Source organism: Cynocephalus volans, chromosome 6, assembly GCF_027409185.1.
Source record: "Cynocephalus volans isolate mCynVol1 chromosome 6, mCynVol1.pri, whole genome shotgun sequence".
Taxonomy (NCBI): Eukaryota; Metazoa; Chordata; class Mammalia; order Dermoptera; family Cynocephalidae; genus Cynocephalus; species Cynocephalus volans.
The window spans coordinates 112,379,739-112,451,094 of NC_084465.1; the positions used below are offsets into that span (position 1 = coordinate 112,379,739).

The 71,356-nt window shown below is 46.6% G+C and overlaps 3 protein-coding genes across 5 annotated transcripts in view; all 3 read right to left on the minus strand.

Moving 5' to 3' along the window:
• Positions 1-29,422: 29,422 nt before the first annotated feature.
• GP2 (glycoprotein 2) lies at positions 29,423-43,589 on the minus strand. 3 transcript variants are annotated; one of them, XM_063100409.1, is made up of 10 exons: positions 43,496-43,589; positions 41,305-41,313; positions 39,869-39,979; positions 37,647-37,858; positions 37,000-37,148; positions 35,569-35,814; positions 34,562-34,724; positions 33,492-33,576; positions 32,269-32,313; positions 29,423-29,481 (listed from the first exon to the last, which is right to left on the minus strand). In XM_063100409.1, the coding sequence occupies exons 1-10, from the start codon at positions 43,587-43,589 to the stop codon at positions 29,423-29,425; spliced, it is 1,173 nt and encodes a 390-aa protein (XP_062956479.1). The 3 variants fall into 3 exon arrangements, with proteins under 3 accessions (XP_062956479.1, XP_062956478.1, XP_062956480.1); XM_063100408.1 differs by having other exon boundaries at positions 40,898-41,332; XM_063100410.1 differs by lacking the exon at positions 41,305-41,313.
• Positions 43,590-49,325: 5,736 nt separating this feature from the next.
• On the minus strand, positions 49,326-61,116 carry UMOD (uromodulin). The gene is given in 12 exon segments (XM_063100366.1): positions 49,326-49,387; positions 50,535-50,576; positions 51,433-51,514; positions 52,115-52,277; positions 54,251-54,496; positions 55,185-55,248; positions 55,251-55,324; positions 56,296-56,444; positions 57,405-57,613; positions 58,816-58,923; positions 59,018-59,790; positions 61,016-61,116. Coding segments are annotated over 12 exon segments (2,073 nt in total).
• Positions 61,117-69,583: 8,467 nt separating this feature from the next.
• Positions 69,584-71,356, minus strand: part of PDILT (protein disulfide isomerase like, testis expressed) — a 24,501-nt gene continuing 22,728 nt past the window's right edge. Inside the window, exons 9-10 of the mRNA XM_063101100.1 lie at positions 70,825-70,914; positions 69,584-69,817 (exon numbers count right to left, since the gene is read on the minus strand). Of these exons, the coding sequence (XP_062957170.1) occupies positions 69,584-69,817; positions 70,825-70,914 (324 nt within the window). The remainder of the gene's footprint in view (positions 69,818-70,824; positions 70,915-71,356) is intronic.

Consider the following 71,356-nt stretch of genomic DNA (forward strand, 5'->3'; position numbering starts at 1 on the left):
TTTCATATTAAATAAAGTTATAAATGAAGCTTGGGCATCTTAGTCCAGGTGATGCTGTGCTTCTCTCAGAGAATTTTATTTTCACCTTGTTCCTATCATAGGCTAAAAAATCTTGGGGCCTGGCCTCATTTAGGATCAACTCGTATGGCACATATTGCCGGTGGTGCCACAATATCCTCTTCTTCTATAGTAATAGAAGCTCTGGTTTCTTTTCCACCTGGATTAAAGACTTCATTTCCCAGTCTGCTTTGCAGCTGGGCATAATCATATGATTAAGTTCTGGCCCATGGGAAATGTACGGCTATGCCATCGATAACTTCATGTCCTTAAAGGACAGATGTATTCTTTTTCTCCATTCCTTTCCCAGATGGCTGGAATGTAGAAATGCACCATCTTGGACAAGAGTAATATCTAAAGACGGCAGAGCAGCAAGATGCAAGGAACCTGGTGTTTCTGACAACATGGAGCCCCTTCACCAACCCGGGACTGCTTACTCTAGACTATTAATGAAAGAGAAATAAAATTCAGTGTCACTTAACCACCGTTATTGAGATCTCTGTTTTCACAGCCAACTGGTATCCTAAATCACACAGTTCATCCTTGTGTGAGATACATGACATGTAGTAGGTGCTCACTAAGTTGTAGCTTATCATTCCTTTCTAGAGTTCTCCACCTGACAGGGGGAAAGAAATCGTAGGCACTCAAGGAATGTTCTTGTGGGGATAACCTTTAAAGGTGGTGCCTTCATTGAGACTGGATTAAAATAGATCTTTACAGAAAAAATAAACGCAAAAGTCAGTAATACATTTGATAAATCTATGCAGATGCACGAGACAATTTTTATGATGTACTGGCGATTTAAATGTGAATTTCAATTTCAGCAAAATGAAAGCATTGATTCTCTTGAAGAGGACTGAGGCTGGGAGAGAGGAAATTGTGGACTCTCTGGAGGCTTTTTAACTTAAAGGTGGCCAGCGTCCTTTGTGCTGTATCTGCTGTCATATCTCAAAGCATTCCCTATTTTTTCCCTCGATAATTGTAAACTACGAAGCCACATTTTTGTTAGACCTCTGTTTATCAATCCAGGTGGTGGGCATGATGAAAGCTTAGGGTTTTTTTTTTTTTACAGGCTCACTGCACCTTGGAGAAGAAGAGAGGAAGGGAAGCAGGGAGGGATTTCAGGTTCTCATAGCTTCTCCAAGTAGCCAAGCACACCAAGACGCTGTTGAGCCTCCAGAACAACTGAGCCATCACTCCAGACGGTAGCCTTCTGTTCTAAAGGCCTTCATGTGGGGGCAGAGCACAGACCTCCAATAAAGCCCTTGTACCCTGGGCAAAGCTGCTTAACTACCACCTGGAATCCACTTTCCATAGATAATCCCACAGGTTTTGGATTCAGGAAGACTTGAGTTCATATCTGGACCCAGCAACTTTCCTGCCAGGTGTGTGAACTCCGACAAGTCGGTTCAGCTTTTTTGAGTCTCAGTTTCTCCGTTTGTGATATGGGATTAACATCTTCCTATCACTGTTGTCAGTGCTTATTATTAACCTCCATCCTGGTTCAGAAGAATCAAGTCTTAGATGAAGTCACTGGCTCATTGAAAATAAATACACAAGCTTGACAGAGGATGTGCAGTGCAACTACACAGCAAAATCCATCATTGATCTGCCCTGTGAGAAAGCAGGTGGAAACGGTACACTGGACTTAGAGAAAATGGTTTCCAGCCCCAACTCTATCGCTAACATTGTTTGCTGTTAACTGTGTCCTTCCCATCCTCCGGACCTCCATTTCCTCATCTCTAAAATCCCTTCCATGATCTCTGTTGGTTCACAAAAAGCCAGGCATCAATAGTATGACTCGGCCGTGATCCCAGAGTGAATCAGTAAAGGTCAAGGCAGGACCAGAATTCTGTTCTATACCTTTTTCCAGTGCTTTAAACAGCATCCTACAAACACTGACTTTGCAGTCATTCCATGCCGGGCATGACAGAAGGTGCTATGGGTACAAAGATGAAAAGAAAAGGTCCCTGCCCTTGAAGAGCTTACAATTTAGCTGGTTAGACACAGACACAAGCAAGGTTATATACCAGTGTCCCCGAAGTTCCCCTCCTGCTCATCACCACTTCACTTATGAAGAAAAGTCCCGTGAGCCCAGGACAAGGCCATGGTTCCCAGCACAGCTGCAGCCTCATGGCTTGTCTCCCTGCTGATTCCTGCAACTCTGCCCTCTCTCCACCTCTGGGCCTTTGCACCTACTCTTTGAACTAAATGGGACCCTTCTCCTCCTGATCTGCTACCTTGGCTAATTCCTAGTCATCTTTCAAGACTTAGTTCAGATATACCCACCTCCAGGAAGCCTTCCTGCATTCTCCAAAGCTGGGGGGATGCTTTTTGGTGCACCCAGAGCCCCAGCATGATCCTAGTATAGCCCTTACTGGAAACTGTTGCAGTTACTTGTCTTTTGTATTAGTCCATTTCAGTTTCTTATAACAGAATGCCCAAAACTGGGTAATTATAAAGAAATAAAATTTATTTCTTACAGTTTTAGAGGCTGGGGAGTCCAAAGTCTAGGGAACACATCTGGTGAGGCCCTTCTTCTATAGTGACATAAAGTATCACATGGTGAATGTCTGAGCAAGAGAGAGCTAACCTTCTCACTGGCTCTGCTTTTAAAACCATCAGAACAATGCCCATTACCATCCACTAAACCATCAACTTATTACTCCATGAATGGATCAACCCATTCACGTGGGTGCAGTCCTCACAATGTAATCACCTCTTAAAGGCACCACCTTTCCATTACTATAATAGGGTTTCCTACCCTCTTAACACTGTTGTAGTGGAGATTAAGTTTGCAACACATGAACCTTTGGGGGGCACATTTAAACCATAGCAGTTCCTTATCAGTTTCCCACTCTATGCTGAAAACTCTGTGAGAGCAGTGATGAGGTTTTGGATGTTCAGTACCTGACACATTGTTGGAGAGCACAAAAGGTGTGTTTAATCACGGAATGAAGAGTTGGGCTTTGAAAAATGGGCAGGAATGGAAGGAATGGGATATGAAAGTGGGCTTAAGTGTGTGTGCAGGGGCTGGGGAAGAACAGTGTGGGTGACAGAATGAACAGTGTGGAGGCTGGAGCTGTCTTTGGCCGAGAAGACCCTCTATCTCCCTGGTTTGATCTTAGACCCCAAGGGACTTCAGATTCTCCATGAAGAGGCTAAGAAGCACAATTAACCCCCCCATCCCTACCAATTAAGTCCCCCATCCCTGCCAAGTTCCCTTCAAGCATTTCTCAAGATGTCTCCAAAAAGAGTGGCTGGGGGCTTCCATTCATGTTCAACAATTATTTATTGGGCGCCTACTATATGTGATAGCACATATCTGTGTATGTGCAGATGGGCATGGGGTGCTGCTTTAGATACCCATTGGCAGGGAAGATAATGTGTGGAGTTGGCATTTGAGCAGAACCTTGAATGAGGAAAAGGAGCCTGCCATTGAGGAACAGGAGGAAGAGAATTCTAGGAAGATGGAACAGCATGTGCAAAATCGCTGAAGTTGGAAAAAATCCAGCAGGTTCTAGGAGCTTAAAGGAAACCAGTGTGGTGGGAGTCAGTTTGTGGAAAAGTTTGTGTTTGGCTGAACAAGAGGGCTGTCTACTCTGTTGGCAGGATGCTCCTATTTCCTTTAACAAGAAGGCATTGTGGCTGGAGTTGGCATTTTTTCCTTTCGGTTGCATGAGAAAAAGAATGATTGCTAATTATTGGGCACCATACCATGTTAAGTGCTGTATTTTAATGACTATTTAAAGCCCATTAAAAACTTTATAAAATATGGACTATTATTTTTATTCCCATTTTGCAGTTGAGGAAACTAAGGCACAGAGAAATTTAACTTGTCCAAAACACCAAATTAGGAAGTGGAAGTTCTGGGATTTGAACCCAGGAAGTGCAGATGGCTACTGAGCAGTTATTTTCATTGACTATGTTTCCACCATCCTATTTCTTTGGGCAATTCATATTTTCCCAAGTACCCTGAAGCTGACAGTTTAATGAGGTCATCACTAACAGTGACAATACTTATTTCACTGTCTTGTACCCCTTCTGTGTAATAAAAGATCATCCCTGCTCCATGCAAAGTCCCATCTATAGTGTTTCATTTGAGCTCTCAAGTGGTCCTTTCAGGGTATGTTTGCACCAGGTATCTCCTCAGTGGCAATTTCTTACTAGCTCCTGTTGGAGCCACCTTGACAAGATTGATGTATAAGTCCAGAGTGGTGTTAACTAGTGCTTTTCAAAGCTAGAAATCCATGACAACAACAATAACATCAAATAATAGCCAACGATTATCAAACACTTTCTATATACCCATATATGCATTCTCCATGTATTAACTCATTTATTCCTCATAGTAAACTTAGGAGGTAGTCACTATGAATACATCCATTTTTCAGATGAGAAAATCAAGGTACAGACAGATGAAGTAACCTGTCTTAAGTCAGTTAGAAAGTGGCAGAGCCAGGATTTGAACCCAGGCCATCTGCCCAGAGCCTGCAGTCTGTCCCAGTAGGGAGTGCTGCATTCCCACTGTCATTCCTGAGCAGAAGCCATACTGTGTGCTATGCCAAAAATAAGTCAAATGCTGTCTTCTGCCTACATGTGCCTCACTTTGTCCCTGAGCTCCCCAAAGCTGTATTGTCAGGACACATGGAGTCTCTCTCCTTAGTGTCTCTGTCCTCAAGTCACAGACACCAGCTGTGGAGACCCCTACTTCTTTCTCCCACTCCCAGTTCTGCACCTGGGTCACCTGGACACTATGGACCTGTACCCATCAGACCTGCAAAACAGCCCCTATTCCCTTTTTCTCAGATAGAATCCCTGTTACATCAAACAAGCAACAAAAACTGCTGCAAAATCTGCCTACTTGCCTGATCATTTCCCAGTGTCCCTTTCCTTTGCAAGGAGGCTGGAGCCCATCAGAGAGAATATTTATTTACCCAAAGCTCTAGGAAGCTCTGCATTCAGTTTGTTCTGTTTTTCTTTTTCAAATGGGCATTGTTCAATTGGAAATATCAGAAACTGACTTTTGAAGCCAAAATTATATCCTGAGTCCGATACCTATTTTACGCTACAAAAGATTTCTAAGGAGAGCTGCGGTAAGCATTTCATTTTCTCGTGGGGTAGGATGGAGATGGGAGCCGAGAGAGTCCAGCCCCTGAGGTTTTTACCTGAAGGTCAACTCCCTCACCAGGTGAAGTCTTTGAAATCAAAGCAAAGTGAAGTGGTTGGGGCAAGGGAGGAAATGACAGTCTGGAGGCTTTCTATAAATGCTACCTACAGCCCAGGCGAGCTCCAACTCAGGCTGCTCCTCCTCATAATAATAAACAAAATTTAAAATCTGAAGCGAGGATTTCTCAGCATGCATTTGGCAGGATCTGAGATCTTGGGTGCTAGAAGCCAGGTTTTCAAGGTCTCTGGAAATGATAACAGGGAGGAGAGGACACTTGGTCGAGCCCAAGATCTCACAGGGGGCCAGGGAGGTTTCCCTACAATTGTGTTCATCTGCTGCTGGTTACTCATCTTTTGTGTGCACCATTCAGTGATAAAGAATGTCGCTTCTTCTCATAGCATTTTGCCACAATCAATTTCATCAACTGTTCCTTGCTCAAACCTCTGCCAAGAAGAAACTTCTTTAAAAATCATTGGGTGAAAAATTAGGCTCAGTTGTTAGTCTGAAGGCTGGCAAATTTCACCATCTCCCCACAGACAATACATCAAACACAGCTACAAATGGACTTCAAACACAGACATAATGAATTGGCCACATGCTTTGGACTTGGAGCTGAGTGTGCAGCTCAAACTGAGTCTTACAAGCATTTTCCTTTACCATGTTTGGAGTCTCTTCTTACAGGCCTCAGTGGAGCCTCCAAAGGTAAGCTGTGTCTTTGGGCATCAAAATCCTCTGGACTCCTATATTTATTGTATGACTCAGCAATTCCGCTCCTAGGTCTACCCCAGAGATTTGAAAACATATGTCCACAGCAAAACTTGTACATAAAAGTCATGTTAACATTCCTCATAATAGCCCCAAACTTGAAACAATAAAACACCTATCAGCTGGCAAATGGATAAACAAAATATAGTGTATTTATATAATGGAATACTTACTCAATAAAAAGGGAAAAAACTACTGATGCATGCAGTGACATGAACAAACCTAAGAAAACATGAAAATTGTAGGAAAAGCTAGACAGAAAAAGACTACATAATGCATGACTCCATTTATAGGAAATTTCTAGAGAAGGCAAAATTAGGGAGTCAGGAAACTGATCAGTTTGCACAGAACTAGAGCCATAAGGAGAAATTGACAGTGAATGGGCAAGAGAAAATTGGGGGTGATAGAAAAGTTCTAAAACTATATTGTGGTGATGGTTATAAACATCAGCTAAAATGATGGGCTGCAGATTAGCTCACTTGGTTAGAGTATGGTGCTGATAAAACCAAGGACAAGGGTTCAGATCCCCCTACCAGCCAACTGCAAAAAAAAAAAAAAAAGAAAGAAAGAAATCAGCTAAAACTTACTAAATCATACACTTACAATGGGTACATTTTATGGTATGTAAATTATATCTCAATAAAAGGACATGACAATTTAAAAAATCCTCTCGACTTCCTCTTCTCCTTCCTTTCTTCATTCTTCGCTCCCTCCCCCTCTCCACTCCTCTCCAGGCATAGGCTAAACCTCAAAAATGCTCCTGGCCCTGTACTAGGCACTGAAGTCAATCATTTGTCCTCTCAGCAAATACTTATTGAGCACCTACTATGTACCAGGCACAGGCTTGGGGACTGGGGCTACAATAAAGTCCCTGTCCTTATGGTGCATTTATGTTAGTGGAGCAGAGAGAAGAAAGCCAGGTGGGCGTTGAGCAGAGAAGGACAGGAGAGTGATGGGGATGGTCCTTTGTGGTGGGGTCAGGAAGGCCTGAGAAGATAACCTTGAGCAGCACCCTAATAAAACCAGTAGCCGTGTGACTATCTGAAAGAGGAGCAGCCAGAGGGAATGACCATTGCAAAGCTCTGAGGGGGAACTGCTCAGTGTGTCTGAAGAACAGCAAGGAGGCCAATGCCGCTGGAGAAGGAGGAGCAAGAAGGAAGGGAGGGAGTTGGGCCACACCATTGGAAGGACTTGGGGTTTTGTTTTAAGAATGATGGGAAATCATGGGAGGTTCAGAGAGGGATGAGACCCAAGCTGACTTTTATTTTAAGGGATCACTCCGGCTGCTGAAAGCACAGACCAAAGGGGACTGGGAACCGTGTTAGGAGGCTGACACCCAGGTGGGAGAGGATGATGGCTCATGCTAGGCTGGCGCTAATGGATGAGGCGAGATATGCTCAGAATTGAGGTCTATTTTGGACATAGGCCTGATGGGATTTGCAAATAAGGAGCCAAGGGAGCTCAAAACAGCTAAAAGCCTAGTGGAGGAAACAGAGCTGCAAAGGTAATGGCTATAACAACATTTATTGAGCATTTACTCCGTGTCAGGCACTTTGTTAAACACATTTTAATTCTTATAGTAACTATAAGGTAGATGTTAGAATTATCATTATTTTTCAGATGGGAAAATTGAGGCCCCAAGAGATTAAGCAACTTGCCCAAGTTCAAGCAGCTAGTAAGTGATAGGGTTGGGATTTGAATCCAGGCAACCCAATTCTGGACATCACTCTCTTAGCCACTGTTCCGCACCAGCTACATGTGCTGATTACTAGGGTAGAAGCATGGACGAGGTGTGTGGATGTGGTGTCCGGGTGAAGAAAGCAGAGAGGGCTTCTTGGAGGGGAAGGACTTAAACTGTGACTTGAAAGGATAATAGTAGTTTTCCAAGGAACAAGATGGACATGTTATTCCAGGCAGGGGAACAGCATGTGCAAAGTCTGGGGCATGGCCATGCTTGTTATGAGCCTAAAACAGCACATGATCCAGCAGGGCTAGGGGGTAAGGTATCTGGGAAACGAGTTTGGGGAGGGAGGTAGAGGGAAGAGCCTTACGTGCCTGGCCAAGGAGTTTGGAACGTATCTGGGAGGCCAGTGTTCCTCTAAATAGTGGATGCATGGCACAGCGACTAAGAAAAATGATCATATGTGATACAGAGACAGGCACTGCTATTTAGCTAGTTATGGGTTAATTATACTACTTACTTTAATGTGAATTAGAAAAATATATAATTAGCCCATCTAATCTATGATTTCATAGATACTTGTATTGCTAGGATGGGAGAAATTTTTCTCAAAACAGTTTAAAGAAAGATATTGTGTCATTAATATTGCAATTGGAAGATGATTCCTGCTGTATTATTTGTAATATCAAAAGATTGGGAACCACTGCAAAGGAGACTTGGTTCACAGGGTGGATGGGTGGATAGAAGAGTTTTTGCTGTATACCCTTCTATAGCTTTTGCATTTTGAACCATATTAATGCATTCAAATTAAAGTCCAATTGTTTAATATTAACAAGAGTACAGGTAATGTATATGGTGAATTTTGTCATGATGAATCAAGTGCCTGAGATCCATGCAGTAGACAATGGGGAGCTATAGAAGCAGAGCAGGTGAGGAGCGTTTTATAACGGACTTGACTGAGCTAACTAGTTGTCAGTGATACTTGGCATCATCTTTGGTTCACACTTCTTCATATCTGTGTTCTCATTTTATTTTCATAAGAGTCCTGTGGGATGGGACCCCTCTGCAAAGGTGAGCACTGTTAATCAGAATAAACGTCTGTGATTTGAACCTGAACAGCCGTCTCTGTGTCCAGATGATCTGAGTTAGCTGGCTGCAGTGACCATGAGCACTGCAGTGTCAGTCCTGGGCTCTAGGCTCAGCATCGCCTCTTAATTCCTGCATAACCCTAACCAAGTCTTTTTCTCTCTTGAACGTCACCTTCTTCTTCTGTAGAACTGAAAAGACCATGCTACTGCAGTGAGAAAGAAAAGAAGTTTCCACACATAAAGCATTTCGCACAGTTCATGGAAGAGATGAAGGACTCAACAAATCTCAGCGCTCGTGGGTCATGGCAAGTCAAAAAAAATTCCTCTTCAACAAGAAACATTTGAACACTTACTGTAGGCGCTATGGGATATGTAAAAGAGCCGCTGTCCTTGAGGGTTTTACTGTTTTGTTAGAGAGCCCTGACATCCTCCTGAAAATAAAACAAAACACGAGGTGGACAAGCAATAACAGAAATACAACACCGTGTACCATTAGCAGAGCATGAAGTTATTTCAGGAGCTGCATGGACAGCTAGTGAATCAGAGTGACAATACTTTCCCCTTTCGTATTTTCTTCAGTCTTTGTGACGTGTCGAGGAGAAAGTCTGTTAGTACCGATATGCCTCTAAAACCCTCTATAACAAAGGGAGAGGCACTTATTTTAATAGTTCCCTTTTACTTGTGGCATACTTATGGCATAATTTATTTATGGTTTTCCTATAAAGATGTTGAATAAAAGTTTTAAAATACATTTCTATAAATAAAAATGGAAGAACATGATTAAGTCAACCCTGGTGTTAGTGTTATCTGGATATGGAAAAAATGTCCGTGGAGCCCAAATGACAGAAATTAAGAGTTGGTAATTCCAGTGGGTGCTGGAAGAAGAAACCATGGGAATACAGAGGATGGAGAGGTCAGAGTGGTCAGTGGTCAGGAAATGGTTCCTAGAGGGGACCCGGCTTGATCTGGAAGGGCCAGGGTTAAATAGACGCAGGAGAAAGAGAGTTCTGGGTGGAGAAGCCAGAGTGAGCAAGTCATGGCTGCTCTAACCCCACCCCCCGGAACAGCGCTTCTCACTGGTATCTCTACGTCAGAGTTCAAATGTCACTTCCTTGAGAAGCCTTTCCTGACCTCACTCTAGCTCTGGTCCCCCGTCACATGCTCTTAGACCTCTCTTTGCCTTTGTGTTCAGAACACTCATCACAGTTTGTAATTATGTATCTATTTGTGTGATAATTGGATTAATGTCCAATCCTGCCAACTACCACCCCATCCCCCCGGCCAATTACACTATAAGCTTTTCCAGAGCAGAAACTCTGCCTATTTTTGTTCTTGGTGTATTCTTGGTATCTAGTATATAGTGTTTGGCACAGGTAGGAACACAATCACTCGTCTAATCAAGCACTTGATAAATCAATCAATCCATTAATTCAGTAAATGGTTGTATTTCCCACCCAGGTTGTTCACAGGGCGAGGAAGAGGGAACTAGGACCTCACCTTCACCCCTGGGGTCTGAGGCTTCAGTCTAAAACTCCCAGCTACAAGTATGAAATGTCTTTGAGCTTTTCTTTTATCGTAAAAGTATATAAGCAGGTGATTTAATCTGTTTGCTTTAATCTAACAGTCATGTTTTCTATTACTCACTGGTGGAATAATTTAACTTTTTCTCCCCCTAAAACATCTTCTGGTAAATTGGCTTTCCAGGAAGATGCACCGTCCTTATTCTGTGGCTTCAACCACTCCCACTGCACGCCCCGTTTTCAGAAGCATTTCCTTAGAGATCGTTTAAATTTTTTAGCAGATTTCATAACCTGCAACGCCAACACACCCAGGGACGAAGCCAAGGCCACCTCTTGATTCTTTGGGACTTTTCTTCCATTCTGCTTTGCTTTCCCAATTTCATCCAACTCTTTCCTGTTCTTACCTAGTTCTTTCATTTTGCCCCTCTGATGCTCATGACTTAAAATGTATAGGATGTGTCTTTGTAGCCCAGGTGCTCTCAAAATTGAACATACATTAGAATCACCTGAGGGGCTTATAAAAACAGATTTCTGGGCTCATCTCCCAAATTTCTGATTTTGTAGGTCCATGGAAGGCCTGAGACTTTGCATTTCTAAACAGTTCCCAGGTTCTGCTAATGCCAGTGGTCCAGGGACCAATCTTTGAGAATCGCTGTTGTCATCTCAACTCCGTTTGCACATTTAAAGCACCTGGGGTGCTTAAGAGAATCCGGATGTGCCAGCCTTGTCCCAGACCAACTAATTTAGACTATCCAGAGAGGAGGGTGAATCCCCCGTGTGTTTAAAGTTCCCCTGGGAATTCTAGTGCTCCAGACAGACCGTGACTTTCCCAGGATTTCACAGCAAGGTCAATAGAGGCAAGACCAGAAGACTCCTGGCTCTCAGAACAAGCATCTTTCCAATACCCCCATTGTGCATCTGAAACGGCTAGACTCTCTTCTATAAGCTAGCTTATCCAATCCTTGCTTTACAGATGAGGAAACTGAGGCTCGGAGAGGTGAAGTCCCTTGCCTAAAGTCACAAATGTGTAAGTGGCACCCAGGGTTGCCTGCCTTCAAGTGCTGCCCTCTCTATGGGGACAGTATGGGAAAGTCCTAGGCTTGGAAAGTAGAAACACCTGGACTTGCATTCTGGTTCTACAACTTGGTGGAGCTTGGTGACCAGGTGAACTTGGGTACATATCAACTTCTCTCTAAGCCTCAGTCCCTTCATCTGTAAAATGGGGCTAATGTTATCTTGCCCTGTGGAAAGGAAATGCTGTTCTTGCAGAACACCATGTCCACCCTCATCAACTTGCACAGTCTCTTCCTCACAACCTTAGGTATGTGTCCTTCTTAGGTGCCCAAAGCCCTTTGCTGCCCCCCATCAGGACCCCGAGATTTTAGGAGAAATCCCATGTAGCCCCTTTGCACATCAGAGTTGTAAAACAGAAGTCGTTTCAAGCTACCCTTCACACATCATCTCATTGAATCCTTGCAACCACCCTTCAAGGTAGATGTTCCCTGTGCCCACTTTTCAGAGGGAGAAACCGATATCTTGATGGGGTTGAACAGTTTACAAGAGGCTGGACCAGGAGCAGAACCCAGGATCACTCCTAACAGGCAAGTTTACCACCGTGTAAATTTGTTCACTTTCAAAGAAAAGCAAAACTTACTCCTTTCTTAAAAATGTATTCATTTTCAAACCAAAGTATACAGCAGAAGGCTGGCATCGGCAGCCCTGTTAGCTAGTAGAGCTGCCTTCTCCTGGTGCCAACCCTCTCCCCCCAAGCCCCCTTCTCCTTCCCTTCAGGGCCAGCTCCCACCCACCACCTCCCACACACTGTAACAGCCCCAGTCTGGAAGCTCAGGAGCCACTGTCAGGCATTTGGCAACTTTGAGCTTCTTGAAATCTCCTGGGTGCTCAGGAGCCTGTGTGGTTCATTCTGTCCCTAGTCCTCTTTTCAGGCTGAGGATTGCTCCCTTCTGCCTTCTGGAAAAGCCCCAGTCTGTGTCAACTTCTTGCTTTGTTCTGAAATGCATCCTTCTTCCCTCTCACCTCTGCACTTCAAGGAGGCCAGATCCTGAGGGAAATGGGAAGTTGGAAGTGACTGGGTGGGACCTCTCTGATTGTCCAGGCGGCACCTTTAGAGAAATTCTATAGCCTTTGGACTAGAGAAAGAAGAGGTTCATTACACTGGAGCCAGGATTTCTTGCTTGCCCTTCCTCCCTTCTGTCCTTCCTTCCTTCCTTCCCTCCCTTCTTCTTTTATGCACTCCCTCCCTGAAATCAACAACAAACTGTTCACATCTGTTCACCCCTGATGCATCCACTTGAACTTGAGCTCTGAGAGCTTCTCCTTCTGGGCCCCTCGCAGGGGAGGGGGGTAAAATAGATCTTCAATCTCCTCACCAGCCTGCTCCCACTGCCTTACTTGACAAAACCTCTCACATCTTTATGCCAATATGGCTCCTACTCCTTGGCCCCCCTAGGACTAGTGACTGTAATCTACAACTACACTTTCAATGAAGATTTTGGAATCAGAGATATGCCTGAGTTCAAATCCAGACCTGGTTCCTGGCTTCCAGTGTGACCTTGGCAATAAATGCACTTAACCTCTCTGAGACTCAGTTTCTTCATCTTAAGAATGGGAACAGTATGCCCACCAGGGTTGTTGAAGAGATCCAATTGGATAAAAACTAGCAAGCACTTCACACCTAGTAGATGCTCATGACTTGCTCCCATCTCACCATGCTAGGGAAAACCCCTTCCCTGTCGGGGCTGATGGTCAGATTCATTCAGGGGTGACAGATAATTTTAAAATATTTACATGATGATTTCTGCTTTTAAGTATATTTTGATTTTCATCATCTTATTTAATGCCCTCAGTACCGCCTTGTATTAATATTCCTCCAAAACCTATTCTTCAGAGGAGGCTACAGCTCAGAGAATTTGCATAACTTGCCAGGATCAGAGTCAGTCAGCAGAGGACACAGCTTTCTACCCCAGGTCTGAGAACTCCCGAGCCTCAGCCTGACCCTGGGTAATACATTAGCACATTGTCCTATGCTGGGGGTATTAGCATTTTTACAAGAAGCTCAAAGAAATAACCCTTGAATGGAATTTTGGACCCTTTTGACTGACCAGTGGGGAGATGTGTATTGAGGCAGGGGATTCCAGAAGGTTCTACTTCTGCAGTCCTACCAGAAGGGTGACCCTGCCTCATAAGGCTAATAGAAGAGGGAAAAAAAATCATTGCTTTTAGAGTTGGAAGTAACCTCAGAGGAAATCTATTCCCTGCTGCAGTTTTCCACGTGGTGAAAAGGATGCCTAGAAGGGAATCTGAACTCATCCTTGTGATCACCTTTGTGGGTCTCTTGGCATGACTGAGGGGAGGGAGGTGACACCTGGCTCCTGTACCCTTGAGCCCCAGTGACAACAGCCAGGAGGTTTCCCCAGCTCTCAGGGGAACCCTGTCCTCCCTCCTTGTCTCATCTCTCCCAAGTCAAAGCGCATGGAGGAGGCAGAAGGATCCCGTCTGCTCCCCACCAGATCCCTCTCCCTGGGCCTTGGAGACCCCTGTCATCACCCTGGGAGGCTCTGGGGACTGAAGCGTGATCCCTGCCCTCCCCCCACACTCACCCACACACTCCCTGCTTCAGGGCAGAGGAGGGGGAGGGAGCTGGCAGGGACTGAGCGCTCTGTCCAATGCCAAGCATATCGATCTGGCTCTCAGCGTTGTCATGGCAACAGCTCTTCCACATGGAGCTCAGCACCACGAGGCCTTCTTCAGCCCCCTAGTTCCCTGCCCCCCCACTGTCCTAGACACCTTTGCATCTGCTCTTGAAAATCACCCTCTGCTGTCACTGCCCCCTCTCCTCCCCCAGCCCCTGCCCCCTCCAACTCCACACTTGACCCACCCCCCTCTCCTGCTTCTTCCAGCACTCTGCAAACACAGCCATCAGCCCTCCAGGCCTGGGGGTCTCCAGCCTGTGCAGTAGCTGCCAGCCAGCTCTCTCCCGGGCACCGCAGAGATGCGGGGGATGGCAGAGGATGGGATCTCCCTCTGAGCCTGGATGCTTGAGGCAGCCTCTTCCTTCCAAGCAAGCTGTTCTCTTCTCTGCTCCTCCTCCAAAGGTCACTGAACCATTTTGTCTGCCTGAGAGAACCTGGAGAGAAAGGAGCCCAGACGCTAACGTCAGATGGACCTGAGGTCTAGTGTCTGCTTCTGACAAGTGGCAACTTTTGAGAATCAGTTGCCTCACCTAAAAAAGAAAATAAAAATATGGTAACAATATCCACCTCACTGGATTACTGTTAGGATAAAACGAGATGCCAATAGCAGCTTATAATTACTGAGCCCTTGCTGCATGCCAGGCACTGTGCTGGTGTCTTATACATAAACTCAATCCAGTGAAGTTGCCACATGTACCGTCCCCTTTTACAGAGTTTACATGACTTGCCTGAGGTCACTAGTGCCGGCATCCTTTGGGCAGTCTTTGATCCCAGGGAAACTGCTACCATGGTTCTTGGGTTTGAACTCTATTATCTTCTTGTTCCCAACATTGGGAAAGTTGTAAGTAGATTACCCGGCATGCAGTAGGTGGTGAATATATGTCACACCCTACCCTGACAGTTAATTAATTAAATCATTATTATGTGCATAATATGTCCCAGGTGTTAGAAATACCATAATAAATTATACACAGTCCTTGTCCTTGAAAATCATGAGATACATTAGCAGAAGACAGACATGCAGACAGATAATGGCAGGGTGGGGTAGGGGGTAGAGCCCAGGCTCTGGAGCAGCTGGGTCTGAGTGCAAATATCACCTCCCCAGCTTACCAGCTGGGTGATCTCAGGCATTTCACTGCACCTGTATGAACTCTTATCTCCTCATTTGTATACAATGGAGCTTTTAATGCTACCTATCTCACAGAGTGGTTGTGAGAAGTAGAAAAGAAAATGTATACATGACCCAGCACAATGCCCAGGGTAGATCAAATACTCCACAAAAGGGTAAAGTGAGCACTTGTATTATCAGCTCAGCTCCACTGCAACCCAGAGGAGAGTGGGCAGTTCAGTTTGGAGGAATCAGGAAAGCTTCCTGAAGGTGGTTAGCATCTTGCAGAATCTTGGAAGAATGGCTCTTTGCCATCCGGGAGCAACAGGTCATTTAAGGCAAAGGGTAAAGCTGGAACAAAGGCATAAGAGAGTCTGGTGTGTGTGTGTGTGTGTGAGGAAGGGTACACAGTGTGAATAGCACCAGCTAGCATTCATGGAGCACTTACCATGTGCCTGGCATTGCTTTGCCTCAGTGGCTCTCCATGTTGGCTGCACGTTAAAAAAATCTGCAGAGGCTTGTGTTTAAGATGAATGCTGGCCTCCACCCCTAAAGACTCTTATTTAATTGTTTTGTGGTGGCCCAGCCATCAGTACTTTTCAAAAGTTCCTCAGGTGATGCTAATGTGGATCCGAGATTGAGAAGCTCTGGTCTAGGTGTTTTAGAAATATTAACCCATTTAATCTCTATGACAACTCCAGGAAGTCAGTGCCAAGGCTCACACTCAAAGATCACACACAGCAAGAAGTCGTAAGGTTGAATCAAGGCAAATCCAACTCCAGAACTCTCTTTTAACCACCAGGCTGCAGATGAAGGGGAGGGTGTTAAGAACGAAGACAGCGAGATGGAGAAAGTGGTGGATGGATGGGCAGGTAACAGGAGCCACGTGGCAGCTACTCTGATTGTCAGCTTTGTGTCCCCATTTCCTTTGTCTGGCACCAAGCATGGGTGCGATTTTCCCATAAGCAGCTCATGCATGTGTTTCTAGGGAGCAGGACCCAAACCACCGTGTCCCTATCCCCAGTCTTCACTGGGTTGGGCATTTCAATTTTAATATATGTATGATCCACCTGGGGATTGTTATAAAAATGCAGATTCCGATTCAGTAGGTCTGGGGTGGGGCCTGAAATTCTGCATTTCCAATAAACTCCCGGGTGAAGCCAGTGCTGCTGATCTGCAGACCTCACTCTGAATAGCAAGTGAATAAAAATGAAGGTATAATGTGACTATTTTGCCCATGGGAATCCATAAGTTCTTGAACTTGGTGAGAACTCCCGTCTGTCTGCCCTGGAAGTGACTTCTGCACCCTCGGTATTCCACAGAAGCCTCACCAGGCTGCAGACTTGACCTACTTTACTTGTGCTTTCTTTAAGTGGTACTACAGCATGACCTCAGTGGTGGTTCTCAAATTTTATTATGCATTAGAATCATCTGGAAAGCTTGTGAAAAGTGCCAGTTGCTGGGCCCCATCACAGAATTTCTGACTTGGTAGGTCTGTGTGGGGCCTGAGTATTTGCATGTCTAACAAGTTCCCAGGTGATACCAAAGCTGCTATTTTGGGGACAATTGACAACAGCTGTATTGCAGAAATGTCTCCAGGACAGCATTTCCTTAATCACGCCCATGGTTACTTGCCATCCCAATGAAAGGGGCATTTGATATGGAGTCAGGATCCCTAGTTTCAAGTCCCTGGTTTCAAGCTGTGCCACTAACTCCATTACTCACCATATCGGTTATGGATCGAGTTGGCTACACATAAAGGAAAATCCAAATAACAATGGCTTATTCAAAACAGGGGTTCATTTTTGTCCAGGGCTAGAGTGGTAGGTCCCCGATGCCAGCAATAATCCAGACTCCTAGCTCTGTGCTCTACTCTCTTTAACATGCGGCTTCAGTCATGAGGATTATCTCATGAGCACAGAATGGCCATCCTAGCTCTGGCCTTCACACTGTATTCCAGAAGAAGAAAGGGGGAAAAGGTAAAGGGTGTGCCCTCTTTTAAGATTTTCTGGAAGCCACATCTAACAGCTCCCACTTACATCTTACTGGCTAGAACTTACGTGACCCCTCTAAACGGGAGGCTGGGAAATGTAGTCTTTTAAACCTGGGCTTATTACCACCAGCAGCAAAATCTGGATTCTGCTTGTAAGGATGAAGAAGAGAACAGCTATTGCTTAGGCCACTAGCAGTCCCTACCACAGTGACCCTGGGCAGCTGTCTTCCACTCTTGGGCTCCATCTCTCCAAATGTAAAAGTTGAACTTGATAATCAAAGAAATTCCATCCAGTTCCACAGTAATCAGATTCCATGATTCTGTACCTAAACTTATTTATCAGTGGTGCTCAGTGAAAAGGAAATTGTTCTCATGCAGTACCCGAAGTGTGCTCAGCCTGATGAAATCTCAGAACATATCCTGTGCTTGCCCATCCATTTATCCACCTACCTATTAAAAATATTTTTAGTACCTCCTATCCACTAAGTGCTAAGGATACAGCAGTGAGTTAAATAGACATGGCCTCTGCTCTCCCTGCCTTCTTAAAGCTTAGAGTTTAGCTGGGAGGACAGACATTAACAAATAATGCTGCAAATGTTCAACAAAGTGCCATGATGAATACAGATGTACCACATAAGTGCTATAAAGAAAATGTGGGGGTGTAATTTAGATGGGGGAGGGAATGAGAAGATTTCCTCAAAAGTTTATTTAGAAGCTAAGACCCAAAAGAGGAGTCAGCAATGCAAAGAGTCAGAGGAAGTGCATTCCAGGCAGAGAGAACAGCAAATTCAGACACAGACCCTGAGGCAGGAAAAACATGGGCTTATTCTAGGAAATTAAAGATGGCTGGGGTGCCCAGTTATCATTGGTGATGAGGAGGCTGACGTGGAATGAAGCTGGAGCAGTCAACAGATACCACGGCTTGCAGGGCCATGTAATCCCCAAGAAGGAATGTGGATTTTATTCTAAGGGTGGTGGGAAACCATTAGGTGAGGTAGCGCAAGGCTGACATGATGAGATGTGCATCTTTGTGAAGATTTCTCTAGATGCTGTGCGAATAACAGATGGGGGGTGGATGGAGGTGAAGAGTCTTTAAAGAGGCTGTTACATCTGTCTGAGTAGGAGCTGAACAGGGTTTGGATGCAGGTGGTGGTGAAAAGTAGTTGCATTGAGTGATAGCTGGTACATTCACCCGTCCATCCATTCACCCATCAACCCATTCATCCTCTCATACATCCACCCCCCCATTATCCATCCATTCAACCAACAATCTATTTATCCATCCACTCATCCATCCATCCATCCATTCATCTATTCATTTATCTACTTATTCAACAAACATTTATGAAGTCTCTTTAAGTGCCAGCTTCTACTCTAGATGTGTTAGGTGAGTGAGATGGTCATTCTTTCTACAAGTTTACAAGTTAGAGGGGTAGAGAGAGACACATAAATACCAAAGTTCGGTGCAGGCCATAACAGCAGTGAGTTCCAAGAGGTGTAGGAAGAGACTCTTGCTCGTGTTGATCTGTTTGCCTAGTACTGATGGGAGGTGAAAAGCCACCATGTGATTCATCACTCTGGCTGCCAAGGGTGAGGACTTTTCTGGGCCAAAGGAAAATAAACACATTTGAGGGCAATAACAAGTGAAGGGAAGTGACAGCCTTGGAGTTTAGTTTGGGGATAGAGACAAATCTCAGGAGATGCTAGGAAGCAGACACATCCAGAATGAATGGAGCTATCCCATGAAACATCCTATGGGTCCTTCATCATGAATTTGTTGGCAGTCCACTGGCAATTTATTGGCTGGATTCTAGCAGCTGTCAGGGACAGAAGGATTGGCTGCTCTAGGCATGTAACAGACTGAAGTGAAACAAGCTTGGGGTTTGGGATCAGGCTTGTTTCAAACTCTGCTCAGCTGCATGCAGGTAACTTAACCTCTCCGAGCCGCGGATGCTTCAGCTCTAAAGTGGTAAATAGTGCTCATCTTGAGAAACCCTGGAATAAGATACGTGAAGCCCAAGTTTGGTAACTGACACATTGGTTGTAGACCAGAGAAACTGAGGGCATAGACACGTCTTGGGTCAAAAAGGCATATAATATAATGGTTAACAGTGTGGACTCTGAGACCTGGCTTCCTGGGTTCAAATCTTTCAATTTTCTCTTCCTTTCTGTTCCATTTGCATCTGGAAAACCAGGTGCCTAGCCATGGCCCCCTAGTTGGGGCCATGCCAACATGATCTCCTTTGACCGTTGCTCCAAGACCTTCAGAGCATCGTGTCAGGCTCTTGTCTCCAATGGATGAAGGGTTATCATCCTCCCTTAGATTTGGTAACTGGGGCCCAAAGGAATCAAGAACTTTGGCCAAACATAAATCCTCATTTTGCAAAGGGAGAAATGACCTCAGAGAATTTCAGTGACTAATGCAAGGCCATAATGCTGGTAAGTGGATGGGCTAGGATTTGAACCCAGGCCTGTCTAGCTCCTTCTTTCATGAAGTTCAGAGTCTACTGGGGGGAGAGGAGGAGTTGAAGCAGACAATAGATAAGTAGATGAGTAAATAAGCAAAATAATTATAAGAACTGTGAAGAAAATAAATCAGGTGATGTGATAGAGAGGAAATGGGAGGACAGAGGGCTCTTTCAATGGGGAGATCAGGGAAAGACTCCCAGAAGAGAGATAATAATTAACCCCAAACCATTCCTGGTAATGCGTGTAATGCATGAAACGTATTATTTGGCACCTAGAACGTTCCCAATAACTGGTAGCTATTATTAAGGAAAGTAAAATGCTTTCTCAAAGATCATTGTAGAATCGAAGGGGCAGTGTGTGCTTTGTCCACCCTCCAACATCTACATCCTCTCTCTCATGGAATAGGAGGGAGAAAGGAGAAAACCCCGGGCAGCGAGGGGCTTGGCAAAGAGGAGCCTCGGCAGGCTCAAAGCTGCAGCTCTCAGGGAGCCGTCTCATTCGGTGCTTGGTGACTCCCCCACAGAGTGGAGAATGCCACGGGGCTAAGAATCATTTCCTCCTGCCACGCAGTAGCTGTGTGACCTTGGGCGAGTCACATCTCCTGTCTGGCATCTGTTTGCTCATCTGTGAAATGAAGGTTTGGGTCTAAATGGGTTTTTAAGGTCCCTTCCGGCTCTCTGTGTCATCCAAACTCTGACCAACTCCTCCCTCCTTCTGCAGATGTGTTCCAACAGTGCCCTCTGTTGGCAGTTTGGCAGAGAACAGGGACAGCACAGACCTCACATGCTCACAGCTGGGGACCCGGAGAAACCGGGCCTCCAGTGGTCCCTCACCTTTGGGGGGTTTAGAACTCTTGGGAGCACATCTGGAACAGCACACAGGATAACAGTCAGAAAATCTGACTTCCCAGAATCACAGAATTTTGGAAAAAGAGACTTAAAGACTATCTATTGCAACAACAGCAATATTAGCTAACATTTGTTTAGGGCTAACCATTTGTGGGCTAGATGTGTGTAAAGTGGTAAGTACAATAGTCACAGGGCCAAGGCTTAAAGGGTGAGGACTTTCCCGTGTGAAGATCAGGTGGAAAGATTATGACAACCAAGAGAACAACGTGTGCAAAGGCCCTGGAGGGGGAAAAGATGTAGGTGTGTTCAAAGAAGCAAAGGAAGTGGAGTCAATAGTTACTAGACATATTGGAGGCTAAAGAATCTTGGAATGTTAAAAACCATTATGTCTGGTGGAAGCACAACAAACCACCTTGGAAAACTGCTTGGCCTTATCTAGTAAAGCTGAATATACACCCTCCAACAGCAACGGGTACATGTGTTCACCAAAAGGCATGTACAAGAAAGCAGCATGCCTCCTGCCTTGTATTGATTGTCCCCCAAAACTTGACACCCACAGTGACAATGTTAAGAGGGTGGGAAATCCTACTATGGTAATTGAAAGGCAGGGCCTTGAAGAGGTGATTAGATTGTAGGATCATGCCCTAGAATGGATTAATAATGGTGGTCAGGGGCGTGGATCTAAGGGCTTTAAAAGGAGAGTATGTGAGAGCCTCTCTCTCTCTCTGCTCTTTTTCTGCCATGTGAGATCCCTGTAAAGCCATCATCAAAGAAGACCCTCACCAGATGTGTTCCCTGGACTTTGGACTTCCCAGCCTCCAAAACTGTAAGCAATAAATTTAGTTTTCTTACAAAGTACCCAGTTCTGTGTATTCTGTTATAAGCAACAGAAGTGGACTCATACACTTCCCAATAGCTGAAAGCTGGAAATTACCCACATGCCTATCAACAGTAAAATGGATCAATAAACTAGGCTTTATTCTTCCAATAGAATAATGTCAGCAATTAGAATGATCAAAGTATAAAAAACTCAACAACATGGATCAAGTTTACAAAGATAATGTTAAACATAAAAAGCTGGTCTCCAAAGATATATATTGTATGATTCCTTTCATATAAAATTCAAAAACTACTCTGTGGTGGTAGAAGTAGGGATAGTGGTTGACCGTGGGAGGCATAGGAACTGGCAGGGCAAGAGGGGGCTTCTGGGGAGTGGTTACTATTTTATTTCTTGAACTGGGTGCTAATTACATGGGAGTGTTCATTTTGTTAAAATGTATCAGGTGATATATGTGCATGATTTGTATATTTTATATGCTGATAAAACATAGTAAAAGCATGATGTGGCTACAAAGTGACATCACCTTGTTTATCACAGTCACATTTATTGTCACCACCAGCAAGAGCAACACAGACAGGACTATTTTGAGGACAAGACCCTAAGTGTTATTTTTGCACCTGAGGAGTTCCAACTGGAGAGGAACACTTGACCAGGAAAACTAGTTCTCCTGTGTCCCTGAAGACTGAGGAACAGCTGGGCTCACCAGGCTCTTCAGAAAGAGCCTGAAGGAATCGAGGAAGGCAGTTTTCTTCCAAGCCATCTCTGAGTTCTGAACCACCTCCCTGCCTGGTATTTCAGTATGAGAGAGGCGCTCTCCCAGGTTCTGAAGCAACCAGAGGCCTCTGAGGCCAATTTGCCAGTGGGAATTTGTCTTGAGACAGCACCAGACTGAATAAAAGAGGGCTGTGCTGGGGCAGGAAGGTTTGTCAACACACATCATCAAAGCTTGTCAACAACATAATCAGAGATCGCCCAGGATAGCAGAGGAAGTATCATTATCATAATTTACAGATGACCCAAGGGAAGTTAAGTGGCATTTTTGAACTCTCACATCAGCAAAAGTCAGACCAAAGTATGAATTTCTTGATTCCTGGTCCAGTGCACTCTGGGTGTCAGTTTCCTTGTGGACACAAAGAGGGGGTTCATTAGATCATCTGTCAAGCTCCTCTTGGTCTCTCACATCCAATGACTTTTCTGAGTTCCTGCTAAGAGTGAGAGGATCTTGATGATGCCTCAGAAAGAGTGGTTTTAATACCATTTAGTCTTGCCACAGTTAACCATTAGCTGCCACCACATGCACTCAGAGGCACATATGTGCACACACATGCATACCCATGCACACACACGTGTGCACTTACGCATGCACACACACACACATACATGCATACACATATATTTTGCCAAAATTCTGAGGTAGGTTTTCGTTTGTCATTGCAGAGCAGCCGGTGTCACGCAGGGAAGCAGTGTGGCAAAAAGAGAGAGCACCTGTATTACATTTAAGCAAACCTGAGTTCCAATCTTGGATTCTGTCACTTCCTAACTGTAACTTTGAGCAAATTGCCTAGTGTTCCTGAATCTCCCTTCCCCATCTGTAAAATGTGAAATTTGAAGTGCTGACCCACCTTTAGACACCAAATAAATGGCAGGCATATGTTATCTGTATGATGTTGAGGAGTTCCTTAAAACTCTCTGTGCCTCAGTTTCTTCCTCTTTGAAATGGAATAACAACCTCTGTCTCAAAGGACTATTGTGAGGAACAAATTAGATGATACATGTAAAATGTTTGGCACATTGATTTGTGTGTGAGTGTTCATAAGATATTATTCCATGCACTGAGGGAGGGGGAACTCCCTTTCTCACATTCTCACAAGCCCTATTTCTGGCAAACACAACGATTTAAAAAACAGCCCGCTTTTGGTCACATCTAAGAGGTAAGAGGGCAAATAAAGAGATGTGAACTGCAGCTAATCCATTCAAATGGGAAAGACAGTATTGGTGATGCTGCTGCTGCTGCTGCAGTTACCACGTGCATGATGCTTTATGCTTTGCAAAGTGAGTTCACATCTTCTGTCTCCTTTATTTTTCTAGCAACCCTCTGAGTTGTCAGGGCAGCTACTATCTTCACATAAGGACTGGGAGCACTTGCATGCATGGTCTGGGACCCAGAATCCAAGGGATCTTTCTCTGCCCTTTAAAAGTGTACCTCTTCCCAATGAATGTGGAGTCATATTTTGGCATTGAGACAAAATATGTGCAGCCTCTCCCTGTCTCTGCCAACATGGTCAACCTACGCAGTAGCTATAATACAAAGCTAATCCCACTGCTAGATCCGGTATTTTGGTTGGTCTCTACAACAAATGCTTTTTCTGATACTTTTGTGTTTGAAAGTCCCTCTCCATGACTTTCTAAGATTTTATTGCTGATTGGCTGCCATATGCATTAAGTTCTGGACTTAATCTCCCAAGCTCTTTACAGGTTTGCTTTTTCTTTTTTTCCTGAAAGATAACACAAATCTTTCCATGAACTTTTTTTTACTCTTTTTTTCATTGTGCATGTTTATGGGGTACAGTTTGTTGTTTCAATACATACATATATTGTGTAATGATCCCATCAGAATAGTTAGCATATGTTTTACCTAAATATTTATCATTTCTTTGTGGTTATAACATTCAAGATCCTGTTTTCCGGCTATCCTTAAACATACAGTACCAGCTATTCTCACCCTATGGCACCAGAATTTACTCCTCCTGTATGCCTGTAACTTTGTAACTTTGTACCAGTCTATAAACCTTTCCAAGGGGGGAAGGCCCTCCCACCTCCCTTTGCTTGCCTCTGGTAATCACTGTTCTATTCTCTATTTCTCTTTTCTTTTAAACTTATTTTTATTAATTGACCCACGATAATTGTATATATCTATAGAGTACAATAGGATATTTGGGTGCATTCATACTATGTGCAATGATCATATCAGGGCCCTTAGTATATCCACCACCTCAAACATTTGTCACCTGTTCTCATGTGGAAGCTAAAACCATTGATCTCATACAAGTAGAAGTAGAATAGTGGTTACTGGAGACTAGTAAAGGGAGGGGGGAAAGGTGATGGGAAGAGGATGGTCAGTGGATACAAAACTACAAAGAGATAGGAAGAATGGAATGTAGGGTTCTATATCAATATAGAGAGACTCCAGTCAACAACAAAGTCCTGTGTGTCTTTGAGTAGCCAGTCAGGATGTTGTTGAATGTTCCCAACAGGTCTGCTTCCCCCACCCCTTCCTGCCATTAAATAGTATTCACTCTTGAGCGTCTCTCAACTTGCTCCCTACCAATAGCCACTATAATGGTTTCACCACAGCCCCCCAAAACACTCAAACTTCCAACCAACCTCCCCTGAAGCCACAGAAGATGGGAACTAAGGGGGAAAGAAATCGATCCTCTGTGAGGCTGGCTGGTAATGGGGTGGGAGTGGATGTCTGAGAACAAGCCCGGGATTCCTATCTCACATTCTTTTTTGGCTTTTTCACCACAATTGGCCACATGAGAAAGTCTGTTTTATTTCTGATACTAAGCAGTTTCTTCCTCTCCTGGAAGATGGCAGTGTGATTATTTCGAAGGTAAAAGAATAGAGAAAGGATGCAGCCTGTTTCTTCATTCATTCAGTCAGTGATGTCTAGATATGGCAAAGTCCCTGTCCTCAAGGAACTAACAGACTAAGGTGAAAGGTGTGCGGTGCGGGACAGTAAAACAGGTCATTTCAGCTGCAGATGATACATGTGATCATAAAGGTCTGTAAAGAAAGGGTCACAAAACAGGGTGTAATCACCTATAGACTGGACAGGAGGGTCAGGAAGGCTTCATGGGAGAAATGGCCCCAAAGTTGAGTCCTGAAGTTGGCACCCCCAGAAAGTCCTTCCAGGCAGCAAGAACAGCACATACATAGGTAAGGTGGGGTGACATAGAACAGCTCAGGGAGATATGGGAATTCTGTGTAGCAGGAACATGGTTTGGAAAGGGGATGAGTACAGGGTTAAGGCTGGAGAGTCAGGGAATGGTTCTGACAGTGAAGGACTTCGTCTTCCAGCTAAGCAGGCAGACATCATCCTATAGAAGGGAAAGAGCTGCTGGAAGGATTGGAAGAAGGAAGCAACTTTTGTTTCAAGGGCTCACTAGCTCCAGAGAGTGGAGTGGGAATGGTGATTGGAGAAATACCACTTAGGGAGCTATTATAGTGGTCCAGGTGAGAGATGACAGTAGTTTGGAAAAGATGAGTCAGTAGAGCTGAAGAGACTTGAATGGATTTGATAGAGTTTTAGAAGGGAGGATCTAATATGATGAGGAAGGAAAATAAGAGGGTGATTTCCAGTCCTTCACAGGAGAAAGAGGTTGGAGGAGAGTGGCAGGACAAGGAGAGATTACCAAATGAGTTAGGTTGGATGAAATTTATCCTCTGGGGTCCCCGTTTCAAACTCCCATCAGGTGACCAGCTTCACCTTTCTCCCTGTCACACTCATGCCCACCAGATCACAATGCATCTTTAAGGGATTAAGAATGGACATGCCACTTCTCTTTGCTGGACTTCAGTTTCCGTCTGTAAAATGAAGGGACTAAACTCACTGGGATCAAACCCTTCCCTCTTCTCCCAGACTGAGCTGGACTCTCCCTTCTCTGACTTTTGCAGTGTCTGTCTCAGCCTTACACTGCTTAGTTTTTGCTGCCGAGGACCTGCATGCCTGTTTTCCCAAGGAGACATTAAGCTCCTGGAGGTCAGGGCTGCCCTACGCCTCTTTGCATTCTCCACCAGCTGCTTACAGGTGCTCGCTCAGGACCAAGAGGCCGGTCTTCCTGAACGTGGGTCGGGTCTACCTCACTGTTGCCATCATTCTGTTCCAGAACTTCCAGATGCTAGGTCCAGAGCTCATTTTCATCGTGTCCCCTGGGCTGGATTTTTTCTTGCCCCAGTGCTGGGGGTGGGGAGAGAAGAAAGCTAATGGGAGAGAAAACACGGCTGGAGTCCTGGCTCTCAAAGAATTAGATCCAGGTCCTGTCTTGTAGATATGCATGTGCATTTTCATGTGCATGTGTACACATGTGCATGCATGAGTATCAGATGTGAGTGTCCCTGTGTTTTTTTTTTCTGTATTGAGATGTATGTGAAGGTCTGCATGTGTCTGCATCTAAACAACCCTGCATAAGTCAGTGTACACATGTTAGCATCTGTATGTCCATGAATGTCAATGCCTGTGTATGTGTGAGGGCCTCTGTGTTGGCAAATGTGTATGTCTGTCCACATGTGAGTGTCAGTCAGTATGTATATGTTTCCACATGCCTGTCTGCACGTGGGTGCATATATCTTATGCACATACACATGTGTGTATATATGGGTGCTGTGTGTGTGAGTGTGGTGAGTGTTATGTATAAACAGAGTCAGAATACAGTGTTTAGTTAAGAGCATATGCTCCAAAGTTTAGCTGCCTGGTTTCAAGAGCTGATTCTGCATTTAAAAGCTATAGGCCCTTGGGTGAGTAATTATCTTCTTTAGGCCTTGGTTTACTCATCTCGATGTTGGGGATAATAACAGTACCTATTTTCAATGTCTCATGTGAGGGTGGACTAATACAATGCCAATAATGCACTTAAAATAATGCCTAGTCAATAAGGCATGTTAACAAATGTTGGTTGTTACAAAGTTATTCAAGGTAGGAACTATGTAATGCTGGGCCAGAAGGTACAGGCTCTCTGCATGTGCAAATGAGTGTGGGCACGTGAGGCTGATGTGTGCATCTGTTAGAATGTGTCCGTTGGTGTGGATGAAAGTGTCAGGTGTGCAGGGCCTGAGCCTGAGGGTAAGCGGGTCTATGTATGAGTGTGGTCTGTCTGTGAGTGCCTCTGTGTGTGTCTGTGTTCTATCAGGATCAGGATTGTAAACTTTTGACGGGAGGGGATTGTGTCCCATTCACTATTGTACCCAAGCCCCTGGAACTGGGATATAGATAGCAGTTACTCAGCAAATTTGTGTTGACCGAATGAATGATTGTTACTCAGATAGCATGCCCATTGGTTGAAAACAAAAAAGATGTAACTAGCTAGCTGGCTAGCTAGATGACAGATAGGTAGAGCAATAGATAATAGACAGATAGACACATGGATGGATAGATAGATAGATAAATAAAGAAGTGATAGATGATGGATAGATAAGTGATAGATAGACAGCCAGACAGCAGGGGTTGGCTCTAGTTAAGTGGAATCCCATGTACTTTATTCTGGAAGAGATATTAGAGTCCACATGTCCCAAGGAGTCCCAAAGCTTTGCCCCTGGTAGCCCTGTGGAGTTGCTCTGAGGGCCTGAGGAAGAGGGAATCACAGAATGGGAGAGCTAAGCCTCCCACCTGACAAGAGTCTATTTGCTTTTAATCTCTCTGTATTGGACGTCCATGCAGAATTATATTTAAAGGAAGAATTCTACTATTTAAAAATGTTTGAGAACCTTGTTGTAGCCCAACTCCTTTTATTCTACAGAAGGGAGAAGCTGAACGTCAGAGAGAGGAAAAGGTTAGAACCTCCTGACCTCTTTTTCAGGCCTATTCCTACCACACCACCTCCCCTGGAGTGTGGTAGGTATGAATCCTCTAACTCCCCGGGAAACAGGAAGCAATTCCTCCCAGGAACCCCTCTTTCAAAGAAGCCACCAGCATAGTGGTCTTTTGGGATGTCTGTCCAAGAAAAAGCCCCATTTGTTTGAGACCTGCCCCATCAGATCAGCCCCCTCGGCTACATTTGTGCTGGATGGTCCCACTCACCTGGCCCCAGATGACTGCACCAGGGTAAGCACTCTAACTCAAGCAGGGAAACTGGATTGCCCTGATGCACTTTGGATGTGGGATAGCAAGATGCTAGTCAGTCTCTGTTGGTCCCTGAATTAGGAAGTAATGTGAAGACAGAATGTCCATATTTCATCAAGGGAGGAATGGACAGGAAAAGCCAGCTTCAGAGAGGGGGAAATGAAGGAGATGCACAAAGATAAGTAGATATAAAAGGCTACATGGCTTCAGGAAGAGTGACTGATGGAAAGACAGACAAACGGGTTTCTCATGGTTTGCCAGACCCCACTCCCGGTGCTTGTGCAGCTAGGGTGTATCTCCTGCCCTTACACTTTGTGCTTCTATATCTTTATAATTAATTCCATGATTGCCTGAGTTATTTGGAGTGGGTTTCTGTTTCTTGCAACCACACCATCTCTGAACAAGGCAGCACATTTGAGAGTCTCCTCCCAGCAGATAAAGAGGCTTAGCATCTGATGGTCTGGCCCTAGCCCCTGCTATTTTCCCCGCGGCCAGGTTGGAGAGGCCTGATGTGTAGCTGCAGGAAGGGGAGGCATTTTCTATTTGTGGCATCTTTGTGAAGTGCTACATGAGGGTTCATTAAAGGTTATCTTAAAAGGACTTCACCCATCTCCCAGACTTTGCAGATACATGCACCATTTTCTTCTGAAACTCCCTGCTTAGCCCTTCAGAACAAGCACACCACTATTTATAGCGAGATCTTTGCACCAAAATCAAGCAGTTCCACCAGCATCCAAGTCCCAAGGGTAGGGGTCTGTGTAGTTCTAGGCAAATCACAGCATGCCTATGGTGTGGTGGGGCACAGGGAAGGAGTGGGAACCAGTTTTCTCTGGAGCAGTCTCCAAAAGTGGCCCCTTTACATGTTCCCATTTTGATTGTAGAGACCACGATAGAAACACATCATAGGAAGCAGAGTGAATGCAAGGGTCAGTCTGTTCAATTCATCAGCAGTCAGAACAGGAAATGTGTGGGAAGGAGTCATGGGAGGTGCCTCTTTTACGTGCCCACCACCCCCCGACCACATAACAGGACACCTCTTCCCTGGAGTTATAATCATGTGCTACAAAGGCACTTAGCAAGTTTGTGGTCAAGGTTCTACTAACAAATGAGGAAGACAGCCCCGCCCACCATGAGCAAAAGAAGACTACAAAGGCACTGAGAGTGTTAAAGAAGGTTAACACCCTTCCCTTTCCCCAAACTAGACTGGCCTTGAGTCTATTAATACCAAGACTGTGCATGATTTGGACAGGGAACCAGGAGGCTGAAGGCTAAATGGGAGCCACTGCCGGGGGAAGGACACAAACTTTGAGTCCAGTTGCCCAGCTGAGCTCTCAGAACAGCCAGGCCAGGAGGACAGGCAGAAGGAGCATGGGCCAGGCCACCAGGAACCCTGAAATATAAAAGAGATGACTGTCAAGTGTTAGGCTTTGGAACTCAGCAGCAAACACGAGCTGGCCTCTTTGTTTTTTGCACAAGGATGAGAACAGCAGAACAGCAGAACATCCTTATGTGCTCTGAATTACAGCCCCTGTGAGTCCTTGGTAGAGGCAAAGTGATCTAATCACCAGCTTCTTTTTTCATTTTCCTCTGGGCACAAAAAAGCAGGTTTTCCTAGCCTCCTTTGCAGGTAGGTGGGGTCATGTCACTGAATCTGGCCAGTGAAATGTGGGTAGAAGTCATCCATGCCACTTCTAGGCCCGGTCTTTGAAACCTCCTACATGATCCTGCATGCTCTCTCACCCACCATCAAGGACCAGATGCAGAGGATCCAGGGTAGGACTCAGGGATAGTGGAGTTGAAAGAAGTTACCAGAAGGTAGGAAGAGAACCTGAGTTCCTAATGACTGCATGGAGCAGAACTTCCCCCCAGCCCTGCCCCTTAGTGATTTAGTGGGAAATTATACTATTGTGTCTTTACACACAACACAGAGGATCGGGAATTGTTCAAAAGCACAGAGGACTGGGAATTGTTCATTACAATATCTAGCATAACTTATGCTGACTAAGGCAGAAAGACACAGAGGTTAGAAAGCACTGCCTCTGAGGCCTGACTGCTTAGCTTAAAATCTCAGCTCTGCAACTAGCCAGGCAATCGCAGGCAAGTTATTAAACCTCTCTGTGCCTGCGTTTCTCTGTACACGGAACAGAAATATTAACATCACCTATCACTGCATTGGATTTTTGTAAGGCATAAATGAGTGAATTCATATCAAGCATTTAGAACAGTGCCTGGCACATGGAAAATATCATGTAAGTCCTGGTTTTGAAAATTAGACTTTAAGATCTGGGAGGCCTGGGATCATATGTCTTTTGCACATCACTGTGTACTCAGTGTTAATAAGGGCATGGATCCTGGATGATAGTTGCCTTGTACTGGGGATCCTAGGAGAAGCATGTGTACCGTCTCCCACCATACTACCATATTATAACATCTCCCCATCCCCCAAATTTCAAAGTACTTGCTGAAGTCCTAGAAGTGGGAAGAGAAATATAATAATTTTCAGAAACATATTAGTGTGTGACAACCAGCTCATAATTACAAAACATAGGTTGATGTTCAGTTAGTTTTAAAACATCAAAAATGATCCTGGGAGAGAGCAAACAATGAAAGCCACAAGTGCCCTCTTGTGGTGGTCTGCTGCTTCCACATCAGATTGATCCCCTGCTCTTCCAGAAGGCTGTAAAATCCACCACTCACCCTAGAAATTAGTCAATTCAGCAAACTCTACTGGGAAGCCACACTGTTCCAATCATTCTGCTAACCTGAGGACTTGCAAAAACTAATGAGACTTGAGGTCCCTGACTTCAAGCTGCTTTTAGTCTCAGCTCTAACCACTCTCTCCAATGAGCATTACTTTTCTTAGCATTGTCTGAATGTTACCACTGAGCATCCAGAGGCCACCTTGGACTTATGTGGGAAGTTTTTAGATGGCGATCTAGTTGGGGATTTGAGGATGAAAAGAACTTTTTCATGTCTTTTGGGTTCACCAATGTAGGTCATTTTAGAGAGTAGCAAAACCTTAATAGCAGGTGCTTTACATTTTGTTCAAAATATATGTCTTTGATTTGTCTGCCTGTTGAACCCCATTCATCAAAACCCCATTCAGATATTACTACTTGATGAAATTCTTTCCAGACATTACCCAATACAGTTAATCAGTCTTCTCGTATACTCCTTCTGTACCATGTACTTGCTTGTCATTTATGTACTATGTGCCTGTCTTATCTGTGCAGTTAATCATTGCTCCCTCTGCCTATAGGGCTCATTGCCCTCAGGTGCACACCTGGCTCATCTGCACACCTGGCTCCTTTTTCTCATTTTGTTCAAGTATCACTTTCTCTGAAGGTTTTTCTGACCACTTATCCATTCTAATATTCATTCTTCCTCCCTACCTTGATAACAAAACCATCAGATGTTGGTTAGGCACATGGCCACCCAGCATAAAGATTACATTTCCCAGCATCCATTCAGCCAGGTGTGCCCATGTGACTAATCGCTGGCCAATGAGATGTCAGCAGAGGTATAAGATGCCACCTTCCAGAAATGTTCCTTAACATTCATTGACTGCTTCTATGTTCCCTCCATCCTGCTGCTTAGACAGGAAGTTTGGAGCTCTGGCTGCCATTTTGGACCATGAAGACAATGGCTACACCTTATAGACGGTGGAGGGTTGAGCTGGAAGAAGTCTGGATCTTTGATGACTTCATGGTGCTGTCCTAGTAGCCTTTGACTGCTTGCCTCTAAACTTTATTTATGTGTCAGAGAAATAAATTTTCATCTTATTTAAGGCATCATTACTCATGCTGGTAAATTTCTATCACATCACCTTTATTTCTAAATTACCTTGTCTACTTTTTATTAGCCACTTCCCACACTAGAACATAAGCTCTGTGAGGGCTGGCACCTGGTCTGTCTTGTTCACCAGCATATCTTCAGTGCCTAGAACAATGCCTGGCACACAGTAGGCACTCGATAAATATTTGTTGTTAAATGACTGTCTCCTTTGCTAGACTCTGAGTGTGTCAAGACTCAGCCTTGGGTCTGATTCATTTCAGTGTCCACAGTCTCCAGCACAGGGCCCGGCACACATTAGGGCTGAATAAATGTGCACTAAGTTGAAAAGAGGAAGGAGAGAGAGTTGGGAGGCCTATATGAAAGCTATAAGAAAATGATGTACCTGCAGTGCTGGGGGTTCCATTCATGACATCAAGAGACTGGGCATCTGTGAACAAGAGCAAAAGGTGAGGGTTTCTTTAGTCATGCTCCAGTGACTGCAGCACTGTGGCCATAGCTGCTCCAAATCCTCCTGGACCTGCTCATCACAACCACTGACAATCCACATTGTGGAGGCATCTGTAAGCACCTTTGTAAACACGTTTCACACATTTTAAACTTAATCCTCTCAATAGATTTGTGAGGCACGTGTGCTCTTCCCATTCGACAGATGAGAAGACTGAGGCTCCGTGATGTTGAAGGACTGGCCAGGTTGACCTTGCCATTCAGTAGCAGAGCTCGGATTTGAACTCCAGCATGTCTGATTCCCAAGTGGAATTTGAGGGCTCAGTAAAAGGTCAGGACAACTCAGAGCAGAGCCTTCTTCATGAGACAGCCTCTGTTTACCCATCTAGAGAACAGAAGTATAACAGTGCTCACCTCCTTGGGCTATAGTGAGCATTCAAGTGATAATGCATGTAAAGGTGTTTGGCGTGGTGGCAGGCACAACCAAAGTATTACTATTATTACTGTTATTAATGCATCTTAATTCCTTTAGGCCAAAAAAAATGCTTTCATTCTTTTGGGTTTCTTGACTTCTCCATTCTGATGGAAACAAAAACCATGACAATACTGCTAATTCATGTGTAGGATGGGTGAAAATTTGAAAAGTAGTTGGAAAGTTCCCCCTATATCATACTCCAGAATATTGTAGCTGAATTTTGAAAAATACAGTCATTCACTAGAAAAGAAAATTGCATATAAGGGGGAGTTGGGACTGAGTTATGAGGACCTGGGAGCAGGTGTAGTAAGGAAAAGGCCACGTGCTTTGGAATCAGACTCAGCTGGGTTCAATTCCAGCCACGCATGAGCAGGGTGATCTTGGGTGAGTCACTTAATCTCTCTAAGCCTTGATTTCTTACCTGTAAAATGGACACAGTCATGGTAGGATGACATAAATTGATGGATGCAAGAGCTCAGCCTGGACTCTAGCACATGGGAGGCCCACCACAAATAGCAGTGTTATTATTATTACCCAAAGCACCTCATGGGAATAGAGATTCATCAGTGGGGGCTGGACTGAGGAGACAGAAATGCCCTGAGTAGTTGGGCAGTTGACCCCAAGCATCTGTGGTTAGCTCTCAGCACCTGGCCAGCTGACCTTGCCACCTGGACTTGGCCACTTACCTTTCCGAGTGATGGGTCCCAAATCTAGAACCTGGGCTAGGTTGATGGCCAGTACTTCACTGCGGACTTGACTTCCTGAGCAAGACTGTGAGGATGGAGAACTTGCATTAAATCAAAATTTAACTACATGGTTTCTATTTAGACTGCCCCTGCAACAAGAAGCTCTGGCCTAAGAACTGGGCTCCACCAGCCATAGGCCCCTCATTCTGATGCCATGGTTATCTTAATCTAGAGAATTCTCATTGCCATGTCAAACAATTCTGAGTCTGAATCTCATCTTACTCTCATTTAGCTGTAATTGGGGTCAAATGACTTCACCTCTCTATAATGATTAAATAATACCTACCCAGTTGTAAAGATTAAAATAAGGTATGTCTGCAGCACATGGGCACATAGTAAGTCCTCAGCAGATGTCCACTATCCCCAGGCAGTACCAAATGGGGATAAGAGCATGGGCACTGGACTCACATCTCAGCTGGTGCAAGTCCCAGCTCTGATACTCTCTAGCTGTGTATGCCCTTGGGCAAGGGGCTTCTCTTAGCCTCAGTTTCCTTATCTGTACAAAGGGGTTGATAAAAGGATTTACTTAAAGGGTTGTTCTGAGAGTCAAATTAGATAAGGCATGTAAAATTTTAGCATGATGATGGACACAGTATGCACTAAAAAAGTCAAGTATTATTATAATCATTTAAAATACATCTTGTATCAAGGAAACCTAGTGGACAGTCTCCTTCACCTGGTCTGCCTCTTGGGGACGAAATGATTGCTTGCAAAAGGGCTTTTAGGAGATCTAAACTCCATGTATTTCTTTCTTAGTTCTTCCCTCTCTCCCTCCCTCACATCCATCCACCCACCCATCTGTCTTTCCATTTCTTCAGCCTTCTTTCCTCCCTCCCTCCCTCCCTCCCTCCCTCCCTCCCTCCCTCCCTTCCTTCCTCCCTCCCTCCCTCCCTCCCTCCCTCCCTCCTTCCCTCCCTCTCTTCATAATTCCAATGAATATATATGAAAAGCCCATCCAGTGCCAGGCCCCAAGCCAGGCTCTGAATAGTCTGGTCCAAAGACACACTCACTGGCAGGCACTCTTCATTGAGGGAATCACAGAGATGAATCTCACAATGCAGGAAAACTAGGTCATAATTTCCAGCAAACATGAACATCTGAACTGAGAACCGGCTTTCTGAGGATATCCCATTCTCCTCCACGTTGATAGTGGAATCATGTTGATTTGGGCAGCTGGGAGAGTGACAGGGGACAAGAATGTAACTTCTAAAACAGCATCAGAGAAAATTAAAGTGCCCTTCAGGTTCCCTCCATCATGACAGCATGGACTTTTTCTCTTCTTCTATGTTTCCTCCAAGATGTTATCCATGAGCTCACATGGTTTAAATGATTTTGGGCATAGTCTCTGCAGTAAGACAAACTGGTTTTAAATTCCAGCCTAGCCCACTTTCTAGATAAGTGATCATGGGCAGGTTACTTAACCTTACTGAGCCTCAATTTCCTTACATGTAAAGTGGTGACAGCCATATCCATCTGATAGAGTTGATGTGGTCGTTTAATGAGACAACCCATCTATATTACTTAGCATGGTGTTTGGCACATAGCGAAGCTCAATGATAAATATTAGCTAGTAGTATTGTTATGATTTGAATCATGACCTATAGATGCATATTTTTCCTTTGTTTTTGTCAGTTAACAATAGTCAGTAATATTTGGTCCAATATGTTTGTCATATCGTTTTTATGTTGCTCAGTGTTAACATCTACATAATAATCCATCATTACTTAATCAATCCCCTATTTTTGAACAATGAACCTATTGCCAAAGTTATCAAGAATAGGGCTGAAATGGAAAATAACTGGCGTTTCTTTACCCTGCCCAAATATTTTGTATTAATACTTTAGGCTAACATCTCAGGACTAATATTCTTGGGCGAAAGGGTATGGTTATAATATGTAATACCAAATTACTTCCAAAAGTGGTAAGCCAATTTACACAACTGCCAGGCATGAATGAGAAGAATATTTCCCCCCAAACCTCATTAAGGCCAAAAGAGAATCCCAGAGTCATGCGATACCTGTTTCTGATGATGAAATACTTCACAGGGTCAGCCTTGTCTTCAGTGGGGGTGGCATAGCAGTTCCTCAGCAATAGGTTAAAGCGCGAGGTGTCCCCTTTCTCCAGGATGGCGCCCACATAGAGCATGGATTCTACTGACAGCACAGCCATAGCCCCTTCGTAAGGATACGTGTAGTTCTCGTCTTGGAAGAGAGCCATGATGACAGTGAACTCTCCCTCCCCACCCACACTGATGTTCAGGGAACTGAGACAAGGAAAACCAAAAGAGGGAAAACATCAGGCTTTGACTAGTGAGAACACCATAAATCAAGACCTGCACTTGCATAAGGTTATAAAGGCAGAGGCACACCTTTGATCCCTAAATGGACCATTCAATCATTCATTTAAACCAAGCATTTACTAGCTTCTAGGCACTAAACTTGACAGAGACAAGTCTGTCTCCAGGATTTCCACCAATGCTCCCTGCATGGCAGTCACAGTCAAGGAATAATAATGGTTGGGTACCCTCCATCTTCCCACCTGGAGAGCAGGGTTTGGGACTAGATCTGTGGGTTCACAAATTTTAGCAGCAGATCTCTTCCCTCCACCCCACAATCTTCAGTGAAACACCAATTTTAACGAGATCAGTGGCCTTAATTTTGATTTTTTATGAACCATGAGCCCCAACACAATATAGTCTGAAAATCATTGAATTAGAAAATTTCTAATCTTTCTGATCCTGCCACTCAGTGAGCCCAGGAAGTAATAGAGAAATGGAAAGGGCTCTCTGTATTTCTTACACCATGGAAAGTCTAAGAATGCTAAGGAACTGATTCAATAGGGCTGCATTTCAGGCATGGAAGTACAGCAGTCAGCAAAACACACAAAAGCCCCTGTCCAGATCAAATCCCACCCAAATGCCATTTGGTTCTATTTGTGGTGGGGGCAGGGGTGCTGTTTATCCAGTCAAAGCTGGTCTCTGCTTAAATCCTGTGTCTGCAGGGAAGCCTTCCTGACCTACATCCCCGCCCACCAAGATTAGGTCCTGGACCCCTGTTCCCTGCTTCCTAAGCAACTCGTGTTTCTCCTACATTGTATTCATCTCACTTGTAAACAATTATTGGCATAAATAGCTGTTTAAGACCTTTCTTCCTCAAGGTGAATGAACTCGTCCTGTAGTTTTGTTCCATGGCACATTTAATAAGCACTGTTTCACATGGCTGCACTGCTTCATAATAATAATCTTTAATATCCACAAAATATCCTATGTCTACATTATTCATGTTGAACACCCTTAACAGACGACCAACAGATATTTGTGCAATGAATGACTGAAGGAACAGAAACTCCCGAAGGAGGTCGGTAGCACTGTGTGGACACGATAAGTTGCACTTGAAGTTTGTGTAACTAAGTCAGGGTTAGGCTCAAAGGGCAAGGGTCAGTGTCGTACCTTACGATGGGCTGCAGGGCAGTTTGGAGGCTGACTTTCATGTCCAGTGGGTAGGCACATTGGAAGTTGATGCTAAGGAGGATGTCTCTGATGATGAAATCGTTGGCCAAGAAGAGGGTGTTTTTATAGATGGCATGGGTTTGATTTCTCTTTGACATAAAAACAAAAACACATATATATTTAAGTATATGTTTGTGTAGGGATATCTCGAACTCAGATTTGTCTGATTCCAGAGTCAATGTTCTCGACCATGCAGCCACACTACCTTCTGATATCAAGGAAAAAACTGGGCCTCTTCCTCCGGGGGTGATGACACTTTATGGGAAGGAGAATGAGGAACCCAGACCCAAAACTAAAACAATAAATTACTGGCCCTCAGGAAGGTGGTCAGGAACCACCACACTTGCTCCTTTGTACATCCCACCCCTATCAGCCCTAATTAAAATCATCATAATTAGAGCTTACATTTACTGAACTCAAGTGTCACATCTGTATTAAGCTCTTTATGTGAACAAACAGGTGGAATCTCACATAACCCTGGAGGCCCAGAGAGGCTAAGTGACTTGCCCAAGATCTCACAGCTACTGAGATAGGTCCCATCAGCCCGACTCCCACACTGAGGCAGCAGTGGTGTGAGCGCTACTCACTTCCAGAATGGTCCCGCAGGCACTAGCCTGGACGGGGCTGGTCACAGAAATCCAGTTGCTCTCCTCTTCTTGCATGATGGTGCTGCAGTTCCAGTCCAGCAGATAGGCAATGGGATCCTCCCCCAAACCCAGGCCTCCCAGCAAACACTTGTCCACCTTCACCTTCATCTCCGTGGGCCCACATTCCAGCTGAGGCTGTAGACTGTAGACGTCTGGAAAGCCAAGGGAGGGGTAGGTAAAGTGCACCGGGACTTGGAAGCAGTGGGCAGAGCCCACATTCCCTGCCCTTTGGCAAAGCCACCATGCCCACCAGGAGGTTGGGTAGACTAGAAGAGGCCTGAGGCCCAGATGGAATTCATGTCCAGGCTGGCGGCAGGCGAGGTTGCTTAAGACACTGGTCCAAGATTTCTAAGCATCCTATATGCAGGCTTGGCTAAAGTTTTCCTGTCTAGTTCCTCTGGGGAATTGGGATCTTTGGGGATGTAGGATGGTCATGCATTCCAGACTAGAATTAATGATAGATATATACTACTTTGCGAAACTGGAACATCTGACCAGGTTCAGAGCCATCCTATTTATTCATTCATTCAACATTTATTCAACAAATACTTCTTGAGCATCTACTATCTGCCAGGTGGTGGAGGATACAACACTTATCAAAACTGATAAAATTCCCACCCTTATAGAGCTAACATCCTAACAGGGGAGACAGACAGTAAATAAATAGAAATACAATTTCTATCGTATTCATGAATGCATTGGGTCAGTCCACATTTACTAACCAGCTTCTCTGTGTGCTAGGAACATTTAACAGAAAAATAAATAATATAAATGAACTCAGTATGACATGAGGATTCTTTGGTTTTGTGTCAACACCAACATCCCAACAGTTTATGACGATTCAACCTGGTGAAGTTGCCGACAGAAGTATGTTCCAGGGGCAGGGGTCACACAGGAAGGTTGATCTGAGTCTGTTGGTGACGTCAGGGAAGGATTCATGGTGGGCTGAGACTTGAGAGGGGGCAGGAGCTTTGCAAGTGAATAAGGCAAACTAAGAAATCCCGGCTAAGGGAACAGCAGAAGGAAAGGTGTGGAGATGGGAGAGTGTGTTTATAGAAGTGCAGAGTTCAGAGGTAGAGAAACTCAGGACAGGAGGGGGTGGAAGTGAGGAGATGGAGAAGTCACTGAGAGCCAGATCTTGAAGGGATTGTGTCTGCAAGCGACAGGGGCGCACTGAACAGCCACTGTTCTGCCAGTCACTAATGAAGCCCCCTGCTCATCCAACCAGCTGAGGATGACCTTGGAGTCCATCCAGGTATAGAGGCATCCTCAAAGCCCAACCTCTGGGATGGGCTGACTCTGGGATGAGCCTAACCCCAGAAAACACCACCAACCCTCTAGGCTCTCACCCACCCAATGAGCAGAGAGAGTCTTCGAGGGGAGCAGGGGTGTTTCCTTCCCCCACGTTGCTCTTGCTGGGCACAGCTAAGCACCACCTTGTCCACTGCAGCCCAGTTTTCCAAATATGTCATGCTTCTTCTTGTCCCTCTCCCTAGGACACTTCAATATGGACTGAGAGTGTGCTCAGAGGAAAGCACGCTGTGCCAAGGCCAAGAGTCAAAGGCCCTCATTAGAGTCCTACGAAGAGATGAGGGAAATAATCTCCGTTGGAGGCCCATCCAAGCCCATCCAGGGCTTAAGGTTTGTCTACGGCATCCCTAACCCCAGGACATGGGATTCTGCCTCCTCACTTCCTGGAACGAGAAACTCATCACCTGTCAAGCCTGCCCATTGGACTGCTCTGATTTAATTCTCACAATAGCCTTATATGGCAGGTGTTTTTATTACTATCTTCATTTTAGAGATGAGGACATTAAGGCTCAGGGTAGGTGTCTTGTCCCAGGAGTCTGCCCACGTCCCTGACATGAAGACTCTGATACTTGAACACAGCAGCCTCACTTGCAGAGATCTCATCCTCAGTTCCTCTGTCCTTCATGGGTCAAGCCTGCCCACGTCTGAGCCATTTCCCAAGGCCACAGTCCAGTGGCCGACCTGGAAATTTGTTCCAGTCCTGCCCTCCCTTCTTTGGACACCCACTGACTTCATGGCAAGTGGACTGGAGAACCCGAATTCCTCCCACATCAGTTCCATGCCCCCATCTCTGGTCTACACCTTGTCCTGACCCTGCAGGACGGCAGCCACCAGCCCAGCGAGCTGCTCACCAGAGCCATTGAGGTCCTGTTTGCAGAAACAGCCCCAGATGCCGTCGACAGCGAGGCACTCCTCCTCAGGGCGGCAAGCCTCCTCACATTGGTCTTTCACAGTGGAGGGGTCTAGGGGAGGGAGGAAGAGATCAGGATGCAGGGCAGGATAGACCTGAGGCCCCCAACCCAGACCTCTCATTCCTCCAGGGTACAGGAGTCTCGCCAAGGTTGTGCCACACTTAGTACAAGGGTTAAGCCTCAAACTCAGATTTCCTATCTCCCAATCCAGTGCAGTAAGGCAGAACCCCAGAGCTGCCATCGAAACGCTTGCTACAGGCCCGGCTTCATGCTAAGTGCTTTCTATGTATTATCTCGTTTAATCTTCAGGGTAACAATATGAGACAGGGCAGAATAATGGTTAAGCATATGACTGACAGGGTCGAGTGCCTGGATTCAAAACCCAGTTCGGTGACACTAGGAGAGCTCCCTAACTTTTCTGTGCCCTGGAGGTGGTGCTGATCTCATGGAGTTGGTGAAAGGATTAGATAAGTTAATTCAAGGATGCTTCCAAAAGTTCATGGAAAAGTAGAATAAAAGATACTACTAATCATTCCATAAGCTTTTTTAAAGTACCCGTGTGTGTGTTTCAAGTGCTTAGGATAGTAGCGGGTGCGTTGTGAGCACTATGTGTTAGCTGTTATTTTTGCTATTTTCCATTTTTTCAAATCAGAAAGGAAGACTCAGAGAGGTAAATTAAACTGCCGAAATAGAACCAAAATCTGAATGAGCCTGAGTTCTTGATACTATGCTACACACATTTATAAATCGGGAGACTTCACTCTCAAATTGGAATTTCTGGCTTTCCTTGAAATGCTGAAAGACCTGGCAACCACTGGACTACCTTCCTACTGGGCAGTAGCCAGCAGGAGCTGACTCAAGATTGTTCTGTGTAGTTTCCTTTTGACCTGTTCTAATCACTCTCCTGAGCCTTCGGGATGTCACTGGTCACCCTGGCCAGCAGCTGCCTCCAGGATCTCTGCTGCTTACCTGTACAGTATCTCAGATCACAGCTGGGGGTGCCATCCAACCGGTACACATGGTACCCACCCGAGCAGGCCTTCACCAGCACCTCAGTCTTCCAGAGACAGCAGTTGCCACTCCAGTGGGCACAGGCAGTGCGGTTGACAATGCCATCTCCAAGGATGGGGTGGGTCCCATTCAGCCACAGGGGAGCGGCTGTCTGGCACCGGTACGTTGGGACACAGGTCTCCGGCAACCTCACTCCTCCTTCGCCCTCAAAGCGGTACCAGCCGTGCAAGTCCCCGTCACATCCCTGGTTGTCTTCTGAGTTCTCTGTACTTCGGAACGGCTCATCCAGGCTGGTGTAATTCTGGCAGGGGTCAAAACAGAGTTGGGCCTCCGAGTTGCCAAGGGCTTCACACTCCAAGTCCAGCCCATAGGAACTGGGTTCAGTAGGGTAACCTGGGAAAGTGACAGAGTGTGCTTGGGTGCACTGAGCAACCCCAGAGCCCACAGGATTTTTACACCCCCACGTTCTACTTTAAATGTGCTAAGGACCCTAATGAGGAAATCAGACACACAATCTGTAATTAAATATCAAACATCATCACCTGGGGTCAGAAAATTCAATCAGGACTTGGTGTGGTATTTCATAGGCCTTGGGGACATCAGGGCCACTGCCCTTCACACCCCACCTCACTTCCTCTCCTTTCAGAGTTACAAAGTGCTTCCCTGTACAGCCATACAAGGCAGACTTGTTTGACCAATATTTGTTTTTCTCATTATTTACTTAATATGGGCTCACTGGGAAAAAACCTCAAACATCACTAAACGAATAAAGTAGAAATGAAAGTCCTCATGAGCTCATTTCATCCCCAGAAGTAATCATAAATCTGTTGTATAGCTTTCAGATTCTTGCTACGTGTATGTTTAAAAAATAAGGGTTTTTTAAAAGTAAAGATCAGTTTATCTGTACAACTTTTTTTTTCCACTTGCATTTTTAAATTAATACAGCACAGCCATTTTTCCATATCAGCAGATACAGTCTAACAAAAGATTTCTCAACTTTGGCACTATTGACATCTTGGCTGGATCATTCTACCACATGGGGGCTGCCCTGTACATAGTAGAATGTTTAGCAGAAATGCTGGTCTCTGCCCACTAGATGCTAGTAGCACCCTCAAGTTGTCTCCAGGCATTGCCAAATGTCCCTGGTGGGGCAAAATCCCCTCCAGCTGAGAACCACTGATGTAACAAATCCATTTCTGGCTGCTGATCTACCATGAGTTTTAACAGTTTCAGGGACTGTGATGTATGAAGAGGCAGAGGAGAGAGAGGAAAATGATAGGCTGGTCAGGCTAGGTTTAAATCCAGCTCCACGGGGCCGACCCATGGCTCACTTGGGAGAGCGTGGTGCTGACAACACCAAGTCAAGGGTTAAGATGTCCTTACTGGCCATCTTTTAAAAAATAAATAAATCAAATAAATCCAGCTCCACACCTGCTGGCTAGGTGACCTTGGCAGGTGATTTAACTCCCCTGGGACTCATCAGCAAAACCACACCTGCAAGCTTGTGGTTGCCAGACCTCAGCCATTCCCACGCCTTGAGTCTTGATGTTTTCCATACCTGCGTCAGCCTGTCCTATTATTTACTTAAAATGTTTCTTTCAATGATTCTCTTTAAAAGCTAGTTTCATCTTAAGGAATAATATCTATGATAACATAGGTGTCATGCACTACTTATGTTTTGTAAAATACCCAGGGAAATAAATATATATCTATTAAATTTTTTTAAGAGTTCCATGCAACCCCAGAGTCATGTCTTGGGATATGTATGCCCCATTTGGAGGGATAAATCCTTAAAGGATTGTTAGAGGATTAAATGAGATAATACATGTAAAATACCAAGCACAGCACCAAGGCCAAGCTAATTTTCTTTTCTAGTTTTGATTTGTCAAATAGTGTGCGTGCCTGAATGACAAACTAAATACACACACATGATCGTATTCTTACAATACATGTTAGGAGGGGATTCTTAAAAAGAGAGATTTCCAAGCCTCACTCCCATGTGCTCTTGCTTTAAGGAAAGAAGCTGCTGCACTTGTTACTCTGGGATTATTTCCTGCACACCCTGTACGTTCCCATCAGAAGCCATGAGCTCAGTTTCCCCAAACACCTTTCCCCACAGGCGACACAGGCAGAAATTTGCACCGTAGTCTTGAGCTTGAAAACCCTTTCTACAAGTTTGTAAGATGCTCAATTCATAGATCTTTGGCAGGAACCAGCGGGATCACTAAATCTTGCTCTTTCATTTTTACAAGATAAGCAAATGGATACAGAGGAAGGAGATACCAGTCCCAGGGTTCTGAGCTCTCCCAGATATGGACAGGGGAAGTTGTGCTAACTGGCTGCCACCACCTTTTCAGGGGACTTTCCGATATGACTCTTTGAGAGACTGTGGCTTGGTTCCCCTTTTTCTCAGCATGTAACCCTTGACTTCTAGCTCTGAGTCTCTGCTGTAGACCAGCTCATTCCTCTCACTAACCTGCACCGCCTTCTCTGCCTTCCCCACTTACTCCCCAGGTGTTCTGGACATCTGCAACGCCAGGTGAGCAGGGCACTCACCTTGCTGCCCTGCAGATACCAGGGTCAAAATGCAGGAAGCCAAGGCCAGCCACAGGTGGTCAGAGCCTGCCATCCTTTCTATAAGGTGAGGCATGCAGGTCACTCAGCAGCGTGCAGACTCCCCATGCAGCTACAGGAAAGGAAAGACCCAGATAAGGTCAGGGCAACAGAGGCTGACACCTGTGGGTGCAAATATGGAACTTACATAAGCTCAGCACCTGCTATAAGAGCAGAACTTGTACTACGCTTCTTGCATACCTTATTTAAGTCTCTGAACCACCCTGCAGGGAAGGTACTATTATTGCACCCATTTTACAGATGAAGAAGCTGAGGCTCAGAGTACATCAATCCAAGAAGTATTTATTGAGCCCCTCATATGGACAAGCACTGTGCTAGAAGCTAAAAAGCTTGCTTATGGCCACAGGGCATGTTCTCAGAAACAGAACTGTTGGCTTCCTTCACGAAGGGGTGTATTGTTTTAAAGTAGGCACAACTTGCAGAAAGTAGGTGGGAGTGATAGGAGTAAGATACTTGCCAAGGGGATGAAGTTGACCGTAAGAAAACCAAAGGCAAGCTCAGATCCAGCCGATACTGCAGAATGTCCTAGAAGGGTCTCAGGATGGTCCCTGCTCTCTGGAGACTGGACGGAGGGAAAGGATTATAGTGACTGTGGATACCTGCAGACAAGGTTAACGGGGGCCCCTGCCCTATGACACTTCCGTGAGGGTGGAAGCAGATCAGACTGGGTCCCAGGTCCCTCACTCCTAGCACAGAGTCTGACACACACGGGTGCTCAGTAAAGGTTTAGGGATGAATGGATAAGTACATGGGGAGTGGGTAGAAGAAAGCTGTGAGAAGGCTGTGACACACTCACATGACACTGACTCTCTGGGCAACTCTTTCCCTCAATGGGCAAATCTTTTGGGTGACTCTGAATAGCTTCTGGAAGACTGCAGTTGAACATAGAGATCTGTTTCTAGAAGGGACATCCTAAATACGCTGTGAGAGAGCAGGAACGTGGGAGCACCCAGGACTGGTAATTCTTAGAGATGAGACCCTGAGTAGACACCTGTCCCCCTGGTAGGGGTGTCCAGGGCAAGGGTGAGGGTGGCATCTGCAGGCCTGGAGCAGCCCGCAGGTGACAGAGTCATGACCGAGCTGGACATAGAGAGATATCAGGAGAACTTGACAATGGCCAGAGTCCAGAGAATTTGTTGGGTTCTGAAACTTTCCAGAAACAAACAACGTGAGAAAGTCCAGTGGGTCGAGAGGGGGAGCCCCCCAGGGTTAGGAGAACTGCTGGAGCTCAGAGCATGACCTACCTCAGGATGAGAACATAGAGTGTCCCCTCCTCCTCCTCTGCCGTGGGAACACGGCCTGCTGTGGGCTGTCTTTTTATGGCAATTTCCCACCCATGTGGCTCTCCGCGATTGGTGCTGAGGTATGACTGGAGTTCATCTCCAGGTATGCACTAGGCTTGCTGGGTGTGGGTGAGATCAGCGCTTTACTGCCAAGGATGGCGAAAGAAAGGCCCTTTGTGCCCCCTCCCCATAATGTAAACCTGCCAGCGTCTCGCCGTCATGCGAACGCCCCTCTGTAAACAGCAGCAGGAATGCTGAACGGCCCGTGTGCTGGGCGGCTCTGTGCTTTGTAACAATTACTGCCCGCACTTAATCCTCACAATAAACCAATACAGTGGGTGCCATATACATTACCAGAAACCAAACACTACTCAGAAGGAAGTTTAACAGCCCAAGGGAAGGAGAGAGACATCAGATAGGCACTTGTTTGCCCATCGGATTTCCAGATGGACCTTGTGTTCCTAGCAATCAGCCCAGAACACTTCTGCTTCTGTCTGGAGCCACTCGGCTTGCAGCCAGTTAGAAAAAGCGAGCAATTTAGGAAGGGGGATGGGTGTTTCTCACTCTTGGCCTGTAGAACCTACCCAACTTCAGCTACTTATTGCTGAGGGTTTGGAAATGGCCGATTTGGTGATGGTGAGTTATAAAACAGCAAAGGACAGAGAAAGCCCCTGGACAAAATAAGCACCAGAAGAGCCGCTGCTCCAACCCCCTTTGACACGGGGGCTGCCCAGAAATCGGAAGGTGTGGAACCGAGAAGAGGCTTTAGGAGATCATGGACTTTAAACTCCAGGCTTGGACCTGGCTTTCGTGGTGTGGGAAGTAATGGGGTTAGAACAAGAGTCCAAGCTTCTGTAGAACACGTGGCCACCGCCTTTCCTGTCACTTCTGGACTCTTTAAAGAGTCAAGGCTACTGGGGGGAGGGAGTGCTGGGGTCTTAGCCTCAGTAACACCTTCTAGCAAAACCTCAACTTGGATGAAGAAAAGGTGCTGCAAACCACCTTCTCCACTCCTGGTGCATTTGGAGAAATGTTCCTGAAATGTGGAGCTTAGGACAGCTGGGCCGGCAACGCAGCCCACTGAGCCGTCCAGCTGGCCGGTGCTCACTCACCTTCCCAGCAGCCGCCCTTAACCTTCTCCACCCTCTTAAATGGTCTCTGCAGCCATCGCCACCCACTCACCCCACCATTCTCAGCAGACGTCTCATGTCCTGTTCCAAGAAAATCTAGGCCAACACCCCACCTCGCTCTGTCCCCTATAAACACGTAGTCACCTCTGTCCCCCGCTCCTGATCTCCCAACTTCTGGTGACGCGATCGTCCTCCTTTTCCGAGTCCGTTCCTCCATCCCTCTCTGACCCCTTCATTCCAGTCTCAACCATGTGGCTGAAACTTCCCTGCAAAGTCATCTCGTGGCCAAGTCCAGTGGGGATTTTTTGACTCCGCATGTGTTTGCTGCTTCCTCCAACTTCCTCAACTCTGCATGTATTTTCTTGATTCTCCTGTACCTATTTGGATATTCCTGCTCTGTAGCTATAGGATCCTCTTCCTCTGGCTGTCCCTAAGAATGCTGGGGGTCCCATTGTTTGGTCATTCCATATACTCTCCCTGGGAGGTATCAAATTATCTCACGTTTCAAGTACCATCCACAGGCTGGCGAGTTCCAAATCTGTATCCCCAGCTCTGACTGCTCCCCTGATCCTTCTACCCTACTGCCCGCTGGACCTCTCCGCTTGGGCTGAGCTGCGTGAGGCACCTCAGACTCAGCAGGTCCAAATCTGAACTCGTCAATCCCCTTCAATCGCCGCCTCCTCACTGTGTCATCTGCAGTAAGCAAAGGCACCACCGTCTGCCAGTCATCCGTGCTGGACGCCGGGCCCCTTCCTGTCTGAGCTCCTTCCTTCCCCCTCAGCCCTTGTTTCCAATAATCACCAAGTCTTGCTTTTTAAATATTTCTTGAAAATATCCTTTCTTCTCCATTCCCACTCGGCCAATCCTAATTCAGGCCACCGTCTCTTATGAGGGTGATTTTAAAGCCGCCTAATGCATCTCCCTGCTTTCATCAGTATCGCTTGCTTCTGTTCTTGTCCCTGCGGCCGGATGCCTCGGTACCATGTCTCAGTGTATCCCCCCTTCCCAGCGCTCCGTGCTCCCCGGAACCTGACCCCTGCCCACAGCCCCCTCCCTCACCTACAACTTCCCCACCGTGCACTCTATGCCCAGCCGTCTGTGGCTCTCTGGGCTCTCCCCACCTCCAAACCTTTGCAGATGCAATTCCCTCTGCCTGGATTACGCTATGCCCAGCCCCCAACTCGTCACCTCTTCCAGGAGGCCCTCCCTAACTCCACAGCCTGGCTGGTTCTTCTCTTCTCTGCTCCTAAGCCTCTCGGGGCTGATTCCAATCACACTCGGTTACCTGCTAACAGATCTGTCTCCCTCTGAAGGCTGTAAGGTCTTCATGCACAGGGATGCTCCCTCTGCAGTTCTAACCAGCACTTAGCACGGACTTGTTGAGTAAGCAAACGGACAAGATCACAAAACCCATGCTCTGACCCTCTCCAGTGAGTCACGCCTCAGACGTACAGCTGTCCAAGTCTTAGTCACATCTCAGTGGAGAAATGCGAATAAGATCCTGCCTCGGGGCCTTTGCACTGCTGTTCTGACTACCCGCAACCCTCTTCCGATATCCCCAGTTCACTCCTTCACTCCTTTCAGCCTCTGCTCGTCAGGGAGACCCTCCCTGCTCATCCTGTATAAACCAGCACTCCCATCACTCTATCCCCTTTCCTTGCTTTTTTCCTCCACAATACTTGACCCATCCATCACATTTCACATATTGTTTAAATGTAACCCCCTTTTGAATGTGAGCTCCTTATCAACAAGGGCTCTGTTTTCATTACTTGCTGTTTCTATGGTACCTAAAAAAGTACCTGGCACTGAATTTATGTTTAAAATATCTGTTGAATATATTGAGCTGAATAACTAACTGATAGGAAACAAAAAAGGAAAAGAAAAGAAACAAAACCAGGGAACTAAAGGACTAATTCTTATGTACATTCTTTCCCTCCAGCTCTTGCCTTTAGACTTGGTTTTTATTTTTCACGCCCAGATTTTTCCTTCATGTTCTGTTGTACCTGAGTCGAAGTGTAGATGAACCTGTACACGGTCAGTCAGTCCCAGTTGACTGTGGACTGACCATGGACAGGGCTGGGACAAGCCCAAGATCTATGCGGAGCTCTTATGTAAAGGTGGCAGGTGTGTGCATTCCATGCACCCATGTGGTTTTCCCTGGGATCAGACAGCTCTAATAATGCGACAGAGCCTTGACCTCTCCTGGAAAGCCACAGTGGAGTCCAGGGAAGCAGCTGGCGACAGGACTGAGAGTTCCCATCGGCGTCAGCTTCCTTTTGCCCACTTGGCAAAGAAGTCCAGAGACTCTGGGGATATCTGGGTCTCCTGGGTTTCTGGGTGTGCATCCTGGAGAGGCCCCCTGCAAAGCATGCCCTACCAATGGGGCAATGGGTCTGCTCGCCTCTGCTGATGTGGCCCTGGAAACAAGTCTACAGCTTCCTGATTAGTAGGGAGAAGCCCAGTGAGTGGAGGGAGTTCAAGGATGTGCCAGGTGCCCGTCATCACCTGCGTGTCCCTTGTCACCTCGAAGGACTGAGACTCCTGAAGGCAGGGACTGTGTCTGTCTTATTCACCCATGTTCCTCAGCATCTAGCACAGGGTCGGGCACATGGGTGGTGCTCAAACAAATGTTTCTGGAAAGAGGAGTGGACCCTGGGAGGGCATCATTATCCCCCCATTATATGGAAGAGCATCCCATTGTCCCCTCCATTTCTGAAACGCCTGATCTACTTGGAATTACGTGTTCAAGTTCTTCTCTCCTACCAGGCAGTGAACTCCAAGAGGGGAGGGATTTGTCTGAATTGTTCACTGTTGTATCCGCAGCATCTAGCATAGCGCCTGGAGCATAATAGCTGCTCAGCAAACATTTCTTAAAAGAATGAATGAGTAGATGGATGAATGGACGACACTCAGAGACATAGTGTATCTTATCTAAGGTCACACAGCAGAGCCTGGGTTCAATCCAGTCTCTCTGAGCTGACTGTGAACTCCATGAGGACAGGGACACAGTGGGATCCTCAGCACCACAGACAGTGCCTGCATCATAGGTGCTCAGTAAATACTTGCTGAATGAATGAATGACTTCGAAGACTGAGATTTTAAAATTATTATTTTGCCAGATTCCTTAAGGAGACAGGGGCCTCATGTACAGACACATCACAAGTCCCATTTTGAGGGAAAGCAGCATTTAAAGACACAGACTGTTTTTCAATAGTGAGGACTAAAGTGGAGACTGAAGCATAAGCCCCTCTTCTGTGGCTGGAGCACTGGCCCGCACCACCCCCCTGGCCAGCAGGAAGTGAGCCGGTAGCCACGGAGCACAGAATTTCCCGCTGCTGATCACTGAAATGTCAGGGTCAAGGTGGCCGAGAGAAGCAGAGGCAGCCAGACCTCCAGGAGCCCTGAAAGAGAAGCAATCGTAGGCTGCTGCTAGCACAGATGTGCTTTTGAGAAAATTAACCATAAAACACTCCCTCTGGACTGACCAGTTTGGGAAGGCCACCCTCTCTGAGCTGGTCTGTTAGAAAAATAAGCTCTTCTTTAGCTGCCCTGAAGACTGGTTAGAAAAAGGTACCTGCTCTGACTGGAAAAATTAAAAAACTTGCCCTCCCAGGTGAACCAATTTTTAAAAGGAGTCTTTCCTCTGGCACGAGGCTTGGTACCCCTCAATGTGACACTCTCGTGCAGTGTCCAACCTCCTCAAACATCTTTAGAGAACCTGGGAGATTTTCAGAGGGCAAGCGTCTTAGGAACACCCTGACTCTCCAGCTCTGAGCTCAGCAGTCCTGGGTGGACCTAGCTCAGGTCAAACACCAAGTTGGTGTAACAACCCCCTTGGATCCAGGTGCCACAAACCAAGGATAACAGTTGCGTGGATTTGATTTTCACTCAGCTTTTCAGACAATTAAATAGCCATGAAAATCAAGGGCCATATAAATGCTATCAGTCCCTGGCCTTTGTGGTCAGAGGAGCAAAGAAGCAGAGAAACAAGGTTTCTTTCTTGTCTGTTGCGTTCATTCCAGCACTAAGCATGGTTCTTGGCACACAGTAGCCAATATAAGCTGCCTTCCTCAACAAATATTTGTCACCTGTTGAATAAATCCTTAAAAGGTATTAGAGGTGAGCCACGGAGCTTCAGGAAGCACCCAAGATGCAGATCTGGCATGTGTACGTATCCTTCGGGTACAGGTTTGAAATAGGCATGCTGCCTCTGCACAGGCAAATATGCCTGCCTGCGACTGCAGCTGTCTGTGCATGTGTGTGTAACTATGAATGCATGCATGTGGCCTCATGTGTGTGCAAACATGTCTGGATGATCTGCATTCTCCTGTGCCTGTCCAGCACGTGTGTGTCTGCGTGCACACACGCACTATTGTGAGAGAGCATGGATATGTGTGCATATGTACAGCCCCAGGTCCAGGCATTTCCACAGATACAGTCACCTCTTCAGAGCTCAGGCCAAGCTCGCCAGGCCCTCCAGCATACCCTGGGGTCCACAGATAGAAGGGTTCTGAGGAGGGTCCCTCTGCAGAGAGGCCCGAAACTTACCCAAGCTGCTGGAAGCAGCCCTCGAGACTGTAGCCTGGACACCTTTGGGGGAAAACAGAAGTACCAGTGAAAAGAGAAGGCATGAAGTCAGCAAGAAGTCTCAGAGAATCCCTTTCAATCTGCTCTTTCCCTTGCAGCCAGAGTGATCTTTGTGAAACCCAGATTTGATCATGTCACCCACTGCTTTGGATTCTTCAAGGGCTCCTCACTGCTTTCAGGAGAAGGGCACAAAGCCTTAGCAAGAACTACAAGGTCCCACATAGTCTGAACCTGCCTGCACCAGCTCACCCCACACCGCCTCCAGCCTGCCTGGCCACCTCTCATTCCTCTAACAAGCTGGGTTCCCCACAACCACAGGCCCTCTGCCCATGCTGCACCCTCTGCCTGGGATTCCCTCCCCCAACTCCTCCCTGATTCTTCTTAGTTAAGCATAATCATTTCTCAATTTCCAAATTTTAGCCTTATTCTTCCCCAATCCCCTAGACTGGGTCTGGTTCCCTTGTAAGAGCTCAGAGCTCCTTACAACTTTTCTTCATTGCACTTAGGACAACTGCAGTTATATACGGCTGAGTGGGATTATTTGATAACGTCTCCCGCACTGATCCACAAGCTCCGTGTGAGCAGCGCTGCGTCTGTTCCTGCTCATCACGAAATCTCCAAGCACTAGCACAGGGCCTGACACGCAGTAGGTACAAAACATGTACTTGCGCAATGAATGAATGTATAACTGGGCACTAGTAAAAGGAAGGCAGCTTATATTCCTCCTTGTCCCAGAGGATCCGCTTTTTCACAGTTTTTCAGATCCCAGTAAGATCCCAAGGTGCCAGGCTCTGTCATCCCTCCTCAGCTCAGAGGACATCCCCCACCAAGAACATCAGGGAGGAAGTGGCTGTCTTACTTTTCCGTGTGATGGGACCCAAGTTCAGGACACGGGATTGGTCTACGACGACCCCACTTCGGAATCTGGTTCCAGAGCAGGTCTGCAGGGAGAGGGCGATAGAGAAAACCTTCTATGAGGGAGACTGAATGGGGTCCTGCCATGTGGAGTGGGCTGCGGACCTCAAAGGGACATCCTCCTGCCTCAGGCTGGGTTTGCAGCTTGTAAAGGCAAAAGTTACTAGGAGATCTGTATTCCTGGGTTCATGCCCTGGCTCTACCATTTGTGATCGATATATGACTTCAGGCAAGTCACTTAAGTTCTCTGAGCCCTCTCCTGATTTTGAAAATGGGGCTCATAATATCTCCCTTACAGAGTTGCTGTGAAGCATTAAAAAGTTAACACACATAAGTGGACATAGTGCTTGAAAATGTCAGCTACTGCTTTTAGCACACAAGCTTGCAGATAAGGCAGAGCCTTTACCCGCCTGCAGCACTCGCTGATCCCCCGACTTCCAGCCGCTCGGTCCCTGCCTGGTCACGCCCACCCGACCTACTGCTCACTCCACCCCCGGACTAAAGGGGGAGGTACAGCAGGAACCTTTATTTCTTTTCTTTTAGAACTTGTGCCAAATGTCTTTGGTTATGAAAGATGGGCGAGGGAGAGGGCACACAAGCAGGCTGAGGGAGGGGAGGTGACTCACAGGCTTGCACTTTTCATGCACAGTGTCACAGAGATGCACTTCACAGTGCAGGTAGACCAGGTCGTAGTTTCCTGCAAACCGGAACATCTGGACGGAAAATCGGCCCTGAGGGGATTCGCCGTTCTCCGCCACTTGGATGGTTGAGTCCTGAGCGCGTGGACACCTGGGAGGGTTACAGCATATAGTGTGGGTGGTTAAGCAAAGCCTCTGGAGCCAGACTTCCTGGGTTCAAATATCGTTTCACCACCTGTCAGCTGTGTGACCTTGGACAACTTACTCGATCTCTCTGTGTCTCAATTCCCCCATCTGTCCACAGGGGATAGTAATTGCAGCCCACTTCATGAAACAGTTGTGAGGATTAAATTAATTTTTCCAAGTGCTTAGTATGTGGCCCATATATTTGATGCTAAAGCAAAAATGTCATCAGCACAGAGGTGAAACTACCCAAAAGTCAGCACTTTCTGATCTCGCAGGATATGGCACTCAAGAATCATTAGCAACCATGTGCTGTCTACTATGTGCCTGGTATAATTACACAACGGAGACCTCTGGGTTCTGAGGACCACAGACCAAACTGGAAAGTGTGTTCCCATCTGCACGCATGCTCAGTTGTACCCGACACAGTTACGGAGAGAAACTCAAATAGCACATGCGGAGACACACGTGTGCTGGGCTGGGTCAGGCTGCACACCCAGACAGAAGCACACAGGTACGCCCCACACTTCCTCCTGCTTCTTTTTCAAAACTTTCCAAATTTTCCCCAATGTGCTTGCTGTACTTTCAAACTCAGGAAAAATACGCTTAAAAATCCCTGCACAGTAGCTATTATTTACCCCATTCCACATATAAGAAAATGAATATCCATAGAGATGAGCTGACTTGTGTCTCAGAGCTAAGAAATGGCAAAGCCAAGATGTGAACGCAAATCTCTACGAAGCCCCCATCAAAATCATGCCAACATTTTCCAAATTTCGGTTCTTTTTTTCTTCATCTAGATACCATCTTTGTGAATGTTTTCCTGTGTCCCAACATTTGTATTCTTATTAGCTAAATATTTTTCTTTAAATTCTCTTACTTTTTTTTTTTTTTACTGAAATACATGTATTTTCTAGAAGAATCTTTAAGTCATGACCACAAATGGCAAACCAGTATCACTCGCTATGGACAGAACACGACCATACAGTGAGTGTAAGATAAACTAACAAGGGCTATGAAATGTTAGTCAGACACTGTGAACTGCGAAAGCCTCTGGAACAGCCTTCTGTTTGCTTTTTACTGCAAAGGAGATTCCAAAAGACAGAGAGGTGTGAATATCTGATTAGCATTCAACTGCAGATGTCCGTTTATGTGACCAGGCGTGTCCTAAGAGAACTGAAACGGGAGCAGGTCACTGTCTCTAAGGGACGCTTTCTCTGACTACATTTGCAGTTTGCAAGTGCCCATCTCCCTTCCCTGCTTTCTTTCTTCTGTGGCCTCTTTACCACTAACATACTGTGTGTTATCATGGCATGGTTCATAGTCACCGAATGTGTCTTAGTGAAAAGCAGCACACCTGTGTCCTCCCAGTGTCACCTGGCTCTTGGTTAACCACGCTCATGCCTCACTCCTCCGTGCCAGCTACCAGGCTGCCTGCCACCCCGGGCTCATCTTCCCACCGGGTTTCTTACCATTTTCTAAGTCATGGACCTCCTCGGCCCTCTGGTGAAGCCTGTGCATCCCTCCCTCCTCAAAAATAATGTTTTTAATGCGTAAAATAAAAATATTTAAAAGATTATTAAAAACCAATTAAATTGAAGCACAATTCTCAAAATACTAAAGCATTTGATATATGATAATATACTTGCATATATATTATATATAAGCACACATTTGCAAATATATATACATATTTGATAATGCATTACAAAGGTCTAGCGGAAATTCTAGTTCTACAGTATCAGAAAATTACTGATGAGCACAAATGGTTTCACGTGTGCTGCTAATACTTTGCGGTTTGTTGCCTACATTCATAGTGGATAGCAATATTACACTTCAGCTGGAGACTAATGAATATAAATATGTACCTTTTCCCCATCCAAGTCCAAAGACACTCCCTGAATTTCACCCACGAGCCCCCATGTAGAAACCTTGCCTCACCTGTCCTGGATGATGAAGTACTTCAGGGGGTCTGTGGCATTACTGCTGGGCGTGGCATAGCAGTTGGTCATCAACAGAGCAAAGCGGGACAGGTCGCCCCCATCCAGCATGGTGCCCACGTAGAGAAAGGCCTCGGTGGACAGCACCACCGAGGAGCCTTCGTAGGGATGCGTGTAGGCAGGGTTCTGGAAAAGCGCCATCCGTACGGTGAACGTGCCCGTCCCGCCCACACCGATGTTCAGGGAGCTGCAGGGGGAGAGGGGCTGGTGAGAGGACCAGGCTGAGCACATCCGCAGAAGGGCCGCCCTGTCTGGTCTGCAGTCCTGGGCAGTCCCTGCAGTTCTTTGCGTTTCTATCCAATGGTAGGACTGCAGCCCAGCACCTGTTGCTTTGCAAACTGCAATGCAGGTTCTGATTCAGTAGGTGGGGCTCAAGGTTGTGCATTTCTAACAAGCTCCCCAGGAGACGCTGATGCTACTGATCCACAGACCAGATCTTGAGTGACAAGCCCAGTCGCTCACATGGGAGCCCTTGCTGCCTCTGCAGCCTTCAAGATTGAACAAATTTCTGGAAGAATCACCTAGATTCCTTCTTTGGTCTCAACCCAGAATGAGTTAAAAGGGATGAGCTATTATGAGTCCTACAGACCTGAGTCCCAGCTCCATCATGATGTCCTAACACTTAATCAGAAGATCGGCTTTCATAAATGAGTTCTTTTAAACCACGTTGAAAACAGCCCTGTGATGTGGACTTCACTGGACAATCCCACAAAAGACATTGTAAGACTGATGCTGCATGAGATAAGGTACATGACAAATAGTAATATGGAAGTCCATTTTACAGGTGAGAACTGGGTGATCGGTTTGGACTGGGGCAAGATTTCCAAGTCAAAACAAGAGACATCTGTGCACACGTGTGGCTCCCTGGAGCTTACCAGGCCTGGGACATGGCCACATTGCTCCAGGGCACTGCCTGGGCGGGTGATGCTCCAGCCGAGGCCTGCAGTGAGCAACCTTCTTCCTCCAGCTCAGCCATGCACCTGCATTGGTGCGCAGTGCCCTTTCCTGAGTCTGGCTGGTCTAGAGAGCACATTACCATGGGCAAGCTTCAAAGTGAAGGTCATGGTGGAAGGGACGCTCTGGGCCTGATGTTTGAATCCAGCTCTACTACTTACTAGACTTTGCAATTTCAGGCAAGTTACTCAAACTTCCCTGAGCCTCAATTTCTGCATCACTGTAATGGGAATAAAAATAATAACAACAACAATAATAATATTAATATCTACATCTCCTAGGGCTACTGTAGATTTCAATGAGATGTTCCATGTAGAGCACTTAACACAATGCCCGACATAGTAAGCTCTCGATAAATGCTAGCTACTATTACAACTATTATTTTTTCCAGCATCAGCATCACATTGGCCTGTGATTCATTCTATTCAAAGACTTTTGATTTTATTTAGCAACAGGAGCCTTTTTAAAAAATAATAATAAAACCTCATGTGGCACCCAGTATGGCTGGAACATCTCTGATTCACCCCGGAGCCACTCTCCAAGGTACTTCCAAGGAACATAATTTGTAAACCCCTCTTTAATCAAATTCCTTCAATTTATGGAGAAGGAAGGAAACTGAGATCCAAATCTGGAATATGATTTGTCTGGAGTCTCATAGCAGAGCTGGACTGTTTCCCCCTGGTCCAACCACCCTGCTCCTCTGAAAAGCTAGAAGCTCTAATATTTATTCTGATCTGCAGAGCACTGCTGTCCTCCTCAGAAAGGCAGTACAAATATTACTAAGCCCATTTCACAGATGAGAAGCCTGACACCCAGAGAGGGGCTACCAACTTCGCAAAGCTGTGACCGAGCTTGAATTTGAATCTGGGCTCCAGGATTCCTAACTGGGCTCCTCCACTGGGCAACCCTGCCTCCCTGCCCCCACACTGCACTCCCTGTGGATGGCAGTTGACAGGAAAGCCGAGGGCCTCGTGATTAAGGGGTCGTGGAGTTTAGCCGTCCAGGGGTACTGGCGACCCTCTCTGGCCGCACCTGACCATCGGCTCCAGAGACGTCTTCAGGCTGACTTTCATGTCCAAGGGGTAGGAGCACGCAAAGTTGATTTTGATGTTGAGGTCACGGATGATGATCTCATCTGCCAGGTAAAGGGTGTTGCTGTAGGTGGCGTGGGTTTCATTCCTCTGCATTGGAGAGAGGAAGCGGGAGAAAGGGGCATGAGCATCTGAGTAGGACTTTAAAGCTAAAGCAGGTGCAGGCCCACCTCCCAGTCTCCAGGATAAAAAATTACAATAGCAGCAACCATTCGTGAGCACATGTCCCGTGCCAGGCCCTGAGCTAAATTCTCTTCTCGCATCACTGCAGTAGCCCCTCAATGACCCTGTGAGGCAGGGCTGCCAAGTCCCTGCTTTGTGGATGATGAGACAGACGTTCATAGTGACTGGGTGACAGAGTAGCTGCCACAGTGCGTGGGCTCTAACAAGCCTGGGCCCTTTCCATCACCCCAAGCCTCCTCTCTCAAGGACTGAAACCCATAGGCCAAGTCGTCACTAACAGAACTGCAAATGCTGTCCTTGGCAAATGACAACTGATTAATTTCCTTCTTCCTTTCTTTTGTTTTCTTTCCTTTTTCTTTCTGGGGATGAGAGAGGCAGGAGGAGGTGACGCTTCGCTCACACCGACATCTCCCTCTGGTCCCATCCAAAGAGGCCTCTGCGGTGAGGCCCTGCTCCTCTGAGCGCCAGTGATACAGGCCCTGCCTCCAGGACCCCAGAGACAAGCAGACCTGCCCTGAACCCAGCGCCGATGCACCTCCAGGCTGGGAACAGTCACTGCCGTCTGAGCCCTACTTCCCCTCTGTAAGACGGGGACTGTCACCATGAATTGTCCTCTTTATTTGAAGCAAACATTTATTAAGCACTTACTGTGTGCCACTTGCTGTCCTAATCACTCAGACTCATTAACTTATTTAATCTTCTCAACATCCCTATGGAATAGGTACTACTATTCCTCCATTTTACAGTTGAGGAAACTGAGGCACAGCCAGGCCTAATAACACACCCAAGCTCATACAACTAGTAAGTGGTGGAGCTGGGCTTAACCAGACAGTGCCCCAACTCTGTCCCCCACTGGCCAGGACGTACCGTCATCACTGTCCCACAGGGGCCATCCTGGGTTGGTGTCACCACAGATACCCAGTCCCGGTCACCCTTCTCCTTGAAGCCTGAGCACTGGCTGTCACGCAGGTACATGAAGACCTTCTGGAAGCCCAGGCTCTTCAGCTGGCACATGCCCAGGGACACCTTGATGTCGTTGGCCCCACACTCCAGCCTGCGCTCCAGGAGGGAGACATCTGAAACAGCCAGGAAGGGCAGGATTGGGGCCTGTGTCTGTAGCTCTGGGACCCAGCACGTCCCCAGGGGCCAGGCCAAGCTGACTGGGCTGGTCACCAGCTGCAGGTGCTCACAGCAGCCTTGGGCTGTTCACGCTCCCCTCTCTGAGTGATGGGGACACAAGACTGGATTCTGAGCATCACTAGTTGCATCGGTGGCCAACTGTCCAGCTTCATGGTCCCCTAAGTGTGGGTTGCATACAAAATGCGGGATGGTTTTAGGGCCTTTTGCTGTCCCAGCATTAAATAACATTGAGTCCCAGTTAAAAAAGAAGACGTTAATTGCGGTTTTTTTCTGTCCTTTCTACATCAAGGAGACAGTCCCAGCTTGCTGCTAATGTCTTTACTGCCATACACTCTCCAACTTCCCTCTTAAACAGAGGACAAGAGGGCAGGCCTCAGGCTCAGCAGGTAGCAACATCCAGCTAGGATTTTTTAAAAACTTTTTTTAAAAATTGAAGTATTTCTTATTTTAGTATTCACTCTTAAAAATTGTTTTATTGAAGAATCACACAGTTGCTGGAATTTAATAGCTTTCTTTTCATTGTATTTATTTTTACAGTTAACCTTCTACCTAAGGTAAGTGTTACTTGCTACAGACAGCCACAGTAGTGACCATCAATGTCCCAAATTTACTTAAAAGAAGAAGGAATTTGGCCAATTTGAAGAAAAACACTATAGGTAGTACAAGGATAAAGCAAAAATATAAAATTGGCACTTTGTCGTGACTGAAATCACGACAGAAGTCTGAAAAGTACTCGCCACAATTGTACATATGTGGAAACTGAGGCTCAGAGAGGGCCAGTGCCTTGCACAGCGTCCTAAGCTGTTTTGGTGTCCTGGCACTGCAGGAACCGGGCTCAGGTAGCCTCTGGCCACCAGGTGGCAGCAGCCCGCGTGCCCCTGGGCGAAGCCGGGGTCTCAGAAAGAAGGCTGGGCGCCAGGAGGTCCCCCAAGCTCTGGGAGCTTTGGAGTCAACTAAGGGGAGACTCTTGGAGCCCCAGAGAGAGTCCTGCCACTTAATGGGCGTTAGTGGACCTCCCTTTTCGCTCAGACTGCCTGTGTATTCCCTGGTCCGACCCGCACGGCCCGCCTCACCCTAGGGCTGTGTCCCTCCCCAGCCGCTGACAGGTTTCCCAACCACCCGTCCTCCCCCGCCTCACCGGTAATGTTGATGTCCTGTCTGCAGTGGCAATGCCATCTGCCGTCATCCGCTTCGCAGTACTTGTCTGTGCCGCACTCCTCACACGTCCCCTCCACGGAGCTGGGGTCTGCGGGGCCACAGGGACAGACGATCAACAAGGACGCGCCCCCGCCCCCCGCGGTGCCCGTCCAGTCCCGGGGCGGGGGCGGCGCCCGACTCACCCGTGCAGTAGGCCAGGTGGCACTCGGGGGCCGGCGTCAGGTTGTAGACGAAGTAGCCGCCGGGGCAGGCCTTCACCTGCACGGGCACGTCCCAGCGGCAGCAGTGGCCGCTCCAGTGCGCGCAGGCCGTGCGGCTGACGATGCCCTCGGCGCTGGACGGGTGCGAGCCGTTGAGCCACAGCGGCGCCGCCGTGTTGCAGCGCTGGACGGGCACGCAGCTCTCGGCCAGGCGCGTGCCGCCCGGGCCCACGAAGCGGTGCCAGCCGCGCAGGTTGGTGTCGCAGGCGTAGCCCGCGCCGTAGTCGGCGCTGCGCCAGTACTCGTCCAGGGTGCGGTGCGCCCAGCACGGGTCCGCGCACACGCTCGCGCCGCCCTCGACCACGCAGTCCAGCCCCGGCCCGCAGGAGCCCGGGGCGCACTCGCAGTGCCACCCGTCCCCCGGGTAGTCCGCGGGGCACACGCACGAGTAGCTGCCCTCCGCGTTGACACAGGTGGCCAGGGCGTGGCAGCGGCTGAGCCCTGGCTCCGCGCACTCGTCCACGTCCACGCAGCCGAGCCCGGGCGTCGCGCGGAAGCCGGCGCTGCAGACGCACCTGTAGGACCCCGGCGTGTTCACGCAGTGGCTGTTGGCCGAGCAGTTGTGCGCCCCCGCCACGGCGCACTCGTCCAGGTCCTCGCACGCCAGGCCGTCGCCAGTGAAGCCCTCCTGGCAGGAGCAGGTCGTGACGGCACCGTCCTCCATGCAGGTGGCATTGCTGTGACATTCAGAGCACCTGCCTGCGGACAGAAGAGCCCAGCCTCAGAGCATGGGCAGCCGGGACGGTGACCACCCAGATTCCTCCCTCCCCCAAAGAGCCCGTGGTCCTTAGGACCCGAGCTCCAGCTGACTCCCTGGGAAGCAGTGAAGGAACCAGCCTGCCCGTAACGCTGAGCTCCCACCGTTCGCTCTTCTGCGTTAAGCGCTGCTTTCAAGTCTTGTCTTCTTTTAAAACACCCACGTTCCCACATCCGAAGGAATAACGCACAGAATCCCCGATACTTTGGTAACTAGGATTTGTGGTGAACCTGCCGCCCCTTCCCTGCCTTTGCACATTGTGTGGCCTCTGCCCAGACCCCTTCCCTGCCTCGTGAACCTTCGTCAAGGCTCTGCTCAGTGTCGCCTCCTCTCTGAAGACTCCCCCACCTCCACCCAGCAAGGCGGTCCCACTTTGTTCCTTCTCAGCAAAGGTAACAGTTTTTAAAAATGAACTGTTCTTTATTGAGCACTTAACTATATGCCAGGCAATAGGGTAGGTGCTTTTCACTCATTATCTTGTTGAATACTACCCAGTGGCCCCATGAGATCGGTCTTGATTAATCCTTATTTTAGAGATGGGGAAACTGAGTTGGAAGGATTAGGCAACATGCTCCATTGGCCACAACAGAATCAGGACACAAATCAGAGGGCAGGACCACAGAGTACATGCTTGTAACCATCACACCACAATAGTATTTAATGTGCCCCAAACTGCTCCAGGGAGAAGCTGAAAGCGGAGAGAGGGCAGTGCTCAGCCCAGTGGGACGCTCTCTTAAGAGTGAGAAGGGAGGTGTTTGGTGACAGCCTCATTGTATTCAAATCTCCCATGTGATTGAGTATGTATCTGACCTTCCAGTAAAGTGCCGGCAGGCCTTAGAGGTGTTCTATCCCCTTGCCCCTGGAAGTGTGGTCCAAGGACCACAGCATCAGCATTACCTGGGAACTTGCTAGAGGTTCAGAGTCTCAGCCCCCACCCCAGACCTACTGAACCAGAATCTGCATTTTAACAGATTTCCACGTGAATCCTATGCACGTTAAAGTATAAGAAATGGACTTGGAATAAAGACCATGTGAATCTGAAGTGTATTAGGAGAGGGATTGAGACTGTCTCTGCAAAAGGTAGCATCGCTTCCTACACACACACACACACACACACACACACACACACACACACACACACACACACACACACACACACACACCACTTACTTATATCTGAGGAGTTAGTGGTTGCAGCTCCGGTGAACCAAGAGGTCACCACCACCACCATCAGCATCCAGGTCAGGGAGAACAGCCGCCCCATCATCTCTGCTTTTCACCGCTACTTCTGGTCCTGAAAGCACCTGCCCAAAGGTAAGAAACAGGTCTCAAAGGTCTGGAAACATTGCTTTCCAGGATTTTCCAGAAAATCCTGGATATAAACCAACACACAAACACGCGCACACATGAAATAAAAGTTTTATAAAACAATTCTTATCCTTATGGTGTGCATTGCCTGCTGATCTATTCTATTCTATTTAATTAAAAGAAAATCCTGGATATAAACCACAAATGGAAGGATTTCATGACCCCTGATGAGCTGTGACCTATAGTTCGAAAAACTCTGCGGTGGGTGGTAACCGACTGCATTTTATTCTCACTATAATTAACTAAGACAATACGTGAAAAGCGGAGCCCAGCACACAGCAGATGCTCTTGTGCATGGCTGTACCCCCAGTGCCCAGTACATAATAGCTGCTTAACTAATATTCATTGAGTGAATGAAAAAATAATAGTCATTGCTATTAAGAAAGTTTAGGCTCAAAGGGAGGGAGACTAATTCATCAAGGATCATGAAGCCAATAACCAGCAGAGTAATGACTCAAATCCAGGTCTGGACCCAATGTCCAAACTCTTAATTTCCTCTCCCACCTCCCTCAAATAGAATGGAAACCAACTAGGAGAAGACAGCTACAGATAGCCCTACCTGAAGCCAGAGAGGTGGAATTAGTCCGTTCACAGGTATGTGCCTCTTATATATGTATATAAAATCGCCCCTGGCTGTCAATCTCCTCCAATTATCCTCTGATTCTGTTTCTTGAGATTGTTTCCTTGGGAGTGGAATATTTTTTTCCTTTTGGCATGTTTGCCTCTTTCAAGCTGTGAGGTTGTTGTTGTTCTTTTTGCTAATGGCTAGAGACCCCAAATATGACATTGGGGGTCACACCTGTGCCTGGAAATGCAAGGCCTCTGTTTTGCACCTTTTGGCAGCAAGAGATTCCTTAGTTAGAAATTAACTGGAAAAGCAGTGCCAACGTGCTGGGCTTTTTCTTGGTCACTGACAAGGATAGGGTATACCCAAGAAGCCAAGCAGAAGCCAATATCTGAAGCCAGGCTGCACTGGGATAAAGGGGAGGTTCGTTGTCCCTGCTGGGATGTGCGCCTGTCCTAAAAAGTGCACCCGTCTGAAACATCCCATCCTCCTGGATCAGCCACCTCCTCCAGGTTCCAGACATGAGCAAGAGAAGAGCTGAGAATGGCCAAAGGTCAGAGCCAGAAGATAATTCAGTATCATGAGACCTGACCCACTCTGTGAAACAAGCAATCTGAGGTTGGAGAGTGGAGGTCCCTTGGGAGGTGGAACAACTTTGTGAGGAAACAGACTGACTGTGGGGTCAGTCAGTCTGAATCCTGGGCCTGCCATTTACTTTGTGCCAGTGGCTCATTTCTTAACCTTCCTGAGATCATTTTCCTTGTCTACAAAGCAAGAACATCCACCTCCCAGAATTGCCGTGGTGGCTAAAGGAGACGAAGCAAGCAAAGCCACATCGTTAATGACTCTACCCATGGAAATCCTGCAAATGCTGCTTTATTGATGTAAAATCACGGAGCTAGAAAATGACAGCATTAAAACCCATATCTCCCGACCCAGTCCCATGTAGGTGGCAATCCAAAAATCAATGCAAGAATGGATGTGGTCATGTTGAGAAAAACCAAATGTGTGTGAACTTGGGCTGATTAGGACGTATGACCATGACAGCTGCATTGACTTTTTCAGGACTTTTCTCACTCCATCCTGTTCAATGGTAGGATAGCCATCAGTGTTACCACCAGACTGGCTCTGCTTGCCCTCTCACTTTAAACAAATGACTCAAAAGTCCAGAAGTTGGTGCAAGGATTGGAAGGTTCATTCAGATAACTGGCATCTGGGGGATGACCAGGCTAAAGTCATCCCACCTTCTGATGCTTGTTCTGGGGTTTATAAAGGGGAAGAGGTGGGAAGATGAGGTAAGGGTCTGTGGAGGATACTAACATTAATAAGCACATGTATTTCACAGGGCCTAACTTATAGCTTAGTAGGACCACAGTCCTTAGATTTTAGAAGGGCCAAAGCCCTGTAGTTTAGGTAGTAGCTTAGTAGGGCAACAGCCCTTAGTTTTAACAGAGCCAAAGCCCTGTAGTTTAAGGTATAGCATAACTTTTTAGTATTGCATATAGAAATGCTAAGCTTGGGAAAAACAGAAAACTTTCCCAGGACTAAAGTCTGTCTTGTAGATAAAAAAAAAATTGTAACACAGCAATAATGCTTGCTCTAAGGAGAGTTATCCTTGGTGCAGCTAAACCTAATGATGGGAAATTATGTGAGCTAAAAGCTTCAAGGTTAATGGTTGGGAGATGTTCCTCATCTCACCTTCAGCTGTTTCTTTAAGTTCCTTGAGGAACTAAGCATTGCCATGATGAGTATCTCATTGTTCTTTTTGTAACCACCTGTGTTTTTCTGTAACTTTCTTGCTTGGACAATAAAAACACAGAAAACCTGATTTGGAGTTATTCCTAGGAAACTTTCTCTCTTGAAGGAATTGCTCCTGGGATTAACCTTTTCGGGCCTCTCACTGCTCTGGAAAAATGGGCTTTTAGTAATCCTTTGCATCTCCGTCACCCTAGGAGAGGTGACAAGGGTCTTTGTTCTAAAAGGTGGGGGGGGGGGGGAGTCTGGGTGCAGCAGATAGTCTGAGTCAGATGTCAGGGTCCCATGATGGACTGGGCACTTCAGCATCACAAGGTCTGTGATCAGCTTCAAGTCCTTGATGTTACCTTATCTCCTAGGGAGAGCTCAAGGATAATAAGCTTAGTCAAATATCATAAAAATACCTTACTTGGATTTCTAATTAATGTGGATGCAGTTTTCCTTTAAGTAAGAGGGGGAGTTTACAACCAGCTAGGCTGTCTTACCTCTCATATCTCCTCTTGTTTGCAGCTGATAGGAGAGATAAGGAAAACAAGAAACTTAGTTTCAGTCCTTAATTGTAGTGCACAACCTCTGAAGTAAATCAGCGTGACAGGTGATGATTTCATCTCCGGTCAGTCTCTCAATTCTGCTAACCTCAAGGAATTGATTATTATCAGTTCCCAAGTTAAGGACTGGCCGAAACGTTCTGCTTGGTCTTAGTTACCCCAAAGATGGCTGTTTTTCAGGCTAAGGTCCCTTTCATCGGCACTGGTGCGATCCCCTCTTCAGGATAATTTTGAGGAGTGAAATTTCTGGGTCAAAGAGGTGATACACCTTTAAGAATATTGACACATTTTCCCAAGCAGCACCCAAGAGAAATTTTTAAAAATTAGTTTACAGTCTCTACCAAAAGTACTCACCCGCCCTGAGCATTGGTAAGTTTCTTTCACTTTTCCCAGAAAGACAGGTGAGAAATATCTCACTGTTGTTCACTTTTGCAATTCGTTGAGGGACAGGGAAATTATCTCTTTATTTACTACTTATTCTTCTTTTCTGAACTAGCTATTTACATCCTACGCATTTTCCATGAGACCTTGTCTAAACCCTAATCTGGGTGTCTTTAAAGGATTAGAGATGGTGACTTCAGGTGGCTTCTGGAGATGTCTGGGCAAAGACCCAGGCAGGGAATGGGAATTTGGGTTGGAGTCTCTTCAGAAGTGTAATAACCACAATTTCTAGTTTCTGCATTTGATGCTTTCACATCTTGGGGTCTTGCTGACCACAGAGGGACTGCCCCTCCCAGGGCTAGCTAATTCTTAGAGATAGCGAACAACTTACCTGTGAATGTGCCTTTCATATGAAAACCAGCCAATCTGGAACCCGTACTCCTAAACACCTCACCTCCTTTATGGGGCTCTCACACTCACATTGGAGTGGAGGGACCTGTACTATTCCCTTGCCCTAATCACCCCAAGCAACCAGGTGCCAGACGACTAGAGACAACGCCTATGCCCCAGAGCCCTCCGAAATTATTCACACCAACCAATGCTAAACCTGCCTCTCCCATCCCCTCCTGCAGAAACCCAAATAAAGGCTCTTGCTCCCTTTGCTTCCTGACCCTTCCCCACGTGCCTCTTCCCCCCGGGGTGGCATGGCATGCCCCTCCTCTTGGGGTCTGTGAGTATAACAAGCTATGCTCCCAATGGCGATAGTCTCCTGCTCCATTAACCTTGCTGTATCTGAACAATAACGAAAACTACATTTTAAAACAATAAGCATCGCCTTCACTCAGCACAGCTGGATCATCCTACAGTCCTTCTCTAACTGGTCATTCTTCCTCTTTTCTCAAACCTCCTACCTACCCTCTCGTCAGCCCCACACACTTAATGACCTCATGTCGGGCTTCACTGGGTCCACTAAGCAAAGCCTGCCTCGTCTCCCGGTCTGTCTGCATGTGGACTCAGCTTCCATGTCCCCTGTGGTGGTGACAGCAGCGTCCCTCCTGTAGGAGGTCTCTCTCCCATGCACTCTGATGGCCTTTCCTTCTCCCCTGCACTGCCCCTTCCTCCTGTATCACCACTCTCCTCTTATCCACTGGAGTATTCTCACCACCAAGCCCTTCTACAAAGACCTTCCTTTGGTCCCATCCTATTTTCTGCCCTTTCATAGCCAAATTGCCCAAAAGCGTTATCTGCCCAATCTCCAACTAACACCGATACGCTTTCTGAACTGCCAGCTCCATTGACACCATGCATCAAGATAACCAAAGACTCCCACATTGCCAAATTTAATCAACACTTTATTTTACTTCCAGGGCAGTGATCAATAAATATCTGGTTTTGAATGAACCTTACTTGATCTCCCAGCAGTTCCCTCCTTCTTGAGACACTCTTCTCTCTTAACTTTCAGACATGGGCAGGAGACTTGCCCTTAACAAGCTATGGCTTACTGAGACCTTCTCTGGAGTAAGACACTGTGCTCGTGCTTTTACGTTGGAGGGCAGATGCTGCACGTAGCCACACTCCCCCCTCCCTGGCATACTGGAGTTTCCCCTCCCCCTCGTCCCTGGGAGGCTGCCCCTGGCCAAGGCAGTTACCCAAGGAAAGGCAAGTCCCCTCAGACAGACAGAATGTGGACGAAGCAGACCACTGAGTAAGGGAGCAAGCACTCTGACACTGGGAGGTCAGCGGGTAGATTAACTTATCTACCCTGCCAGATCTCAGGCAGGCCCCAAGTTACGTGAGCTGGGTAGGGGTCTACACATAAGCCCGAAAATGATTTACATCCCTACTTGGGTCTGTTCACTATATAACTGCTGTGTGTACTCTGTGGCGGTGTGGACTGCTTACTGACTGGCTGCCATCAGTGCCGTCAATGTCTCTACCTGCTGGGCCTCTGGGTGATTTCTTTGGAATAGGTAAACATGATGCGAGTGCCCTCTCAGATCTGGGGTTCCCATGTTACATACATCCATTGTCTACAACAATAAAGCAGAGCAATCCATGTTACGAGGAAGAAGACTGAAGTTCAGAGAGGCCGAGTACCTTCCCCAAGATCACACAGCTGGCTACTGCTAATGCCCCACTAAAACCCAACTCTCACTCAGACTTATCGTATGATATACTGCATCCCTTGGGGGTACAGAACATTCCGTGTTCAGCCACTACAGGGCCTTAGAGGGACAAGTGGTTTTAGGTCTTTTTTGTGAGAATGAAGCTAGGGGGTGAAGAGTTTTGAAAAGTCGACAAAACATAACAAGAGGGTTAGAATGAGAGGTTGGGGTGTGTTGGGAAGAGGCAGAAAATGAGCCAAAGGAGAAGATCTCCCCACAGAGAGGTGTTACCTGCCCCACCTACCTATACTGCTCCCTCTACTTGCGCCCCCACCTCCTGAGGTTCTAGTTACATCTGGGGGACCTGCAGGTGACATGCCCATTCTCTGACTCGTGGCCTATTAAGGACTCTGTTCCATGTGATTTAGTCCTGGCAGCCCCCAAGGACCTCCACCTTGGCCCAGCAGCCACATGGCCTTAAGGGTGAGGCAGGTGAGCCTTGCACGTGTCCTGAATACTAACACCTGCCCCTGTGAGGGCATCAGGCTCTGGTGAGTTCCAGGGCCCCAGGCTGTTCTCTGCTTCTGGATGTGGATAGGCCAGGTTGAGGGGGAGGCAGCTGGCTCTGGAGATCTGAAAAAGCACAAACGGCCTTTGCCTTACGTGACAGGTGCAGAGTGAAGGGGCCTGATGGTTTGTGGAGACCTCAGTCCCTAAAATAATACCCCCCTCCTTTTCTCAAGAGAAGGCCCATTTTCACCTGGCTGAAATGGATGACATAAATCATCAGTGTGAGTCTGTAATAGGCTGAGTATGGCCCCCAAATATGTCCCCAACCTCATTCCTGGAGCCTGTGAGTATTGCCTTACACAGCAAAAAGGACTGTACAGTTATGATTAAGGATCTGGAGATGGAAAAGTGATCCGGGAAGCCTGGATGCAATCACAGTGGTGCTTATAAGAGGGTGCAGGAGGAGTCAGTCGGGGAAGTGGAAGGTGTGAGGATGAAACAAAGGGCTGGAGTGATTCCAGGACAGAACCATGAGCCAAAGAATGTAGCAGCCCCTAAAAGCCAGAAAAGGCAGGGAAAGGGATTCTTGCAGAAGGGACCAACCCTGATGACACATTGACTTTAGCCCAGTAAAGTTGATTTCTGATTTCTGGCCTCCAGAACTCTAAGTATAAATTTGTGTTGTTTTAAGCCACCAAATTTGTATTAAGTTGTCAAAGCAATAATAGGAAACTATTAGAGTTCAATTTGGATCTGAGGATGACATTGTCAATACCTTTCCCTCTTGGATAACTATGAAATTATGTAGCTCTCAGAGACAGGGTGCTGTCTGATATAAAATTTTCATTCGAGGCGTGGACATTTTTTGAGCATGTACTATGTGTTAAGCAAAGGTCTAGGCCTTGGGAAAACAGTAAGGAAGAAGACAGATTCTGTCACCTCTCAGGGGGCTTACATGCTGCCGGGGAAGCAGGCAGTACACCACTGCACAGCACAATACAGTCACGTGCTGAGCAACGACATTTGGTCAGTGACGGACCACATGTACAACAGTGGTTCCTAAGACCTTACTATGTATTTTTACTGTGCCTTTTCTATGTTTAGATACATTTATTTACACACATATTTACCATCGTGTTACAATTGCCTACGGTATGCACACAGTAAGATGCTATAGAGGTTTGTAGCCTAGGGGCAATAGGCTATACACACAGGGGAGATGCGTGGTATGCTATGCACTCTATGATGTTCGCACAATGACAAAATTGCCTAATGGCACGTTTCTCAGAACATTTCCTTGTTAAGTGATGCGTGACTATAAGGGTCTTTTAAATATTGGTATCCAGAAAAGCCTCTTCGTGGTGGTGACATTTGAGCTGAGATTTGGACAAGGAAAGAGCACGGCTGCGTGAAGATCTGGAAAGAGCGTATTCTGAAGGGAGTGCATTCAAGCAGAGAGAATAGCCATGAGGAGTGAGTTTGGCTGGTTCAAAGAACAGAGATCTTTCAGGACCTTGGAGGCAGGTAAGCAGACTGGATTTTATTCTCAAGGCAATACAGATGCCATTACAGGGTTAAAACAAGGAGGTATTGAAAGCACTTATGGCTATGGCTTTTTTAAAAATTGCCCCAGCAGCTGTACGGAATATAGAGGTTTGCGGTGGTAAGACTGGGGCAGCTATGAAGTGGCAGCAAAGAGACCAATTAGGAGAATTTTGCAGCTGAGAAATGGCGGGTGGCTGTCGGTGGAGATGAAGGGAAGTGGGTGGAGTCAGATGGAGGAGTGGGTGGGGTCGTGTGGAGGGAAGTGGGTGGGGTCGTGCAGATTGACAAGTTGCTCTTATGGTAGTAAAAGGAAAGAAGACAATGGGGGGTGATTCTGGCATTATTGCTTGAATAAGTGGGTGACTTACTGAAATGTGGAAGTCTGGGGACAGGTTTGGGGTTGGGTCATTTTCTTACTGTGCTAAAATCCAGCATAAGCAAATTAATCCACCTCATTTGAAAGGTTTAGCCAAACTCTGAAAACCCCAACCTGGTAGGAGGTGGTGCACAGTGGTTAAGCCACAGTCTCTGGAGTGAAATTGCCTGGGATCGTATCTCAACAGCTTTCTAGCTTTGTAAGCCTGACTGGTGGCTCAGAAGCTCTGTGCCTCAGTTTCCTCATCTATAAAATGGGGATAATGAAACCTAGCCTCCAGTGATGTTGTGAGAACTAGATGCGTGACCAGCATGTTGCAAACACTCAGTAAATGTTGCTGTTGTGACTTCCCTTGCAGGCCTTTCTGAACTCCAAGGCCAACAGCTCTTCTAAGGCAGCACCAACCAGAAAAGAGAGGTAATGAGTAAAACAGGGGCTAAAGACATGCAGGGCCTTTATTATCCAGCCCCCCACCTGCCCCACCACACTGATATATAATTTTTTTTTGGCGTAAATCCACTCATAAAATGATGCCAGGCCCTGAAAACTGGGCATCTTCCCTCTTGGACTTGGAGAAGCTAAAGTTCTTCCTTGACTTTTGGTTTCTTCCCTGGTTTGGGAGGTCCCTTTGGCTCAGCCACCACCACCTTCTTTTCAGCCGTTTCCTTCTGCACAGCAGACTCTCCCAGCTGGGTCACGTTCTCCAGCTCAGGCAACCGCTGTCGAGGTAACTCTTTCTCTGTGAAAGGTGCCTCCTCTTCCTCAGCCAATACCTCCTCTTCTATCACTTCATGTTGCTCAACAGACAATAGCTATTAAGGAAGAGGAGAGAGGGAGGGAAGGAAGAAGGAGATAAAGAAATAAAGAGACAAGAAATATGTGATCATTGTGACTATAGTTGTCAAGGACTCTTTTTCTGGAAGTGTCCACAGAGAATCAGTCTTCAGCCTGGAGGGTCCTCACAGACGCTAATGGTCCATTTGGCTTGGATGGTAAAGTGCCCACCTGTGGTTTTTCTCTTCTAGTGTGAGGACCTTTGGGGGATGCACCCTTCCCCTACTCGAGGTCCCACCCCTAGGTCCAGGACTGGGCAGGTGACCCAGGCTTAGCTAATGAGATTCCTGTCTAGGACATTTTCTGGAACTACTAGGTGCTTTCTTTCTAAGCTGGGAGGATGTTAGTTTGCAGCTGTGGGGTAATCTTGACCTTCTGTGAGAATGAAGCCAACACAGAGGAAAACAGAGAAGGGAAGATAAAGAGAGTTTGTGCTTCTAGACCCACCCCTGCCTGATGCTCTACCAGATGTATGGGATAGATTCCCACTGTTGCCTAAACCGAAGAGTAGTGTCTCTGACATTTGCAACTGAAAGACTCCTAACTAATACAGATGGCACCTTCCTAACTAATACAGATGGCACCTTTCAGCAGATGGCCTCCCTGAGGTATGGTCAGAGGAGAAGGGCGATTGTGGGCCTACCCATCAGGAGAATAATGCCAGAGGGTAGGATCCCATCCAGACATCGGCTGGTGTCTCAGGAAAGTGAACCGAGAGAAGCAGCCCTGGGAGCCGTGTGTACCTCAGAGCCTTGACCCTTCCCGTGTTTGTAAAGTCTGACACATCTGCTTCCTCACAATAGGTGCCCTTGAAATAAAGGTGACTGGTTGAGGCACCCAACCTAGATGGTTGTCCATCCATCCTCAACCATCAGGGAGCACAAAATTCCAGACTCTCGGCACCTCTTTTCTAATCCGTTGAGTTGCTGGCAATTCCGTGTGGGACAGAACAACCTGGGGTGCTGCTGCTGCTGCTGCTGCTTACCTCACCCTCATCCGTGTCCCTGGTCTTGACTTGGCTTTCCAGAAAGTCAGAAAAGCCCTTTATGGTATGTTCTCCCTTGTACGGTACAGCCTGGGGAGAAAATGGAACAGGGTCAGGACAGCGGCCCCTTCCTGCCAGATGCTCGTGGACTATGACATAGGTAAACCCAGGTCAAATTCCTAACCTGGGTACACTGGACAGATTCCTTAACCTCTGAGCCTCCATTACCATGGCTCTAAGATGAGGATAATAAAAATCCCTGCATCACAGGCTGCAATGCAGTGGATCAAAGGACGGACTGAGGAACCACACTGCCGGGGCTTGAACCCTGGCTGCGTTACTTAGCAGGGCGGTCTCGTTGCTTAATGTCTCTATGACTCAGTTTCCTCATATGTAATATGGAGATAATAATAGTACCTACCACGCAGTGCTGTTACAAGGATTAAATGAGTTAATATATGTAAAGGGCCCTGAACAGTGCCCGACTCACACTGAGCGCTGTATGCATTTGCTGTTCTGATTATCACTATAA

Bases quoted from the DNA above. Each gene is read 5' to 3' on its own strand.
- GP2 (XM_063100408.1), bottom strand. From the start codon at position 43,589: ATGCCTCACCTTATAGAAAGGATGGCAGGCTCTGACCACCTGTGGCTG. The intron at 35,815-36,999 runs GTACGACACTGA...TCCTTGTCTCAG, and splicing joins GCCCTGCAGCCCATCGTAAG to TTCCCTGAACATCAGTGTGG. The intron at 32,314-33,491 runs GTAAGTGGCCAA...TCTTGTTCACAG, and splicing joins GGGACCCATCACTCGGAAAG to ATGCCCAGTCTCTTGATGTC.